General features: G+C 35.2%; 1 pseudogene; it reads left to right on the forward strand.

Moving 5' to 3' along the window:
• The first annotated feature begins 3,490 nt into the window (after positions 1-3,490).
• LOC128216204 (QRFP-like peptide receptor) lies at positions 3,491-33,632 on the forward strand (annotated as a pseudogene).
• The last annotated feature ends 38,457 nt before the right edge of the window (positions 33,633-72,089 follow it).

Genomic DNA, 72,089 nt, shown 5'->3' on the forward strand with positions numbered 1-72,089 from the left:
AATTTAAACGAGCATATTTGAAGATTTTATAAGTGCATTTGTAACATATTAAAATCTGCCTCGAAGTGTTTTCTAGAACATACCTTCTACAGGTAAAAAACCCTCATTAAAAGGTTCAAACATATTATATTTCTAGAATCATAATATAACAACACAATCAGATTGTTCACCTTTTGCACTGCAGTTATAATGTTCTTAAATGTACGATAATGCTGAGTTGTTTTCTCCAGGCCGGAAATCAGCCGACAACAGATAGATGTGTTTTAACTCTAGCAGTACAATTGTGCCGTGAAACTGAATTTAACAATGCAATGCTGTAGACCTAGTTGGCATGTAAAACGCATTAAAAATGCAAATGGATAAAAACATTCCATCAGAATAATAAAATTAGTTCCGAAATATTAAAAACTAACAAGTCTGAGTATTTCACAATAAACGATACAGAAGCACTTGAATAGGATCGCCAACATAGTTGAGCACTTGGTTGTTTAAGTCGATAGAAAGTCACTCTTTAACTTTATCCTTCCAGCGGAGCATCTTTCAGACAAAGTTGATATCTAAAAGACGTTCCCCGTTTATGTATTCGGATATGAGACGTTTCCGTGAAAGTCGATTGAGTTTGATGGCGAAGAGTTGTAGAAGTTACAATGAATGTAGATCGAGTGTATTGTCCAATTATTCAGCCGCTGGCTTGTCAAAAATAGTATGTTTGCTTTTCCCAGATGTCTTAGAAAGAAAAAAAACAACACAAAAACGTTAAATTTCCTGCTGAAAAGAATACGAAGATATATAATGGAAAGGAGCTATCATGAAATACTTTCAATTTTAGGTCTTAAGTTTTGTTAAAATTTTAACTGCAATGACAGTTATTGCAATTTTTGCACGGAATAACCTCCTCGTTTTTTTTACAAAATAAATGTGTTTGAAGAAAACAAATGTCATCAAATAATAGGAATGTGATGTTATAAATATAATCTTTTCAAAAACAGCACCTTGATACAGGTATGAACAGCATTCTGTTATGCATATCCTATCGCATTATGTTCTATCAAAATATGTTAAGAATAAAAAAATTACAGTACTTGCAAAACTTTTTTTTTGATGCACAAATTTCATAAGAACAACTGGCGCAATTAAATACGCGAGGGTTATAGAATACGGTGCTTTTAATTACAGGGTAGTTTGAAATGCAATTAAATCGATTAAACATCCTAGTCCACGCCTGTGTTCATGGTCACGTTGTCTGTGACGCTTTGTGTCTCTCTTTTAGTGTCTTTGATTTTCTTTTAAAACACGTCTTTAGCTAAATGTTTGATATTGGTGTATTTTTCTCATATTTTTATTAAGAGTTTTCTGTAATAAGGCCAATCGACTATATTGGTAGATATTTAATTGGTAATCTAAATGTGTGCGCCCTGTCTTAAAGGAGGGGCGGAAATCTATTATTGGTGCTTTTATTTAACTTCACAGATGCATTCCTAAACGTATTTACGAATAAATGCTTTATAATGTGTGTACCAACATACCTTTGAACAAGTGCTTGAGAGTTTAGTAGTAAAATTTTAGGAAGCACTAAATCAGCATTGTCTCATATCATCTCGGGAATGTTAAGCGTGTTGTAGTATTACACGATGCTAACTGTCTTGTAAGAGGGCTACTTCTTCGGCATTGTATTATGTTGTCTCGATAATTTCGAGACCTTAGTAGTTTTGCGCGCTGCCAGTTGTACTGGTTTACTGGTCCATTAAAAATGATACCGCTTCAAATGTTCCCCATATCGTTTATTTTCATTAAATGTTATAAACGTGTTCTTTTTTGTACTGTGATACAGGATGATGTCACACATGTTTTATGCTATGATAAATAAATCCGCCAATGATCAACGATTAAGCTTGATTGAATTGAGATAAGACGATGGTTCTAAATTGCTACTTTCCCTTTGTTTTTAAATTAGAGCACTCATACCTGTATATGTTATCTTTGACAAGACGATGCGAAATTAACACGAAATTGCTGTTTCCTGTCTGTTTCTCGTAAACGGTTCATTTGATCGTGTTGATAATATTCTTTATTTCATATTGTAAATTATTTCAACAGCTTCTTAATTCAACCAGATGTCAATGCTTTCCTCTCATGATAACTTGCTATAATGATGGAAACTCGCATTATAAAACGGCACCATTATTTGAAATATGAAAGTGTTCAGTTGCTAGTGAAATATTTCAAAGAAATATGCCCATCCTCGAACAGAAAGTCAATAAAGGTTAACGGATAGTTCCTGTTTTTTTAAGATTCTGTCATACTCAATGAAACTAATCTTATGCATGAATAAGAATTAAAAAAAAACTTAATATAAGGAAATGTGCCCTTAAACATGCATTGCTTGATTTAAGTGTTAGGAAATATATTCAAACTGCCTAATGGTTGTTTCACAGTGTATATTTTATAGACTTAATTCTGACATAGAAGAAATTGGAGCCAATCAGTTCAAACGAATTGAAACGCATGCTGTTTACGCAGAATAGTCTTAATCTAAACAAATACTGAAAAAATATTGCAGACAGTAATTTTTTTAGATAAAATAAATTGCTGCTGGTTATTCCACAAATGAACACGACAAATATCGTTATGGGTTTAAAAACGCATATTTCATTGACAATCCGAGCTTCAATCACAGCTGCATTATTCTAAACTCGTCAAATAGAAGACAGTTTATGTCTAATTTAAGTCCCATAGACAAACAAAACCAAATTAGTTATTGTCAAACTGTAGTTTTTATTAAATCGAACATAACTCCATGACGTTTTTGGCGTGCAGTTTTCATTTAAATACTAGTTATTGTCGGAATATTTGCATTGTCTTCAAATTTCCTTTGACGGCAGGGCCCAATTTCTGGAAACTTCTTTAGTCCTTAATAACAGGATTAAGCTAAGCTCACTATTTTTGTTTTTCAATAATTTGCGTAGCATTTACTTCTTTAAGAACTTTTATACTTTAGATAGGAATTATCTTTATGCTAATCACAATAAACTATTTTCCATAAAAAATCAATTTAAGCATTATTTTGGCTAATTAAAATAAGCTAATTAAGCCTGTTAAGCTTAATAAGGTTTGAGAAATTGGAGCCAGAAGACTTTTGAAAATACCCCTGGATTGTTTAAGATGTTTGCTACCATACGTCGTTTGATACACTGTTCCCTAATTCCTGCAATAATGAATTAAAAGATAATTGATGTTATAATTATTATATTCACTCTTTGTCGTGTTTTGTTTCTCTAGCGTCTTAAAATTGTATCTTGGAAGCTATTTTAGCCAGAATATAGGTGTTTAATTTACTTAAACAAAACAAAACTTTGTTTCACCTAATGTAAATGAGGTTTTTTTTCGTAACAATTCATGCCCGATATTGAATGTTTAGGTATCGTAGGTCATCGGTGAATAAAAAATGGTCCGTGCACGAATTCCGTTCTAAATGAAATTATACTTGACAATGTCTAACAGAAGTGATTATTCGAATATCAAATTTAAAGATGGTTTTGATCTTACATTCGAGTTTGCACATTTATAGATATTAGTGATTGCAAGGTTTTTGTTTCTAGACCCATTTGTAGTAAACAACTATATGTTAATTGGCAATTTACAGGGAAATCCCTCGACATAATAGTCAGTATTAGGACGACAGGAAAAAAGTCTATATAACATGTCTAATCTCTTGCATACCAGAGGTGTAAGTAAAAGCAATATATATTGATTACACACAGAGGTAACAAATGGCTCTTTTTTAAATTTGATATACCGTTATGGCATAATTATGGACGTCGATCACATACAAAGACAAGCCATTTCCGACGTTGAAATGTGTTCCTGCCTCCGTGAATTATGTTGCAAAAATTTGAGTTGATTATTACAGCAATACAAGCGGCCTGAGTTGTATCTATATCGGAAAGCGCCGGCGAGAACAAAGTTTTGGCATTTGTATCACATGAGTTTATGTTCAATATGTTTACCAGGAGGAAAGACGAGTATTTTTCTTGATAATGTTACTAGTATTTGTGTCAGCATTATAATTTGAAAATACCATAATGCGGAAAGCATTGCAGTGCAACAAAAATGATACTATGTATTGTTATTTTAAATAGTAAAATATATTTAAGTAAATTAATCTGTATAAATTAACGTTAAACTACACTTTCAAATATGGACATTTTAACGCAGCAAAATGAATCAACTGTATGTTATGACTACACTGTTCGAATAGGAACTGCAATAGGCATTTATTCCTCAAACGACTACTAGTCCATCTACGACAATCTAGAAAACGTGGAATATCATGTTGCTTTTAAAGAAATACCCCTTAAGGAATTGGTAGTAAAGGTCAAACTTTATTGCATAATAATTCTATTTGCTGTCGTCGGACATGTTTTGATAATAGTGGCCGTAGCCCACCGCAAGCGAATCTATTCGACTTCCAACTATTTCGTCGTGAACTTGGCAGTGTCCGATCTTCTTGCGACCGGTTGTTGCATGTGGGTGCGACTTGTGGACGACGCCACAGAAGGATAAGTGCTTTGAAACCTATTATGTTAATTAAACTCATTCGCTCAAGGTAGGACACATAAATTGGTGGGAGCGTAACATATAAGCTCATTTCTTCAATGCAGAAAAAATGGGTGTTTAGAAATCTTAACCTATATGATTACACCATCTGTTAAAGGAACGGATCGTGCATCTAGAAACCTTTTTTATACAGATTTGAAACTTATTTGCTCAATGAAATGTAAAATGGGTATGCATGCCCCAGTCGAGTGAGTGCGCAACTCCGTCTACAGAGGTCTCGAAAGGTCGACCGGTCCATAAAAATTGAACTTAAGTTTTTAAGCGCGACTGTGAATATTTCATATAAATTATAAATTATGTATTGATATTGTGTAGACTGATGTTCATGCTGTTTTTACAATTGAGTTAAATAAAAAAAAGTCAGCGACATACTTAGACAATGCAAATGTTATTGTTTTTTTCATAAAACACATATTGTGTTTTGTTTAGCAAGAACAGTTTGCATGCTGAAATTGACACAAATCTTGTGTAATAAACATGTCACATTTTAAGTAATTGGGGTTGAACAATTTTTGTCATGTTCTGAACAAATACGTAAATAAAAAAAAATACCTTTAAGTAGTAAAGGAAATAGTAGACCACAGTGTTTAAAATAGCGTTAAATCTAATATACAAACTACTTTTAATAGCTGTTTACGTGTACTAAACAATCGTTTACATTGAAATAAACACATTAGTTTACCATTCATGTTATAACACAAATTTACTAAGAAACGTATCGTATATTTTGAAACACTTTACTCAGAAATCATATTGCATTAGCCGTAGCCATGTAAGGGTTAAATGCCAAAACTGTCCATGTTAGAAAAGGACAGTCTTGGGCACGTAGTGCCGATACTGTTTATTTTTTAACATAATGAAGGTTTGAAGCGTTACCTTACTGAAAACAGAGGTTATTTTAAACCTTTCGTTGTCTATTAAAACTACAACTATAATTACACACAGCTTTGCGTAAATTAAAGTTTTAAGTTAACAAAAATTGGATCACACATTGTAGAATATTAGTACAACTTGTTATTGCAAAATAGAAAAATTGAATGTTGTTACTCAAGTGCAGACGAGTTATTTAGAACATATAAAACCCTACTTCTTCTTTAGCAATATTACGATACTCTCGAAATGTCATAATTCTAAATTATCGTTAAGTTATTTATTTCGTTTCACCTTAAGATTTCCAATTTCTTTTCAACAAGACATAATGGTCTTAAGTGATTTCCTAGCCATATACTCTTTAGAATAACTGTTTTTGAAATCCAGCGTCTAACTTGTACGAGCATTCATTTGTAAGAGGCTTATATATTTGTTTCAAAACAAGTACTGACAATAGCATTCGGCTTATTAATTAAAGTTTTTTGCAAATAAAATTCGCCGTATGCACGTTCAATTACCAATTGAAGTGAATAATGCAAGCATATTTTTAACTTATGAAGTAAGTGGAGCTTATTCAAGAAGTACATAGCTTTAAGTTTAGGTTCTGAATTGAAAAACTCTATTGGCAATTCAATCCCCATCTGCTTGAATCTTGAAATTTCCAAATCACGAATGATTATGTTACAGTTTCAAAGTCCAAATGCAATTCTAAACTGAATGCATCCTGTCAAAATGTAAGACATTCAACACCTTAAAAATATTTCCGGGACTCCCTCTAAAATTAAAAAAAAACATAACTTGGATATTGGCATGCGTACGTCATACAATTAGTTTATGTTAAAATACATAATAAAAACAATTTCATTTACAAGCAACTTCATCAAGGAAATAACAATATTGTTATCTCTCGTTTATAAAGTGTTATTGGCGAGTCGTCTATACCATCCTTCTTTTACAGGATCATGTCACAGACGTGTGTCTTGTCTGATAAAAATGAATGATGAATTTACAAAAAAAATGTCTTATTCGTTGATGACCAATGATAAAAATATATGCGTCCTTTATTTGAGATAAGACTATGTTTGTTATAAATAAATGTTTTTCTGTACGCTAAATTAAAGCACTTGTACTTGTCCATTTTATCTTTAAAAAGATGCGGCGATAAAATACGATATTGCTATTTCCTGTCTGTTTCGTTTAAAAAAATGTATCTGGATACGTTGATAATATTATGTAGTCAATATTTTTAATTATTTCAAGAGCTTGTACTCTACCTAGATATCTGTCATTTCTCATCTCACAACTATAGTGTACCACTTTATTGTATTGTTTGCTTAGCTTGCATGTTCAACATTGATTGTTTTACAAGTTATTCTTATGTTGTTATAAGAATTTTATTCATTCATTGCATATCTCTATTTTTCATATATTTCACTGTTTCCGCTTACCGATGCTATGCGGAGATCCAATCATTTACTTTTACAAATGCATTGATTTTAAAGCTGAAAGCCCCCGCAACAACTCCTTAGTAAGCGAGGTTCAATGGGTTGAATTTTGGATTCCTCGGGATTCATTGTGGTACGCATTACTAAGACAGTTAAAGCTTGCCATCAATCGGTGCGCAGACTCTTATGCTGCAATGTATATCTGTTTCCCAACATTATTCTCTTTGTCTTTTTTCTGTTCGTATTTGAACCAAATTCAATTATATTTAAACTGATATTTCGGGAAGCAAAATATAGATCAAACATATGTATTATAGTTCAACATTTATTCGTTACATGCTTTTTTCTCTTGAACACTATTTAAAAACATGGCTTTATTGATTCCACTCCCTATTAAACTAGATTCAGATACACCTGTGCTATATTATGGCAGGAAAGGGCGTTTTTAATATGAACAAAATAAATACAATTCTTTTTGGCAATGAATCTAAGTTATACAGATGAGGAAACAAGAAATTATTGTAAAGTTGGATGATGTTTACAGAAGTGATAACTTACTTTATTAGAACGGCGCCAAGATTTTAACTTTAAGAGTGTGTGTATAAAGCATTGCAACTCCTCGAAGAGAAAATCGTTATAATCTTCAAAAGAAACAATGCCAGTTAAAGAAGAAATGTGACAATGTACGTCAAACTGTTGATATTTTAAATGGAAATAAGAAATGTTTTTAATTGTGCCACATTAGCTTTGTGGCAGAAACCATATGGGGTTTTTTTCTGTGATACAAATACACTTGTCGCCTAAGACATTGATTCAACATTCAAATAAGAACCTTTTCGCTGCCAACTGTTGAGTCGTATAATACAGTTTTATTACTGTGATAAATTTGTAGCTTAAAGCGCGAATTCATAAAACGTAAAGTGACTACGTTACAAAGCGGAACTTGTCGCTTATGTCACTACTTGTGTCTTATATATAATACAGGTATAAAAGGTATAAATCTGACACTGCAAGATTCGTATTATCATATAGCTCTTTGACAACAATAAAACAAAGCAAGGCGTATTTTACGAATATCAGTCATACCATGGCTAAGAATAATGTTAATTCAAGAATAGGTCTAAATGAAACATTAGCATTTAAAATGCAATGGACTTTACATGTACAATCTGTAAAGCAACGCTGATATTAATAAATTGCTTAAAGAATAACGCGTACATCAAACAGAAAAACAAATAAAGAAGCACATATGACAATGAACACAGATGCTACTATTTGTCCATGAATCGCATATGCGAGCTTTACCTGCCATACTTACATTACAATACGTGTTTACTAATCAAAACAAACTGAGCTCTGATTCACTCTTATATGAATATATATTAACATTATTTACCAACAAATAGACGACCTTAATTTGAAGACTCACAAAGAACATCATTCCGATATCTTAACATAGTCGATACATTTTTGGATATTCGATGTTGGCCTTCCACCAACTGCTTTTGTCCCCATTGAGTTTTTCTTAGCTTTTCTTAGATTTTCTGACCGGTTCAAGACGGTTATCCAAATATTAATCATGACGATATTTTGATATTAGATTAATCTGTGGTGTCTTGAGGCGTTGAGTCTCTTGTTTTGTGTTTGTTAGAACAAGATCCTTGTGCATTTCAGCAGTATCTTTGTTAAAGTAAGTATACTTGGTTTGTCCTTTCAGTGTCTTTTGTGTTATAACACTATACACTTCTTATAATGGTCTCAATATTTGAGGATCGCATAGGCGCGGTCACTGGAAACAGGATTACAATTTATTGTTTAAAACTCGGCAAAACCGACAATAGCTTGCTTAAAACTCAGTTAAACAGGCAATAGGTTTTTTAAAAGTCTGTAAAACCGGCAATATCTTATTTTAAACCGACTAAAGCTTGTTTTAAACTGTGTTAAATTGAAAAAAGCTTGTTTGAAACTCGGTAAAACCGTCAATTGCTTGTTGAAAAACTATGTTTAATCGGCAATAGCTTGTTTATAACTCTGTAAAATCGGCAAAAGCTTGTTTAATACTCTGTTTGACCGGCAAAAACATGTTAAAAACTCTGTTAAACCGGTAAAAGCTTGTTTAAAACTCTGTTAAACCGGCAATAGCTCTTAAAACTTGGAAAATCCGCAAAAGCTTGTTTAAAACTCTGTTTAAACGGCAAAAACATGTTAAAAACTCTGTTAAACCGGTAAAAGCTTGTTTAAAACTCTGTTAAACCGGCAATAGCTCTTAAAAATCGGAAAATCCGCAAAAGCTTGTTTAAAACTCTGTTTAACCGGTATTCGAGCGCTTAACGTCATACATATCCCGCCATTCATTATGAAAGGACACTTAAACTTAAATATTAATTAGAGGCCAACATTAAAAGTCAATCAAGTATGAACAAAAAGTACCATATCAACTGATAAATCAAAACTCAAGTACTCCAATACCGGAAACAGACACCAGATGCAAAACCCATCAGCCGAAGCTATGTGTTGATTGATTCCAAAAGCCGATCTTGGTTGCAGATTATTTATTTTTTCGCGCCCTCATGAAGACAGCAAGTGTTCATCACCTCCAAGAAACGACAAAACTATTATTTTCCTATTAAATTACATGATTGAAATAATCATAGGTTTGTTTTACAGTGATGAATCTCAAAGTCATTATATTGACACAGTGTTTTCACAGGGTTATGATTATGGTGAGGAGTTTTGACTAACTGGAATAGATATATAAGCAATCATAAACCTCTAAATCTCTTATTAGTAATGGACGGTTTCATAAAGCAGCTATACCATTTAATCACAGCTAAAGTATTCAGGTTTCATCACTAGACTAACAGTTGTGTAAATGATAAAAGTGATAGTGTTCTCCGCATGTGGTTTTTATTTGTGGCATCTTCAACTTGTGGCAGTTTGTTTGATAATAATGTTAAACAAATTGTTAGAACAAGTATGCAGTTAACCGATAATAAGTGTCCAACCCAAAGTTATGCCTTAATGACTATGTACCTTGGGGGTATACGTCAAATAAAACTATGGTATGTTCTGTTCTTAATATATTAGGGTAGTGTGATTTAACTTACACGACTGACTTATGTATTTAAACATAGTTACATGGCTACATAATAGTAATTGAAACACAGTCGAACCCCGTTGGCTCGAATTTACTTGGCTCGAATTCCTCGTTGGTTTGAACTGGATGTAAAGGACTGAATACTTGATACTGAATGTATTCCCGCTTGGCTCGATTTTTCTATGACTCGATGTATGTTTGCTGGTCCCTAGGAGTGTGTCTGTATATCAGTTTTCCCTTCATTGTTGTTGTTGTAAAGAACTTGAACTTTCCGTCTTACCGTGGCCAAACTTTTGGTAATTGTTTAACGACTACTCTGTGACTCATTCGATTGTTCTTCTGCATTGTCTTCTAAAATTATCGAATGATTCAATTCACCATAGAGTTACTTTCTATTGTTTGTTTTGCTGTATATTTTTTGTCAATTAAAATGAATTGTAATTTTGACGATACTAATGCATCATCTACATATACATGTAAATTATATTTAATATTCTGACATTTGGCCATATTTTAATTTTTGAATTCCAAAAATTAAAATGTAATATATGGGTAAACGCATTGTTTGATCAAAACGAACAAACAAAATCATGATTACTTACCTAAATCAGTCGTTGTCTGCGTTTAATTAATGCAAAGTGTAAAATAAACGCTGATTGTGTTTGTATCAGTTCGAATAAATCTTCATACATCAATTTTCCGGTTATTATTACCATAATGTGTATGTTATATCGATAAAATTAAAACGAAACCAGAATTGTCCATACCATGAATACATATAATCTTATTTTAATTGCAATTTCTTTATAATCGCATTACACGAACATCCACTTAAAATGATCCCATATTTTAGAAAGCTTACAGGATTACAAGAAGTAAGCTTTGAAAGGATGGATTACAAGAAATATGCCTTGAAAGAAATATGAAGTTATAATACTGATCAATTATTTCTAAGACTTGTCTGAGAAAATGTCACATTTTAGTTGATATCAGGGCGACGATGTTCAATAGTTGTTCTAGGTTTTATAACATAATTGAAATATGTATTTGGAAATTAAAATTAACCAAAATGAAGTAGAAAGTCATAAATATAACATAAATATACTTTAAAATATTGATTTGAACACGTTCAAATGAAGTAGAAAGTCACAAATTATATCTTAAGGAAATGTCCAGGTTTTGAACCAAATTAACTTGCACTGAAAGCTATTTCGATACAGAACATGCATCATGTTATCTGGTCTGTTGTTCATATAAAATTATTGAGGTTTTGTCATAGGCTTCGTTAATGTCGCCGGCGTTGGTGGAGGTGGCGTCGATTTGTAAATCAATAACTAAGACCTTGGACATAACAAAAACACTTTTCAATACTTTGAAAGGAAAATTGGTACATATGTTGCCAGTGACAATACGCACATGTACGACAAGGCCCATATCTCTTGATAAAGTAGTGTTCAAGTCATGCCACCTGTTCTACAGTCGAAAGATGACGTTCAATTATCGGAGTTATTGGTTTTATAAAAAAAAAGTTGAATTTTTTGCTTGGTACGCGTTTGATTCAGTCAGTGAGCGAGAAAAAATGAAAGTGCTTCTTATTTAAATGTAACTCAGAACATTGTTTTACTCCTTATAATTTTGTATAAAACATTGCGTTCTTATAAATACCAGTTATACTTAGTATGCTCGTCATAAAACGCGATAATTGCCGTTTGCAATTGCACAAATAAATTGTTTTCATCAGGCGTAAAAAAATGACATGTTTGTTTCCGGTTTCATGCACAAAACAAATAGGGCAGGTAGGTCGGAAAGAGGCAAATTGTTTCCTTAGATATTTCTGTTACCAATAATATCAACTTTATGCTAATGTTTATCTATACAATCCGTATTAGCATCACGGGTCACGGGCCCTTGTGCTAGGCCTGCAACTGGACAATGTCCTTACCTTTGTGTTGTCGATGTTCCCAAACGTAATTATTGGTCATATCTTAAAAACCCATAACGAATATAAGACGACAAAACACACTCACATCATATCACAGAAAGTTACATCACTCTTGCTAAACTATATGTCGAGCAAATGTTGCCGCATTTTTATTTCGTCCCACTACTTAATATAATTTCACATTGTCACACTTCGAAGTTTTACCCTTTGGCCGCGATATGGCAGAAATCGCCAACCACAGTAAAGTCTTCAATTTATGTATGTTAGTCAGTGCAGAGTGAGACTTATGCCACAATCGCAAACATACCAAAAGGCACAAATCCCTGGTTCTGATTATAGAAACTACGAGAAAGGCTTCTGATAACCTTTAAATGCCAAGTTACTGGGATTGCAGTAATGAATTAGGATTTGTTTCTGTGGAATATTCAAAGAGTAATTAGATGCATCTTACAAAAATATTTTCCGACTATGATAACAAAGTAGTTTATAATTAAAAATTTATCTAATAAAGTTGTTGTTTGATCATTAAATGCAGTAGTCTGATTGAGATATGATCAAGATTTTGATAAAGACTATACTTTTATTCCTAAAGACTGTTGATTGTATAAAAAACTGCACCTATATCAAGCTCTTGAACATTTCCACTACACCGAATAGTATGTTAGTCTTCACAGATTGACTCAGGGGACTAATAGAAAGCAGGAAATATTTGCATATGCATTGGTATATCATAATTAAATCAAGTTCTGTTGCTGGTACGAGGTAACAGAAGGAAAAATATGATGTTTCAAAAACAAATTCATTATATATATATAACATGTTCACAATTCTTTTTTACAAGATAATGAATGTTTGAATCACAACCTTAAATAATGTAACATTAATAATAAACAATGATACATTATTAATAGTACATGGTACATTATTAATAGTGCATTTTGAGATAATCAGTTTTTATCGCCTTTTCTGGCGACTAGTAACACTTTAGAAGGTGCCTGACGAGACCCCGAGACATAATGCAGGTAATCACTAAATTCACAATTAAATAATAATTCTTCATTAGTTATGTACCATTTGTCTTTTATTTATCTGACCTTTTTCTGAAGTACAAATCGAAGATGCTATTTCTCTTTCCACTATCTCCAAATGCATGTCTAAATATTAAATTTAATCAGACGAAATGTTTGGAATGCGATCTTAAACATATTACTTTATATGATCAGCTTTAAATATTTGTCTGTGTTGACGATAAGCATGCTTATACAAACGTGCTCGAACAAACGTAAAAAAAATCAATATAAGGAATTAAAGGTCATTCAAGCCCAGACATTCGTTTAACACCAATTTCCTTTTACATATTCCTATTTACATATTATCATACAAATTGGAACGGTTATGAAAATACTAATAAAGTGTCATAAGGTCGAATGTTTAGAACATTGTTCAAATTAAGAAAGTTTTTTAACGTCATAGTTCTTAACTTTCAATTGTTTTCTACTCTGTAAGGTTACAACAATATAATATGCATGCAAGACTGACTGCTTGCATTTGTTTTTAGAGGCGATTAACACTGTCAGCTCTGGCTGCCCTGACATCGTTAATCAAAATGTACCAAGATGTAGCAACACTTTGAAGCTAAGAGCACGCGCGTTTAACTATTTCAAAACACGTTATTTCCAAAGGTGTTTGCCATTACATTGACAAAGGGCTTGCACACAATTATCCTTCTCGATGGCATAAATCTACCCTTTAAGAATGTCTGCCAATTTATTGAGAGTTCATAACTGAATTTTGACAGGTTCTGAGCGGAAAAAGGAAACGTGATTCTGCGATCTTCATTGTTATTTAAAGCGACGCAGTGTCATCATACCGAAGCGATGAAACGGACATTATGTCCAATATACTTGTCAATATTTGACGATGTACTTCATTTTTTTTTTCATGTTTATGCGAACTTTATTTGCGTTAATATTTTAAGTATAGTCATTAAGTTGGGAACAATGGGAATTGTCTTCGTTTTTCATATATTGTTTTGAAATTTAATATTCGTTCATTGCCAAAGCGCAATTTCCAAGGAATGTTTGGTAACAATGAAGATGTTCGCACTTATTGCCGAAGACATATTTGAAAAACCATTAAAAGTGAACGCAACATAAAATGGCTAAGCCCTTCAAGAAGCTTAAACTGCTAAACAAATTGCAAAAAACAACAGAAATTAGAAAACGTCATTCGTGGAAAAGTTATTATTTACGCAATACAAATCATCATCGCCACGCAATGACTGCAAATATATTCTAATGGACATAGCCAAAGGCGGTTAAAGGTTAAGAAAAAGTTCTCAAAAAGAGTCAGTACGCTTAAACCTGTCTTATATTAACGTTTTATATAAAAAACGAGTGTTTGCGGTAAATTATATATAAATGAGTGCTAACTGTGCACAGTGATTTTGTGGGAATGAGCTGAATTTTGACCTTTACAAAATTTAGTGACATTTAACCTAAAATAACCTAAAATATATATTTATTTCTTCAGATTCATCAAAGGGGTCACTCCTACTAACGATCTAGCATGAAATAACTATGAATTACTGCACTTTTACAAAGTCAGAAAATCTCGAATTGTCTAAATAGAGTAAAGTGAAACAACTCCAATTTCATCGAAAGGTGACAGCTAAGACAAGCATGCCTACAAAAGCACCCAAGCGAAAAGTTGAAACAAAAACATGCAGCCAACATGCAGATAGACCTTCAATCTTTCAATTGCAACCACTATTCTCATCTGAACATGCATCTTGTTGGAGAAATTTGATCAAGTTTCTGAAAAAATCCCCAAAAATCTCAACACAAACGTGCAGTACACTGCTGAAAATAAACCAGTCTATTTTTTATAATATTGTAGTTAATAATACAATCAACCTTACTCATATTTAGTCAATTACCTTGCATTAATAAACGAATAAAATAGCCTTTACTCCCGAGATAATGTGTAAATTAAAAAAAACAAAAAAAAAAACATGCAGGTTTGGTTACGTTACACTATTACTTCTTCATAGCCGAATTTTGGGAAGAAGTAATAGTGTAATGTAGTCACAACATGTATGCTATTAATTTTTAAATTTACACATTATTTCACAAGTAAAGGCTGTTTAGTTCGTTTATCAATGAAAGGTAATTGATGAAATATGAGTAATTAAGGCATCTTTAAGTATTCCCAACAATCTAACCTAATAAATTAATGAATTTATATAACACTTATTTGAACATAATGCAAAAATGGGCCTTTATTATTTGACTTAAGGTTAAGGTTTTACATGTTAGCACACACAGATTAATATCTCAGCAACTACTTGATGTTTTGCATTAAGACTTTATATAATGATACTCAACCATCCAACCTACTTGAATAACCAAGTTTGATAACTGTATTTTGCAAATAATGGCCCTTTATTATTCGACTTAGAAATTCTGGTTAAAATTTTGCATTTAACCACATTTATGTTAATATCTCAGCAAATACATCATGTATTGCATTGAACGCTAATTTTACAGTGAGTCATGCATGTTTCGCCAAAACATCTCAATCCTTACACTGATAAGCGGCGGAAAAGTCGAGCGGGCTGTCTCTGTTATAGCTTTAGTTTGTTGAAAACGTTATGTTCCAAATACTTGAGATCATCCATTCCATTTTAAAGATGTCTATTTCAAAGATTATTTATTGAAATCATGTCTAAATATGCCATGTAAAGCATATTAAATGTAATCAGACTAAATCTAAATTCAATATTAACAATCATTTTTTCTTCTATAACACATGTACAAGTAAAGCTAAGTGGAAATCGCTGTAAAAACTCAATTTATTATTTATGTTATCATTTCCCAAATTCTTGTTTGATTTTTTTATGCATTGGCTTGCACAATATTTATTCCACACAGTTTGCTTGGTGTGTTTTTAACCAATTAATCAATGATAATGTTACAATCATAGCATTTCGCTAAGATTTAAAAGTTTATCTAGACTAAGTAAAATATACAGGCATGTTTCAGAACGGTTATCTTTCCTTCTTTTATGCCTGAAGGACCACTTTCTGTGTGAAATAAAACAGTTACTAAATACTGAGTTCCGCAGTTAGCTTTTGAAAATTTCCACAACACCGAATAAATATTATAATCTGCACATTTCAATGACAATTAAAACGAGATATGGTATAAACATCTCTGATATGTATTATGTGAGTCTTTACAGATGGGCTCTGGGGACAAATAGAAACAATGAAATAGTTGCATATACGGTTTTATATCATAATTAAATCAAGCTCCGTTGTTTATTCCGCGTAACCGAAGAAGCATTATGATGTTTCATAAAATATTCATAATATACATAAAATATTCACTTGTCCTCTTTACAAGATAATAAATTTGTGTAACACAACCTTGAATAATGAAACATATATAACAAACAATTTGTTTCGTATATTATGATATAACGCTTTTCTGGTGACCGGTAACATGTCAGAACGTGCCTGACAAGATCTCGAGCCATTATGCACGTCATCGCAACATTTCCAATGAAATAAGTGTACTTCCTCAATTATATATCATTTGTCGTTTATTCCTCTGACCTACTTCTTAAGTTCAAATCGAAGATGTAGTGTCATTTTCCAGAATCCCTTAATTAATGACTATTATAAAATTTAATCAGTCGAATTATTCAGAATGCGATTTTTATCATATTACTCTATATAAAAGTTTAATTTTTTGTTATCTGTCTGTCATGTAGTGCAACGCTTTGTGTTTCTCGTTCATTAAGTGTCTACAAGGGATTGAACCTTGTCATTCTTAACAATAAAGATGTGGAATGTTTGGCTAGCTGGCTTGTCTCTGTAGTTTCCCGTATATAGTTTTTTGGCATAGAGATCTCACAGTGACCTCAGTAAAGCAGACTATCAGTGATCAATACATTGGAAAACACGATAATCATTGATATGCAAACATAATTTTATATACGTACACACCTAATCAATGTTTAGGTATATACACTTGAGTACCCGTTTAAATAACCTTTTTTAAATTTCTTTCTACTCTGTTAGTTAAATGGTTACAAATGTGATCTAGCTGTACTTATTTGAATTAAATACTTTGGCACATCTTCAAATATTTCACGTTCAACGAACTCGTTAATCATGTTATTTAACGAAGTAATGAACACTCATCCCAATAACACCCTTTCTTTAGATTGATGAGTCCTAAATTGATTTTTAGGTAATATGTTGAACTGTGAAAGTGTGTTTTTATTAGTGTTTAGAGGTGCTAAGTTCTTAAATGTAACATCAACTTTAGATGGTATTTCAAATATGCTTTCGGAAAGAAGTGCCAATATCTTGATCGTTCCGAAACAATCCGGGTTTAATGATCTTTGTAAACGATGCCTTCAGTATCGCTAAAAACCAAGAGATGAACGGCACATGCAAACGGGCTGTCGTTTAAATGAAATGTTTAGATTTATCTTTCTCAGACAAACTTATGATCTGTTAAATCATGTTACAACAACAATATAATATGCATACAAGTATGACTGCTTGCATCGTTTGATAGAGGTGATGCTGCTGCCCTGACATCGTTTATCAAAACACTAACTGAGATCTAGCAACATTTCACATAGGCATACGAGTTTTCTATTGGTATATGATCGAAATAATAACAGGTCTGTGTGGCAATGATTAATCGCAACGTCGTTCCATTGACAAAATGATTGCACACGATTATACTTGTAGGTGGCATTAATATATCCTTTAAAAATGTCTATGTTTATTGAATGTACATATTAACCCAAATTGAACAGTTTCTAAGGGGAAAAAAGAAATGTGATTATTCAACCTTCATTGTAATTTAAAACGTCACAGTGTCATCAACCCAAGCGATCAAACGGAAATAATGTCCAATAAACTTGTCAACAATTGACGATGCACTTCATAGTATCTTCATGTTTATGTGAACTTTATTTGTGTTGAATATTATAAGTATTCGAATAAAATTAGGAACAAGGGGATTGTCTTCGTTTTTAGATACAATGTTTTGAAATTTTATATTCGTTCATTGCCAAAGAGCAATTTCAAAGGAATGTTTGGGAACAATGAAAATGTTTGCACTTATTGCCGAAGGCATATTTGAAATACCATAAAAGTGAATGCAATATAAAATGGCTAAGCCCTTCAAGAAGCTTAAACTGTTAAACAAATTGCCAAAAAAAAAATACATAAATAAAAATACGTCGTTCGTTGTAAGGTTTGAAAAACTATAGTTTGTTTTTATTTTTTAATACGTTTCGTTAATTTTTAAAACGAAAATTGCTCTTATAATACTATCATCTACGCAATACAAATCATCATCGACACGCAATGACCGCAAACATATCCAAATGGGCATAGCCAGAGACGGTTTAAAGTTAAAGAATAGTTCTAAATTAACGCAAAAAATAATGTCAAATGTGCGAGTACGCTTAAACCTGTGTTGAATATATTTAATTTAGCTATTGGACAATAGTTTACTTACATTATGTATTAACCATGGAAGGAATGCACAAACATATTACAAAAACTTCATAGAATAGGTTTATGGTATTGACTGGAACATTTATAACGTCATGTTAATGTCAAATATGATAAAAAAAAACGTAAGTTTGCGGTATAAAAGCAAGAACTAAAAATATTCCGAAATAACATTTTTTGATGGCCTACTTAACGTTTTGATTTATATATAAATCTATATCCGCTACGCAATCTTGTCGAACAATGTTTAACTGACCCAGGTTGTCAAAAACAATTAATTCTGTCATAGAAATATATGTGTTTTATCATAAAATTGTGGCATTTAGTGTCTTTTAAGAGGTACAATGGATATTTAAGATGGAAAGTATATTGTTGCACATAGATCAGCAATTAGTCGTGATTTATGGCGTCAGTAACTCTAAAAAACTCTCATATAAAAGACAAGTCGATTTTCATAACTCGTATATCCCTTGTTTATCTTGTCTGCTGGACTGCTTCTAGTTAATTATATATAAGTTTGTGCTTATGTGTGTTGTTGAGTTTTACAACAACTGATATGATATGACCAAACGCTTGTTTATATATGGCAACTGCTTTAATAAAAGGCGTCATCCGAATAGTCAATTACTCAAATTAGGAACAACCTTCCAATTTCTCTTACTTTTTAATTAACATATTTAAGTTCAATGTATATTTTCAAAGCGTTTATAATCATATGTAAATGATGACTTAGTTTTCGTTTACTATTACCAGCCCTTTCATCTACTGTGATTGCGCCAGTATTTGCGTTTGAGTCTCAAAGCTCTAGATATGATTTCCGTAATATCATTTGGTTTTCATTAATGTCCATGCTGGATACCCGCGGGTATCGGATGATATATTTGTTTTATAAGCAGACTGAAGTTTGGCAGGACTTACCTGTAATGAAGAATTCAATATATTTGCAATGTTTAGACTTTCCGCTATGATATTTCCGTGTACATTAAAATGATAAACAAGTACACGAGTTGCTGGCCTTCTTTGAACAGAAAGTCGTAAACTAATGGGGTTTGTCTACTTTAAGCTCATGTAGTCTATACAATTTAAGCTTGAGAGCAGTCTAACAACATTATTTATATAGGTAACAAAACATTGGTTCGGGTTTCCCGAGCCACCCTTGATATTTCACCGGATCATGTCATATTTTTTCCGGTAGTTCTTTCTTTGTACCAAAAAGAAATAGTTGTTCGTTCAGCGCTGATGTTTTCTTTTTCGAATTTTGGAGTATTTGATTCCTGTGATATTAGACACATCCAAAAGCAACCAGCGAACTTTGAAAAAAACAAATGTTAGACCAAGCTCAAGATTAAATGTTACAACTTCATAGCTGAGACAGAGAATTGAGTCCATGTAGCGTGTGCCCTATGAAATGATTAAAGTGAACTTATCATGTCAATATGGAACACAATCTAAATAATTTACATAAGGATGCACAATATTTTACTAAAATAAGCTATAACGTATCTGTGGATGTCCTGCATACCTGATACTACGTTGGAGCGTGTTTTTAGTTCCTGGGGGAGGGGACGCATGACCTAAGTAGCCCCTAAGTGTGTCCCCATATAAATTAGCATCGTTCTGAATGTCTGTTGTCTTGGAAACTTTGTTCTTTAGCAGTAATAGCGAAAGGTAAAACGAGTATCCCTGAAAACCATTATTAACTAATGAATTGTGCAATAAACATAAGCGAAAAAATGAAATTAATCTCTAAGCTCGCTAAGAATCATTTTAACCATGATTGTATTTAGAATGCAATCTATTGCGCGAGGTGAAACGATCTTCTTTGAAACACATCATTAACTTATTGATTGTGAAATAAATAAAAGTGAAAAAAGAGAATAATCGCATAGTAAGCCTAGGATCATTGAAGGCATTGAGGACGTATCTATTCAAGAAATGTATTAGGTGTGCGGTATAGGAGATGCAAGAGGAAAGTAAATAACAACACTAAACCTTCGATTATAACTTTAGAATAGTACATTCTAGTGCGCGTTCTCATAAAAAGTATCATCGGCTTTATTTTTTATCTTTACAAACAACATTCTGTACAATTCAATTTTACCATTACTCTCTACTCTAAATTGATTGTTTTGTTGAAAACTTAATTTTCCAAATATTGAAGATCATCTTTCTAACTTAAAAGATGTCATATTGCCCGACAATCTATTGACATTATGTCTAAATATACTATTTGAAGCACATGTTATGTAATCATCCTAAAAGAGAAATACAAGTGAATTCAAGTGGTAATCGATGTAAATCAGATCACATCAAATCATTAATTATGTTAGCATTTCACATATTCCGGTAAATAGTGTGTTTTAATAAATTGACTTTTCAATTAACTTTGAAGTCTCACACAATATTTAGTTTACAAAGGAGACCTACTTCTAGGAGTCATCCACGTTTGGTGTGTTGTTTTCCATTAAATCAGTACCGTTATAGTCTTAGCATTGCATTTGGAAGTTTTCACCAGCTAAGATGTAAGGGCTTATCAAGATTAAGTTAAAAGTGCAGGCATGTTTCCCTCTCGGGTTTTTCGTTATTTTATGCATGTATGACCACTTTATTCTAAATCTAAGATTCAAAACGCATCTGGCTATCATTTGTCCGAAAAGAAATAAAACAGTTACTTAATGTTGAGAACCGCAGTTTGGAAATATTGTGCACCGCAGTTAGGAAATAATCAGCACCGCAATTAGGAAATATTGTGCGCCGAAGTTAGTTAAGATTGTCTTACACTATGTTAAAAAATCAAATAGGAATGAAGCTTCCAGATCTACAGCTTTAAATTTAGATGGTTTCAATGCATTTTTAACTCAAAAGCCGTGCTTTTCAGGAAATTCTATCAGATCAAATATCTCTTGTGGTATGTTCTGTATCACTTAATAATGGTTAAAAGGTAATAAACAAGTTCAGAAATACCTTTGGTAGCATTGAAATGTGCGATATAAATGCCAATCCGATTAATCAAACTGAGACCTTGTGTAGTGGTTTTTATTACCAACAAGGAGATTTACAAAGCATATCTTGTATTTTCGATACTTTTACATCTAAGATGACATCGTCTCATTTTTATTTCAGTGATTTCAATGGTAGCAGGCATCTTCTCCCTCATTCTGATAGCATGCGACCGCTTCTTTGGTATCGTTTTCGCCATGAAGGCTCACATCACGAACGAAAGGCTAGCTATTCCATCATCATTATCTGGGTCTGCGCAATCGCTGTCGCCACGCCCTTATTGGTTGTCAGAAAGGAAGAATCAGTCACATGGTCCAACCACGTGGAAACTGGTGTGATGATACATGGCCGATGTCTTTGACCAAAGACCCTGCCACTGGGCTGGATATTGTGTCATTCCCCGGAAGAAAGGCGTATTATACATTTCTGACAATAGCTCTGTATTTAATACCCATGGTGACAATGTCAGCTATATATAGTCTTATTATAATGACGGTTTGGTTTAAGCGAGATTCCGGTGAAAGAGTTTCTGCAAAAGAAATCAAAGTCCAAAAGAGGTTAAAAAGACAGGTATTGATACACGTTTTAGCTATGTTCACTTGCGTAATTCTTAATGTTTCAAAAGTGGTTAATAAGAACAGAATGCAAAGCCATACGTCTTTCAATGTATTCACTGCAAAATCACTTGCAATTGTAACACATATGTTTATTTCATGCTTGATTATTTTAAAAGTTATTGCGATAAGAAAAAAGTAGTTCTTATATTGTGCAGTCAACGTTGCAGTATATTTATGTTTATGGCGAGCCTAAGGTTTGGTTGCATTTGCTAGGAATTCGCCTTACAGGGATCGGAACGAGATAATCCATTTCCAGACCAAAACCTCAAGAGTGTAACAAAATTTAATGACTTTGATTATCTCTAAATTACCCAACGCGGCGATAATTGTCACGTGATACTTAAGCCCCTCAAATAAATTGATTGGCGCTAACGGTTCTCTAACGGCGGTATCGTATATAGAATGACAGGATATACCGCAATGAATAATGTGTCTAGTAAGATGAGATCGACATTATTAACGAGTTAGTGATACGATATCGTTGTAAGCGGAAACGGTGTGTTACTAACAAAAAGTTCGATGACAAATTTGCATCGTATATCTCTTGTGAATTCGCGAAAGTTAGCTTTAACCGCAAGGCTGCGTTTTTACGAAGGTGACTAGGCACGGATTTCAATTAAGTAGTTGCTAAAGCGTGTTAAATATTCAAGAATTAACGAATAATACACGTAAAACCGCCTTGTTTTAGAATTTAATTAGCTTTTCCGACTTAAAAAGATGTGCGTAATCATTTTTGAATATTACAAGTTATATTTCTTGTTCGATACAAGAATTGAAAACATTCAAATTTATGTTAATAAAAACCCAACCGCCTTTATCAGGGCGTTTAAGATAATTTCATCCTTGTCAAAAACTCGTATAGCATTACTCTTACTCGTTTCCAATTCATTTTCAAATTACTTCTGTAAGTACACGATACAATTTAAATCCGATTTTAGTCTTCAAGACAATCAAGTGATACAATCGTAAACTGGAATGTAATTTATTTGTTATGACTTGTTTTAAAATGATTGGTGTTTTTCAAAATAAGAATAAAGCCGTAGAATGTTTTTCCAATCAGACCATCCTTAGATAAATAACGTTTATTCGCAAATTGAAAGTAAAGTTTGGAATTTGTCAATGCCACCCAGAGAAAGATATATCACATCAAAATCATCTTAGGATCATGATTAAACTTAGGGTCGCTCTTATTGGCACTCGTATCATATGCTAAATTGTTTCGAATGGGTAATTGCAATCCCTCTTAAAAGCGATCGAAACGTAGGGTCGACTTTTGAAAATGGGTTATTCCAAGCAGTCATATAATTTATTTCCTAACAAATGGTTTGATTGGTCAAATGAGACCCAATGGTTTGATTGGTCAAATGAGACCAAAATAAATGGTTTGATTGGTCAAATAAGTCCCAATGGTTTGAGTGTTCAAATGAGCCCCAAATAATTGGTTTGATTGGTCAAATGAGACCCAATGGTTTGATTGTTCAAATGAGACCCAAACACATAGTTTGATTGTCAAACAGGTACCAAACAAAAGGTTAGATCGGTCAAATAAGACCCAATGGTTTGATTGGTCAAATAGGACTCAATGGTTTGATTGATCAAATTAGACCCAGAGCAACCGTGGTTTCTTATTAACAGTAGCATCGCAATTTACTAAGCATCAATATTTTATTTACGACTGTGCCAGAAGTTAATATCAAAGCCATTTCATGATAGAATCTTTACTGAGATAGTCAGTGTGTTTCTGATCGAATGTTATCAAAAGTGATTAGATCAAATTATGCAGATTCGAAAATTGTATTACTTAAAAGGAGTACATCATACATTTACAAGTGATCATAACAAAGAAAGCATATGTTTTGTGTACAGTCTAAATCTTACTTAAGAATTGATAGCTACGAGGCCACAACATCCAAAAAAGCCCTAAAATATTGCTATTTTTTCTATCTGTACACAAATCTCATGGTTATTTTGGTCATTTAAGCTGCACTCTCACAGATTGAAAGTTTTCACAACTTTTTTTTGTCTTGGAACGAGCCAATTTATGCGAAAATGCATGTAAACCAGTTATATAAGACTGCTGATAAAACATTAGATTGCAGATTTTTAAATTTAAGTTAAAAAATTGATATTGTATTCATTTTTCTTAAACCGTAAGGAACGGTCGAAGCCATAAAACATTATTTTCGGAACGGAAATATAAAAATCTGCGATCTGATCTTTTGTCAGCAGTCTTTTATCACTGGTTTGCAGATATTTACGCAAACATTTGCTCATTCCAAGACAAAAATATAAAGAAGTTGTAAAAACGGCAAGTCTGTGAGAGTGCAGCTTTAAATTCAAATAAGTTAAACTAATAATGCATTAAAAGTTCAGCCCCTTTGAAGGCATGACGGAATTTAGAAATAAGGCGTATTAATCATTAATATTTACACAATTTTATGAATCCCTTACCAAAACAAAAGGATTTAGAAAACATCAGCGAACTGTAGTGGTTCTGATAATTCACATTTGTAAAAGGCGATACTTCCGTCTAAACAATTACATATCATATACTTAAGACAATACATTAACATATAAACGAAGTGCAGTAACTGTAGCCATGGTAAAATAAATTTACTGTCATTAAACTCGAAGCATTTGCAATTATCACAATAAATATAATTAACATAATTTTTGGATTTCAAATCTTGAACACACGTATATTACAAAAAAAGTGCAATACTGAAATGCATTTATTAAATACATGTTTACATTCGACAAAGAACATAATAAGTAAATATCAAATGACAACAAAAGCTGGAAATACCATTTATAATTTGGAAGTACATAGGGGATATTATTATAGGACGCTTTTTTCTAGTGACCTGCATCACATCGTGTTGGGTGTGTTTATACGTATCCTTCGGGATAACAGGTCGAGACGGATACGTGTTTAGTCACCGAACGATCTTGTTCATTTTTCTATTATCTTTTGTGACATCCTCCAAATGAAGTCGCTCTACTTGAAGATTTGTATTTACTTTCATTGCACTTGAGGCAATAAAAGCTTTGTACGTGAGGCAATAAATGACTAGTTATAGATGCGATTTACGAGTTATTTTTAAACGAAATGTCTTGGGATTGGAAATGTCGCTTCTCTGTTAATTGGACCGAAGTTTTATTTTGAAACATGTAAGCTTTGTAAAGAGCATTTTTCTAGCACTGCTTAGATGATATAAAATGTAGACAATGCGAAATTGTACTAAATTATACTTTCAAGTAACCTTAGAGTTGCACTAATATTTTGTATCAACAATATAAAAACATGTATTCAAGTGATATAAGTAGTCTAGGTTACATTATATTACATACATCGGTTAAGTGTAAATATATTTGCATCAAAACGATTTGATGAGCAATTAAAAGATTCCAAACAACTTGCAACTCGTATTTAGATTCAATACTTTTATGTTCACTTTAAAATTTATCGCTATTTTCGAAACACATTGTACACATATCGCTCAATTTAGTTGTAAGAGTGGTTGCGAAACTCAACTTGTACATTGACTTGCACGTATACTGCCTTTAACGACATTTTTAAAAGCTTTTTTCCAGGTGTATTGGTAGGCTTGCCGATTAACTCGTTTAAAATATTTCGTCTATGATGTATTATTTTGTACGAGCCTTCCTTTCAACTGGGCGACTTAAGGCACACATTTTACATGTGCCCTTGCCATCGAATAAACGTTACTCTATTTTACAAAATGCCCATACCTTGATGAAGTAGTCTTAAAATAGTTCACACGTAAATTTTTAACCGCAAGCCGAGTTTCTCTGTATTTGTTTAAAAATGTCAGGCGGCTCACATACGCGTTCATTTCTTTTCTTTGTTACCGCTTAAACAATTTTGGGCTGACCTGTTCAGTTTTTTATCGCGCTTAAGCTATATTGGTAAATCGATATTGCGATATTAATTTAAAAAAATAAATTCTGTTAAATTTTGTTTGCAATCGAGTACTTTCAATTTAAAACGAGCTTTATACATCAGAGTACTACAACAGTTATCATTTCCACAGGTTGTAATGATGTTAGTGATGATTCTGGCCACGCTTTGTTTCTGTTGGTTGCCGTTGGAGGTCGTCATCCTGTACTCCGAGTACCGGACAAACCGACTGCAACCGGTGAGTATAGAGAACTGAATAGTTTTAGTAGATTGTAGTATCAAAATTAGTATTTTGACCTAGTTTCATGAATTGTTTTCATATAGATAGTAAACCACATATGTGGTCATTCAATACGAAAAGTATTTATTACGTCAATGATCGTATTAATAAAATAAAGAGATAGGAGACTTGTTTTAAAAAAAAATCCGTTTTGAATGACTAATCTTGTCAAATACCCTATGTTAGTATGTCAGTAGTAACGATAGATGTCGCAAAAGGAATTCACAACGTGTTGAAAGCCTTTTACGACTGGTAGATATAAATGTTTTTTCCAACACGTAGGTTATTCTAATCACGACAATAATCGGTCTCTAAAATGTCGAATGAACAAGCGGTCACTTATTTCGTCTTTATCAAAATTGCTAAAACTTCGTCATCTTATCAGAAGGCATAATTTATCAGATTTGATAAAAAGATGCGCCAATAATAACACATGGTTCAGAAATATTGGGTACTGAAGATCATTACACAGTTGAACCTATTTAAACATGCGCACTTAAACAATATGTGTGTGTCCTGCAGAAAATATCGCAATTTTTCGCAGGTCTTGCCCTTCCAGAAATTTGTTTCATTGCACGGGAGAATGGTTCAACACAACAATGTTTACACAGCATCCTCTAGCACGCATGGCCCGATAATCAAATGGTAAGTATGCGTCTCAACTAGCTAAATCCTAATTGAAACTATTAAGAAAGGCGTTCGGTCAGTGGTCCCTATGAACAAGCGTGAAACATCGCCAGTAATCACCGCTTGGTTTGAAGCCTAGTTCCTTTACAGTTCGGTGTGCAATCTTTGAAATCAAGGTAAGAATGGTCAGGCATTTTCTTTCTTCAGCAAAAATAATATTGTGTTAAAGTATAAAGGTATTCTTCAAAACTCTTCTTATATTGCATTTCTTAACAACCAAAACTTATCTCTTGCATATAAAGCCGACATAGAAATATGAGGTCGTTAATGAAACATTAAAGGGCCCTTCAAAGAAAATTACGGAAATTGTTAGTAATTGTAAAGTGAACTGTCTGATTCTTGTTATTTTCATACCTGTCCGTCTAAACCAAAATCTTGAATATTGCAAATTGTATAACTAAGTACGTTTGTGATGATACTAAGTTTTGAAATTAACTTAGCGCTTCAATACATTAAATTATTGAAATAATAGTGTATTTTTGTTTCGTGTGTGATATGTGTATGTGTGTGCGTGTGTGCGTGCGTGCGTGCGTGCGTGCCTGCGTGTGTGTGTGTGTGTTTCTTTCCTATATTTGCAAGGTGCTTTGTGCTACGAAACCAGGTCAGTTTCATTACTAATAATATCATTCCATATATAGCGATTTTGATAAATAAACATTTTAATAATACGGAAATGCGTTAAAATATATTTCGGTAGTATGATTAAACATACACAATTAAGTTCTGTTCTGTAACATTGGAACAATGGCCATTTTATTACCAAATGCTTTCAATTGAATTGAACGAAATTCTTCCAAAAGAACTTGGCCTTCCCGTTTTACAGTCGACCTTTTAGCAATGTTTTACGTTTTTGTTTAAGATTTATATATGGTTATTTATTCAAAACATTCCTGTTATTGGAAACTATACAATGATACAATCCACTGCGGAGTTGCATTTACATTTGATCATATGTTTCGCAAACGTCTTGCTGTTTCTTGTCAATGAATATTAACTTTTATTGTACGGATCATTTCAAATGTTAACTTTCAAATGTTACAATGCAATGTATGTGGATATTTGTTGGTTAATTGAAAAAAGGGCACACGAACGAAACAAACTCTGTTGAATTTAAGGAATCGTCTTCTGTTTCGAATGAAACAAGTCGTGCAATAAACGTTGACTTTGTTAGTGTCTGTATCATTTCATCAGCCGCCAGATGTGCTTGGCCATGAGCATATATAAAATATAATCTAATTTCATTTACACAACGTTCAATAGTAACTTAACACGTTTATCCACTTAAAATTTACTTATGTTTCAGGAAGATTACCGATTGCTGACCTTCAATGAAGGTGGATTACAAACAACAACATGCCACGTAGTGTCAAAACACATTCATATGTCCGCATCTTACATTTTACATGTTTTCAATCGTTTTTGCCCAAAATCTTGTCAGCACATTGCTGTATAATCAAATGGTCTTCTTTGCCAAAAATACTCCAATAAGTGACCGGGCAGAACGAGGCTCAAATGTTCATCAAATCAATATCACTTAAACGCCATTGCAGTCATTTCGCGAAACTAACATTTAGAACTTGCAAGATACTGCCCTGTGAAGTTTACTTTTCAAATGTTTCTATGTTGATAGAAAACATCGCATAAATTGGAAATGCGATAAAATGTTGAACTGTTTGTGCAACGTTTCCTAACACTTTTTATTTAAACCCATACAACAAATATATTTAAAAAAAATCGAGATGTAAACAGCTGATTTTTTTACGGTAAAGAACATTTATTAATTCCTAAAATGTTCTTTAATCGAGAAGTTTACTTTACGAAGACCCTTTATATTAGAAACAATTTTCGGAAGACGCATAAACTCATTTATCTTCTTCTAGAGCTGACATACGTTAATGTATAAAAATACTCATTTCTGCAATACAAATCTACCAAAGTTTTAAATATTTTTTAAAACACATATTTTGCGTTGGTAGTTAAATCTTAATTACTGTCTAATATGTGTCTGAACGTCACGACATTGAAGAAAATGGTATACGTGATAATTCAGTTCACGAGTGCTTGTTAAAATTATACTTTTATCATTATACTATGTTAGATGTTTGTATGTAGAAAATAGTTTGCAGTTGGTTGATCCTAACAGTCATTTGCAAAACATATCCGAGCGAGTTTTTAAGTCACTCGTGCAAAAACTGCTTTCTTTCATAACGAGGTGAATTAAATTTAAAAAATCAAAACAAAATTCATTTACATTTTAAATATGCAAGTTAACGGGAGATGGAATATTAGGACGAACACAATACTTAAACACAAACATATGTAATTTCTATAAAGAAGGTAAAACATGTTAGTCTTCAAAGACCCTAGGCTTGAAATTTGATGTGATTTAATTATGATATATCAGCGTTTATATATTTTTCATCTCTCTTTGAACCCTAGTGTCCATCCATCAAACAAATATTCTGACCGCACACATTCCGGCTAGTCCAATGGCTTTTTTGGTCCTGGTGAGCCCTGAAATAGAACATTGATATCAAAACTAACATCAATTAAATATCAAGGCATTTAACTTTCTACTTTTCTTTATAAACGATAAGCATAGTCAAATAAAATATGTTCCTCAAAGTATATCGAACGCGCATTTCCGAATTTACCAATAACACGTGGCACCACGCATGCATTGCGCTAGACAGAACTGCGGTATGTTTTTTTTACTTAGATATAATTATATATATATAGTAGATTTTCAAGTCTGCAACAAATAACTCTTTTCCTGTAACAGCTCTGTCATTAACAATCATTAAACACATTGTAACTAATGAAACCGTCTTACTCTGATCATACGTCGGGCTAAAAACTCGTGTTTGAAGTTGTACTTTAAAATAGTTCGATATAACCGATGCAACCAGTTGTAACAAATGATACTGCGTAACCCAATGTTTGAGATAGAAAAATCAACAAAATCCAAAATTGCCGTTGAAACACACTTTTCATACTATACACGCCTGACAATAAACCAGCGGAACCGTAAGGCGTTACAATATTCAGACTTTTCATTGTATGGGCTGATTTTGTGCTCTACCTCATGGATGAAATGCACATGTTGTTCAATTTATACCTACCTTGAAAAATACTTATCGAGTTAAACAATTACCGGATGGTTAATGTAAATTTTCATCCAGAGAATGCCAATTCATACCGGTCGAACCCAAATTCATCCTTCATGGTCGCTCTAGATAATGTCAGTTGTCTATCATGTTTATTGTTGGTATTATGTCCTGTGTTGATTATATGTTGGTATTCTGGTGTATGTCAAAACCAATAAGCTTAATCCTCCAGGATGTCAGACGTTCAGGGGCATCTAACGATAAATATTGGAGCCAGACTTATAAAATTTACAACGAGTGTGTTTTATATTTTTGGGTTTATGCTTACAGGATTCAAATTCACATTTTAAAAAGGTATTTTCTGGGTTTAACAAAGTTTAAGTGTTTCTACGACGAAATCGAAACTTAGACTATAACACTATCTCGACTTCTTTTAAAAGAATAGAGGTTTAACTAAAGTTAATGAACATTAAACTCGACTAGTTGCGATGGTATTTATACAGAAGTCAAAACTGTAATACACATATTGGTGATATATTTATTAAATAAGTAAAGCAAATCACTTTGTCTACTATTAGTCAGAGAGTTGACAGACAGACAAACAGTTTGTTTCTGTCTAGTACAGCAAGTCTTTAGAACAGTTCAACAACCTGTATTATATGGTTTTAAATACCTGTTGTCTGAAAAGTATATAACGAAAGCCATGATTAACAAATTAATTTGGCAATACACAAAGAAATATATATTTTGCACATGCTATCATTAAGTACGCTTTTTATATGCAAAATTATGTGATCTTCTTAACGATAGGTAAACAATCAAATGTTCTTAGTACATATGAAATAGAAGCGCTCAGAACATGTATCGGTTGCAATGCGTAGCAATAGAGTGTGCAAGTTCTAGTTTGTATTTTTACACTTCACATATTGTTTAAACAATCTAATTAAATTCTAAACTGAATAAGTATGGAACAATTTGTTGCTTGCAGGGCGTGTACCCATTCATAATTAGAAACGACACACATCGAAACATAATTCACAGTGTTAATTTATCTCGAAGAACAATTAATCAATCATCGAAGTTTCTTAACAATAGTATAAATGTGTACGCCTCTCTTGGACGAAAAGGTCTTATTATGATTCTGCTCTGTGTTTTATACTCGTTCTATACAACCATTTGGTTATACAGAATATTTCGTCTATAACTATAAGTTGCTATATACGTATTGTTTCGTCTATATTTTCACTGTTGGTTCTTATTCATGGTCTTGGTGAAATTGGCACAGCTCCGAGAATAACCGTTTCATTTTAAAGTCATTTATTATATTTATTTCGTCGAGTGAGATAAAACTGATAACGTGTTTAAAAAGGGAAATCAAACTTTAGTACCAATCGATGTTAATTTTCTGTGAAAATTTGTAACATGGCATTAACAAAATTTGAATCGTGTTTCAATTTCCATACTGATTGATGCTATAGTTATAGCATGAGCATGTTACATAGAGACCCTGAACGCTTGAGAACACTTAAAATGCTATGTCTCGTGTGGCTGGGTAAACCTTTTTCATTTTACAAAGTCGTATTTCTTTCTGGAAGTGCCTTGTACCGACAAAATGGATAAATGTACTGTTAAGTGTTAACTATTTTCATATACTGAACATAAACATCCCTACAGGTAGACGATTTCTCTGACATCAAACACATGTTACGTATTTTAAGAGAAATAGATGTTTCATGCTTTACAACGACTTTGGGGGAAATCATTAGGCCAAGCTCAATATTAAAAGCTACATTGCCAATTGGTGTATTGGCAGAGTACCACATAGGCTCGCATACTGCTATGTTAAAGCCCTTCTTATTATCTAAGCAACGACATTAATCAAAGCGATTAAATAAACCTAGGAGATGCTCTCTGCTAATGTACCATAGCAAATGACTTGGTTGATAGCTAAAAGCTTTAGGCAACTCATCCCTATTCAATGGATTACCTTCACATTTGTCAGATATAGTTTTCACTAGCATATCCAGGGATGGTACGCCCCCTCAAATTATCGAACTGAACTTTTCATGTCAATATTGAAGACTCTAACAGAATAATCAACATCAGAATGAAACCTTTTACGATAAAATAGCCAAAAGGTCATTGAGGGGGTCTCGCACACCGGATGGCATGCTTAGAGCCTATTTTACATTGTCTAGGTTGCCCCCAAAAGTATCCGCCACTAACGTTAACTCCTTGATCCACTCCTGGGTGTTACAAACTCGATATCATCAAGTGTCTATTGTCTGGGTAGCAAGTGCATTTAGTCAGGTATTTCGCAAGGTGAAATAATGATCCATAATGAAAACCATGTGATAACGTATTAGATGTTCATTTAACCGAGGGAAATACTCGCATATATCTCTTACCATCATTATTCATCATTGATGAAAGAAGACGATCAAATGTACACGGTGAAACGATAATCCATGAAAACCATCATTAATTTAATTAAGTTTGCAATAAACAACAGAAAAATGGGAAACTAATCGTTTAGGACGCCTAGTATCACTGGGGTTAGAATGTTTTCAAAAGCGAAAGGCAAAAGGATCATCCCTACAAAGCATTATAACAAATAAATTATGCAATGAACAGGATTAAAACAAAAGGAAATGAGTTACCCTAGCATCAGCATTCACCATTGTAGCTTTTGGATCAAAACAAAGGCCATCATTGTAGGAATTGAGAACCCAACTATTAAATAAACATATTTGGCGATGCAAGTGGAAATAAGACTATAAATAATTTACTAAATTTTATTATTGAACGTGTGCTAGCCTTTAATTGCTTCATTCTTTACAAACAACTCTTTGTTAATTCAACTGTTTTTGATGATGCAACATTTTCCATACTTTCTACTTTAATTCAAAACTTCAGTTTCCAAAAACCTTTTAAATTAGATCATCATACTGATAAAACCGAAGTGTCATCTACGGAGACAGTTTATTGTTGTTTATTATTTTTGCCCGGCATTTCATTATTTCAAAAGGCGGTGGGGTTCTTGAAGATCTACGAGGAATATTGCCTGCGATCAGAAATATAATAATAAAATAAAAAATACAGGAACATTTTAGGACATGGAACAGGGAACCGCATTTACGAAAGTATGTTCTTACAAATCAAATAAATAAAACTTCTAGACTTACATGTCTAAGTTTAGAACGCTCCCATGAAGAGTTCATGCAGTAGGCATGATATAAGGAACATTCTGACAGATTAAATGTATCTTGTGTTTGTTTTATTTCGTTTAACGACGGCTAAATGATGGATATAACCGTCCTCAAATCCCGTTGTCCCTATGTTGATAGAGTGTGAACCCTTCCTTAGGCAACTTATTATGTCACCATTATCTGGGTCAACGACATTGCTGTCGCCACGTCCCTGCTGGTTGTCAGAAAAGAGAAATCAGTCACATTGTCCAAACAGGTTGGGAACTTGTGCGACGATCCATGGCCGATGTCATAGGGCCTTGCCACTGGGTTGGATACTGCGTCGTTATCCGGCAGAAAGACGTATAACACATTTCTGGCAATAGGTATGTGTTTCATAGCCATGGTGACAAAGTCAATTATATATAGTCTTATATTACTGCCGGTGTGATTTAGAAAAATACCCGGTGAAAGAGCCTTTTGAAAAGCAATGTAAGATTAAAAGACGGCAAACAAAGAGTGGATCGACAAACTATTTTCCTACTTTCCCTTTATTCATTCAAAATGTTTCAATATTTTCTTGAAATAACACAATGTATTACGTCTTTAATATAAAAAAATATTGGTGGCATTATCATTCTTAAAGGTAACATAAATTTATTTAACCTTTCATTTAAAAGTTATTTTATTCAGGACCAGCTTATGTATTTCTGGTCCGATTTAAGGCAATACTTAAGTGCTATTGATTTAAAGAACTAATATTAAACGGTTGGCTGGTCTCATCTGTTCTTGAACCGCCGTGCAAGAATCGTTCCCATACATTATCAAGCTCTTAAGGACCGAAAAGACAAGAACATAACGAGATTTAATGACACTGAATATCTCTACATTACCCGACACGGCTATAATTGTCACGTGATACCTAAGTCAGTCAAATGAATTGATTGGCAGTGCTCACTATTCCCTAATGGCGGTATTGTATATCAATATTGTATATATGAAGAGGATAAACCAGAGTGAATAATGTGTCTAGTTAGACATGATCGACGGTTGTTTTATTTCCGAATGAATAATACAAGTTCAGTGTACGTAGAATCGATGAATTACAAACTAACACCTCGATGGCAATAACGTAGATCTGTGGAATGGCGGGTGACGTTTTTTGCCTTAAGTAAGCTATAAACGCCAGTCTGCGTTTCGTTTTCTTAATTGAAACAGGGTTCAAACATCTATATCAAGTGTATAAAGAACATTAAACAGCCAGATTCTTAAATTTAATTTGGTAATCCGTGCCTTCTAAGAATATTAAATCCTGTTTATAAAATTTAACAACAAATTATCTTAAGATAGGTACGTTGAAGATAAAGTCCGTATTTGTCAGTCACTAAATCTGGGTTCCAATTTAATTACTAATTAAAATTGTTGAAGTTAAAGAAGTTAAAGTTAAATCCAGTTATAGTTTTATTTTCTCTTCAAAACATATAGTAATAATAATGCCTCGCTGGAAGATGTCTATAATTTCTTACGATTTGTGTTAAAATCAATGTAGTTTCGAAACCCACATATAGTTATTCCAGCCTATTAAGATATAGTGTTAACATCCCATTTAATACCTGAAACTACTGCATTTTGATATGACAGTTGAGGCGGGAGGGTTATTATCATTATCGTTTACACAATAATATTCTTTGCAAGTTAACACATCATTTTTAAAAGTTATCAGAGTTTTACATCCAAGCTGTCAAAATAATCAACTAAGCCATTTAGAGTATTTCAATCACGTATGTACATGATGGAATATTGAAATATGTACAGAAGAAACAGTGTGCGTGTGCGTGTGCGTGTGTGTGTGTGTGTGTGTGTGTGTGTGTGCGTGTTCGTTTTCTGAAATTAGAACGGTAGAAGCAATTGTACTTGATGAGTTATGCATAAATTTGCGTGTAAACATGCAATATGAACACGTTTTCCGAACAGATAATTCGAATTTGTCCCAAATTATATTTAAAAAAAATCTATGCAAGTCAAAACAGAGTTTTTCATACGCTGATTTTGGTTATTCATACAATGGTTGTATCAAAGTCTGATTTTTAACTATTCTTTTATTGATTTTACCAAATGATTCTATTACCATACCTGGAAAGCTGTGTACTCAAAGACGTCGTGACGTCGTACTAAATATTTAAAACGTTTCAGCTTAACGTCGAATTCATTTGTGGCTTCCTTCGAAACGGTGTTCAATGTTGACAAGTCGTATCAAATTTACTCTTTTTGCCTTTTTCTGAAAAAAAATACACAATTATGAATTCAAATATTAGACAATGCAGGATAAACGACGGCAATTCTAAGCGACAGGAAATTATACAAATATTTACCAAACAATCAAATTCAGTTCATAACCCCGATATCTGAACCAAAAGCTACTTCCAACTTTCTTGCATTCAAACATCTCACCAAAATATACCAATAATTGTGGATATTAAGACACAATGTTCCATTATAAAGATTCAGTTTAAATATATGTCTTTTGAATGAGGTCTCTTTACTCGAAGATTTACTTTCATTGCACTTGAGGTCATGGAAGCTCTCGACTTGAGGCAATAAATGACTAGTGATAGATGCAATTTACAAGGAATTAAAACGAAATCTCTCATTATTTGGAAATGTTACCTTTGTGAAATACTGCTCTTCTAATTTAAATTAAGGTTAGTTTTATATCATCAAGGAAAACATTGTAGAACTATATAGATGATATAAAATTTAAACAAAGTTTGTTTCTAAAATATGGTATATGCTGCTTGCAAGTGACCTTAAAGACTTATTTTTGTATGAAAATAATCTCTTCTTATAGTCAAATACACGTAAATTATATAAGAATTCAAGATATTCCAAAACAGATATGGCCTGATTGTAACCATACTCGCATCACATCGATATCGATGAACAATAAAAATGCAACGTTTATGTATTAAATTCACATACTTTCATTTTCACTCGTGTTTTTTCTCTCTCTGCTTTCTCTCCCTTTGTAAACGCTTAAGCACAATAATGAATACGCACAAGCCACACCAAATGACCGAAGTCACATAAAACTTGAAGTGTTTATTTTGGTCAAGTAATGGCATTAATTATGTCAGGTAATTATAGTTTTGTACAAAGACACAAGGTCAAAAACGTACAAAAATGCTCCATAGTTGTATGTTAGATGTAAAATAAATTTCCAATGCAAATGTCAAATGTTAAAAAAGGAGTGTATTTGTAACAAAATGCATAGAAGTCTTCTGGAATCGTTTCGCTGATCTTGTGTAAACCTGGTTTAAAAGAGCATGTACAACTAACGGTGAACGAGTATTTCCAAATAAGCCAATGATTTTCGTACATTCTTATATAAATATCAAATCTCATGGAAGGCGATAGCATACACTTCACTCGAGGGTAGTATTAGTAACTATCACATGAAATATTACGGAATAACTGATGATGCCTATAAGTAATTTCATAACGGCAAAGACACATGGGGTATATTTTTTTATTATTGACGTCTCAGTCAGGGCCTTTAATTATGTTCAATAAACTAACAATATGAACGCATGCTAAAAAATACGTTTAGAATTATAGGTTCCCCTTATATCCTCAAATAAATTCTCGAGATTTTGTTCACGTACATTCGACTGCATTGTCACTTAGACTGCATTACCGTACAGGGCTTCAAGCAACAAAAATAATCTGCACATTATCTTTCTCAGGATTTTACTTGTGGTCAGCTATTTTTGAGAGACGTCGCAATTCGTCAACTAGTTTTAAGGTTGGTGTATGATTTACTCTTATAAAATGAGAATGGTTTGTTTTTAAAATGTCATTCTTGTTTATACAGAATATGTTTATTTTTCACTTTGTTTGAGCATAAGGCGCGTGATAAGAAGTAAACATGCTTTAGACGGTTGGTATATTAATGTAGTTTATGTGAAATAAAAAGCGGATACGAGCGCTTGATGGCAGTTAAGAGATTTACATGCTCAATTTTTTTAACTTTATGCATCTCTGTAAACTGGTAGAAAAAGAAAAGAATGTTCATAGTCAGGTTAAAGCCCGATGAGAAACGGCCATTTTTGCCCAATAGAGTGTAACGTGATTTACATATCAAAGTCAGCTTGCGTCTGTGCCAGCTCTGTGAGAAGGCGTCGAGTCGGTCACTCAGACCAACTCTGTGAGAAGACGTCGTGTCGGTCACTCAGGCCAATCCTGCGTGAAGACGTCGTGTCGGTAACTCAGACCAACTCTGTGAGAAGAGGACAAGTCGGTCACTCAGACCACTTCTGTGTGTAGACGACAAATCGTTCACTCAGACCAACTCTGTGAAAAGGCGTCAAGTCGGTCACTCAGACCAACTCTGTGATAAGACGTCGTGTCTGTCACAACAGGTTTTACTTCAACGTTTTGACAAAAATCGCAACCATATTTTCATTGCATACTTTTACAAACATTCTAACCAACGTTGGTGTGGCCATTCTTCCTAAATATTAAGATATTTAAATTCATACAAAAAAGAATGATAATTATTAAGTAAAAAACAAACCTTTTTAAGTGCAACATGATAGGTCATTTTTGTTTTTAACCTGCTCCGTGACATTAAGCAAATTTGTCTAATTTTATAATGTTATATCGGTTTTCCATTTCCGCAGACAGCATACCCGTGTAAGCATCGCTGCTCATTCAGGGCAAATTGCAACAAATCGGATGCGACAACTGAAGGATAAAGGATTCGCTTGTAATAAAAAAATGTGATTTTACAGAATGGTTAGAAACAGTACAAACATTAATTTTGTTATCTACACATCGTATGGCCATTAGTGAATGCAATGAAAATGCAATAAACACGATGTTTTACTCTGAAACCTCGCGTATATTTGTAACATTCGTTAATTTACCGGAGAGCTCTGGGGAATATTACAAGGCATGAAACATTGGCATAATCGGTGCTATATTATAATCAATCACGATAAACTTATGTTTCATTTCAAACTAATCATATTTCCGCTTTACAATGCAATATTTTTTCCGCCACAGACTTGAATCATTCCCATACCAAAACCCTTTACAATTAATAAACAAACGCTACATTATCATATTATTATATGACTCTTTTTGCGACTTGTTTCACGTAAACATGCATTTTTCACACGGGTCCGCGGACATTGTACCTTTCATCACAACATTCTCTTTTCCAAAAATATCTACTCTTATATATATAGTTTTTCAGAAATTGCCCTGCGACTTCAGTATATGTTTACTTCGCTTTCGATATTCCCAACATAAATAGTTTTATATCTTATTATCACATTAAGGCAATCAGACGATATGTTTTGAATACGATATTTATGTTGTCGTTTACAAGATCATCAAATAAATTAAACCTTTGATTTAAGTGTTGGATCTAAACGTTTGAAATACGAATGAATGGTGTTGAAAAACAACAACATTTAACCGAAGTTATAGTGATCATGCCTAATGAACATGTCTTGATACAACAATTATTTATGTGTGTACTCTTTACGGCCAATACACGATGCTGGTTTTACTTTTTAACTGATAAATAATGGGAAACATAATGAATTTGCAAGCCAATGGATTATTCTAACCTCTGACACACAACCTCCGGCGTGCAACGAAGCGGATCGGGGCCCAATGTATGTCTTGAGTAATATTGAAGTACATTCGCGTACTGAACATTCACAGCTGGCAAAGAGCTACTCTGTGAAGCGATTATTTATATATTTAACTATAAACTTGTTAAAATGCGACAGGATCTTAGTATAACGGACAATCGGCGGGAGATACATGATGATCCATTGATTTCAGATACTCTTTAAGCTTCTACCAGGAAAATGATATAATACGATCATGATAATCTGAGTGCCCATTTATACCAAGTTTTGAGTGTCTGCGTACTCCGTATCACCATCCTGAGACCAGAGTACTCCTTAAAATGCCAAGCCCTGTAATATCGCGTACCAGTCGCTTACATAGAGCTAAACATCAAAAACAGATGATAGAAGATCACTTTTGATTAATACATAGTGGTTCTTCTGCCTTATAGCGATCATAGTAAACCGAAATTCACCCAAAAATATACAACACAAAGTCACTCATAGTCTTCCGGATTCAATTGCTATTTGGTTAAAACTGGCTGATTGTTTTGCAAGGCATTATGTTATCAAAATTGTTTGTCGATGGGTCAATGTTTATTGGTTACTATTAACCAATCAATTTGCATTGGTAAACTTTTCCTGCATTACACAAATGGACCAGCAGTTTGCCTCTCTATTACATTCTATTCATTTTCACGCTTATTGTAACGGATATGAAACTAATATAAAATTGCCACTAACACACGTTCTTATGATGGAATAATTCTTAATTGATATTTCTGATAACATTATGTTAAACATTTCAAGTATTTGTAATGAGTGTCATGAAGTGCTAAGTAATTATATGCAACATAAACTTTCAATTTTGTGTAAAATAGACTTTCGTAAATAAGTGCAAATATCTTTATTGTTCCGAAACAAGCGTGGGATAATGCTCTTTGGAATCATATTTTATTATCATTCATGCATTAACCACACATACGAACTTGTTTTCGTGTTTTGAGACATAAGTCCATAGCTTGTTCTTGAAAATATTATTTGCAAATTCCTGACGCTGATACTTTTATCTACAAATAACTTACATGTATATCCTCGAATATGCCATACAGTTTTTTGAAAAGAGGATCCTTATGCAGCTATTGCACGAAAAAGGCTGCCTAAGTATATCTCCTTTAGATTGCCTTGATTTAAAATGCTTCCTTTAACCATCACAGCAAGCAATCAAAGTTGTTTTACAATGTTTGCATTCGTTTTATTGGCGATTATTAAAGGATTGATGCAGCTCCGACATATGCAATGCTCTTAAACTGAAAACAGCAAACAGTTTTTGTATGGAATTAAAGTCTTCGATCATATTCTTTTTGTCGGTAAACCGTTGATAAAAACAAAGTTCTTTTTAATACTTCTGAGGCTCAGGCTCTGTATTTTAAAAAGGGAAAATATCTATATCTATATATCAGTCGAGGTTCTGTCAAAATTCATGACCTCGCATTAACAAGAGTTGAATATTTTTTCAGTTAAAATACTAGTTTGCGTCATATTTTAACAAAACAATATCAAGAAACTTCCAATAACCCACTGTACACTCATGAACCATAAAAATGATGGTTTTACACATGCTAGGCAAATCGTTGAAATATGACTTTCGATGTTCACTCGAGTGATATAGTTGCCTAACTTTTCTTAAAATTAATGTTCTCTATCAACACAGCGAAGCAACGTTTAACAGTTTTTATAAAGTTATAAATTGCAATGGAAACTAGGATTTTCCATCATAGAAAACACGAGATATTTCGAGCATAATTTGTTATCGGTCTGTTTATTGTTTAATTGAATAATATATTTTCCAATGAGAAATTACCACGATCGTTGTGGAACAAGGGATTTTTTGCATAAAATTTCGAAAATCCACTTAAAAACCAATTTTACAGAAACTGGATATTCGTACAACCACGGTAGGTTATCTATATTTCTTCGGAACGTCTGTACTACATGTTCATATTTCTTTCTTACTGTTCCTTGTACCGAAAAGACGATATAATGAACAGTTTGTTTACAGAGTATTTTTTATTGAAAATGAACAACAAAACAAGTCATTCATTTCTCTGACATTAAACACATTTTAAGAATTTGAAGATGAATCGAAGAAAATCATGTGTTAACAAATGAACTAAACAACAAATATTAGCCCAAGCCCCCTTTTTTATAGGAAATGGGCGATTTGCGTTTGGGCAGAGTATCTGTAGAACTCGCCTTATATTACCTAAGCAACGACATGAATATTTCTAGGAGGCTCTCTTTGCTAAGCTCAATGTGAACCGATCATCCCTAGACAACAATATAAACAAATTAATTGTGCAATAAACATGAACAAGGAAAACTAATTGCATAGTAAGCCTGGCATTATCATTCACCATTGGAGTTATGTGATCAAAACAAATGCAATCATTGTAGGCGTTGGGAACGACTAAAGAAATATATTGGATGAGCGGTTCACGAGATGCAAGAGGAATCTTTCTAACTTGAACAAGAGAGAATTTAAATAAAAACACTGATTCCTCGATAATTTATTTAAAGACATTGTGCATCTGAAAGTATTAAATGTCTTCATTAAAATTGTTCTAGCCTTTAATTGTTTAATTCTTTACAAGCAACTCCCTGTGAAATTCGATTGTTTTGATAATACAACATTATACCCTTACTTTTTTTTCAATTCATTTGTTTGCAACTTTAAGTTCTAAATATAAAATACAACCCTGTCATTCTTCGTAGACAATTTACTGTTTATTTTAACAATTTGCCTTGCCAATTCTGGTTTAAATTATTTGGAATCGATTCACATTCAAGTCTTACACGCCCTCTGTTATGTACTTATTATCTGGGTGTGCAAAATAATTGTCGCCAAGCCCCTATTTGTTGTTTAAAACGAGGAATCAGTCAAATCTGGCACGATGATACGTTGGCCGATATATTTATCCTAGAACCCTGTCCATGGGCGGGATACTGTGCCATTCCCCAGCAGAAAGGCGTTTTACACATTTCTGACAATAGCTCTGTGTTTTATTCCCATGGTGATATGTCAGCTATATATTGTCTTATAATTATGGCTGTGCGATTTAAACAAACGCCCGGTAAAAGGGCCTTGCAAAACAATTCAATGTCCAAAAGACAGTCAAAAGAAAGGTATCGAAAAACTATTTAGCTTTATTTTTTCATTCCCAATGTTTCGAATGTATAACGTCTTTGATATAAACGTACTGGCTGCATCATCACTCTGAATGGAAACACAGATTTATTTAACATGATTGTAATTAAAAACAGCTTATTTTTCTGGTCCGATTTCAGAAGATTTATTAACGCGTTTGACTAATATACTTAAACTGAACGGTTGATTAGTCTCATCTGTTCGTTAACCACCGGTCTTCCACTTAATCGACCTTTTAAGGACGAACCAGACAAGAACGTAACGAGATTTAATGGCACTGAATGCCTCTACATTACCCGATGCGGCTATAATTGCCACGTGATACCTAAGCCAGTTTAAATGAATTGATTGACCGTGCCCGCTATTCCCTAACGGAGGTAATGTGTATTGGAAGACAGGATACACCGGAGCTAATCATGTGTCAAGTTAGACAAGATCGACGCTTGTTATTAACAAGTAAATAATACGATTTCAGCGTTCGTGGAATCGCTGCGTGACAAACAACAGCTCAATGATGAGAACAGTTGTGACGTAGAATTGCAAATGGCGTTTCTTAAGTTTGTTATACACGCTCGCCGGCATAAGCCATGTAATCATGCATTGTATTTTGCATAGTAGTTATTTGTATGCATTGTATTGCGCATATCATTTGTAATTATTTCTTTAGTGTAGTAACAAACTAAGTATAAACAGCCATTCAAGTCAAGTCAAAGTCAAACACCGTTTATTCGCTCATACCATACACATGGCAAATGAGGTCATATACAAAACATATATACATACATGGCGGCAGATACATTGTACATTTTTAACTACAATTTATATGATACCCAATACGAGTATCGGAGAGACATTCACATTAGGTCAGAAAACATTTTAGACAATTCTCAATGAATAAGGTTGTATCAATAGTAGAATTATTACCTTTGAATCACTAATAAATAAGAAAAGGATTATCTTACAAGTGTGTGCCTAATTGAAAATTGATATATTTAATCGAATTTGGCGAACGAAATACTGTAAAAGAAGAGAGAGTCATACAAAAAACCCTTAATATATGAGAAAACCTATCCGAAACAAAATGATAGGAAGTCAAAGGGTTTTTTAATTCAATATTTTGTTTTTCTGACATGAGACATGTTAATAATACATCACAGCTTGTTTCTAACTAACATCGTATTACGCCAATATGAGAATTTTAATGTTTTACATAATTATAATAATTTAAACTACAGCACATGTCATACATATATGTTTGTGAAAAATCTGCAAATCGACAATGATTAACATATAACTACAGTACATATATTTACATATGTAATACATACATTCAAAAACTCAAAATAATGAATGGAAATTTTCAAGCAAATCACTATATATAACTATCAATTCACTATATTGTCTATAGTTACTTAATTTTTGAAATAATAATATTAACAAATCTATATAGATTTATCTGTGTTTGTTTACTGCCTGTATTCATTAGTTTTTCTAATTTAAATGTATTGGGATGTCTATAAAAGTAAGGTTTTAGAAACTGTTTTCTTTCTTCGTTTAAGAATTGACATTCAAACAAATAATGAAATTCGTCTCCTAGTTTGTTATTGCAGTGAGTACATAATCGTTCGTTGAGTGGTATTCTACGCCAATTGCCTATTTCAATAGGCATTCTATGATTTCTTGTTCTAAATTTGATGAATGAAAATAACTGTCTATTTGAAAATTTGGCGAGATACTTTTCAAGTCCTTTTTAACAATTCTATAAAATATACTGTTGCTTGCATTTTCCATATTCGACAACCAATCATTTAAAAATAAATCGGTTAGCTTTTGCTTTACATTGTTTTTTAACCACTTGTGATTTATTACTTCTTGATTAAGCCATAGGTTATTCAGGCCACATTTGATGAAAATCGTTTTAATGAAATATATCCAGGGATATTTTTTCTTTGTTACTCTGTCATCTAATGAAAGTGCTAAGTTGTATATAACTTTATATATCATTGATGAGAATTTTTCTTGTGTATTGTTGAATGGTGTTTGTAATCTTCCCCAAAAAACTATATTTCTTTCTTCTATATCGATTGATAAAGATTTCATGCCTGTTTCGCCATAGACCTTGTAGTTTGGTGTTGATCGTTTTAATTTGAGAACATATTTCAAGTATTTAAGTTGGACCCTTTCCAGTATACTATTGTTACCAAATCCCCAAATTTCTGCACCATATAACAAAATAGGTTTAATTGTTTTATCAAAGAGTTCTATACGTAGGTCAACAGGTAATGATAGGCGATTTGAGTTTCTTATTAGACTATACATTGCACGTGTTGCCTGAGAAGCTATATGTTTTTTGCAGCTAGCAAATGAACCGGTTCTACTAAAATAAATCCCGAGATACTTGTATTCGTTTACTACTTCAAAGTTGTTATTTTTGAATTTAAAATCATAGGGCCGTTGTCGACCTTTACCAAAAACAACTATATTTGATTTTGTGGTGTTGACTGTTAGTTTCCATAGATCACAGTAATTGGAATATGTATTAATAGCATTTTGTAGTCCTAATTCTGTCTCTGACATGATTATTGTGTCATCAGCGTATAATAAAATAAATAGTTTAAGGAACATATGCATATTGTCATTATGAGCAGGATCTTGAATATTAACACCGTCATTTATTATGTTTTGGGTAAAATAGGAGTGCAAATCATTTAAAAACAGCGAAAAAAGGAGCGGGGATAGATTTTCGCCTTGGCGGACGCCAATATTACTTGGAAAGAAGTTTGAATACTCTGAATCTTTCGTAACACACGATTTTATGTTGTTTTATATGTTCTGTATAAGTTGCAGACATTTTCCATTAATATTTGTCTTAATTAGTTTTTGCCATAAGCCTGATCGCCATACCGTGTCAAATGCTTGCTTTAAGTCTATAAATGCACAAAATAGTTTCTTTTTTCGGTTATTCAAATACTGTATTAAATGGTTAAGTATAAACATGTTGTCCGTTGTTGAATATCCTTTTCTGAAACCAGCTTGACTGCCATCAATAAGGTTATTGGATTCAACGTATTTATCGAGGCGATTATTTATCATACAAGTAAACAATTTACCAAGGCAACTTAATAATGTAATTGGTCTATAATTTTCCGGACGGCTAGGATCACCTTTATTTTTATAGATAGGGTTAATAACACCGGTTGTCCAACACTGTGGGACAACTCCTTTGTCTAAGATTAAATTGAATAAAATTACATATATATCTTTGAATATATTAAACGTACTTTTTATATGCTCATTTTTAACATGATCGATGCCACACGCCTTATTGTTTTTGAGTGTTTTTACTGCTTTTTCAATCTCTTCGACGGTTATTCTTGCATTAATTTCTTCGTTAATGTCATTATTGTGTTCGTTTTCTATATCAGCTATTTCTACATCTGGAGAAAAATTAACTTCTTTAAAGAAATTGTGCAAATCGTCTAAGCTAGCTTCATTTTTACTTATTTTTTTATTACTTAAGCACTTCCAGTATTTACGCGGGTCTTTGATTTTTAAGTTTCGTAAGTTATTAATATTTTTGTTTTTATCTTTATTTTTGAATGTATTCATCGTTGATTTATATAATTTGCTTTTACATTTTAGATTTTCCTTATTCTGTATATTTTTACGAAGTTTGTACATATTTTTAGCCCGGTGAAAGTCTCTGCGTGCTTGCTTACATTTTGTTCCGAACCATTTTGGCAAGATATTGTGTTCATGATCTTTCAATTTATTACATTTACTGGAATTTGTAAGACCAAATGCACTTTCGCACGAATTTTTGAATACATTATTTAATGAGTCGACAATGTTATCTGCGATTTCTTGAGTAAAAATATTTGATTCGGAGCATGTTTTGAGACGTTCGTGGATAGACGATACTTTTTGTTGATCAATACTTTCAATGAATCTATTACTTTTTGCATTATTCCATAAGATCAGTTTATCTCCCTTGTTGAAAATGTTTTGCATGTTATCCTGCATTTCGAAGTTGTATGTCAAACTGACAGAGTTGTGTGCATCGGATAAAATTGGGCAAAAAGCATTTACTTTAAGACAGTTTATATACTTAAATAAGCTTGATGTACATATAAAATAATCAACTGTACTAACGCCTTTACAGGTGAGGTTTCCTGTCATATCACCATGTGTTCGTCCATTCAAAATATAAAGATTATTTAGCTGAAGGAATTCGATAAGCCTACTTCCATAATTATTACTGGATTTGTCACTATTATTGCGTTTAATAAATACATTTTTCGAGTTTTCAAACTTACTAAGTTCACATAGAAACTCATCGTAAACTGCTTCAAAGTGTTGCCTTTCAGCAAATTCTTTATCTACAAAAGTTAAATCATCAAAACACTTAGTTCTGGCATTAAAATCTCCGAACAAGCAAGTATACTTGTATTGGTGAGAAAGCGTCTCAAGATCGCTCTGTAAATTTGAAAAAGGGTCCTCTATTGAATATAACGAATTTTCAGGTGCTAAATATACTACACCGCATAAAATATCTGTATCTGTCTTTACTAGTTCTTTACTTATGGAAAACCATATTACTAACTTACTATCAGTGTTTATAATCGTTATATATTTAGATATATTACTTTTAACTAAAACCGCAATACGGTAACCTATTTGTTGAAAGATTTTCAGTTGCATGCAACGTACGGTTTTTATACATGTTTTAATCGACTAGAAAATTCGTATTATATTGATATCGATTAACACTCAGATCGCTACTTAAACAACTAGTCTTTTCATTTTCATAATACAAACAATCATTATTCATGTAAGCATCAACTAGAAAATTCAAATTGTAGCGATTAACATATACATCGCTAAGCAGGTTATCCACCATTATATAAGATAAATAATTATTACGCAAGTACCAATCAACTAAAAAATTCATGTTATATGGATTAACATACAATTCGTCAGCATTAGCACAATAACTTACACGATCAAAAGTCTCATATTCATAGCAATATTCATTTTCAACAACATCTGATTTTGATTGATACAATTTTGAATCAACCTGATTTTGTTCGTAATAATCGGATGCAATTTCAAAACTATTTTGATTTTTGGTATCGCTAGTAAGTGGAATACATTCAGAATTGTTAGGGTATGAATTGCGTGCAGGAAAATAATCCCCTACAGCTATATAGGCTTTACAATGGTTATATAAATCATCAGTGTTTGGATAAGGCAAATTATACACAAGATCGCTGTTGCTACTTAAGGAGTTATAGATCAACAATGACTCTCCTTGCCTGTCCTAGTTTCGGAGTCCGTCTACAGCGGGTTGAGGTTCGGCGGGGGGGTCGACAACCAGTTCGATGGCGGCACTGTGGTCCACGTCGGTGATCTCTTCGGTCACTGTCGGGAGTGTAGGAGAGCCAGCGTCATCGATGCGTTTTGGGGCGGTTTCAAGCTCGAGGGGTGACACAGCCTTTCGTTTACTGTCAGTCAGTATGGTTCGGTTAGGGTTATCAGCGACAAGCCCTGCAAAGCGATTCGGAGTTTCAAACCCTGCTCGGTTGGCACATGGATGGTGGGTTTGGGATTGTGTTTGTTCCGAGAAGTAGTTCGGTGGGGTTGGCGGCCTTGGTCTTACGTCCGGTCGTCGGGGCACCGTGTTGCTGGAACGGAACGTCGGTGGGGGGCCTCCCATCGGTATATGGCTAGAGTGCTGCCTGTGTGGTTTTCTAGGGGGAGGAGCCATTGACGGATGGGGTGCAGGGGGGCGATGCTGGCTGTGGTGATATCCGCCTTGATTCCACTCCGTGAACAGTTGCCGGGACGTTCCGTTGTGATGAGCCTCAGACGTGGGTGGTCTGGTACCATCAAATTGGTTCCCAGGGCGGCTGAATGATTTCGTAGTAGGGTCATATAGAGAACCATTCACATAAAGCTTATCGCGCACTAATGACACCTTGTTCCCAGAATCGAGATACTCCCTTACAATCGGGTACAGTGTTTTCCTGATTTCTTCCACTTCACGTGGGAAATGCTCATATATTTTGTAACGTCTTTGGGTCTTATTTAGTATTAGCCCGGCTCGTCGTACTACCTCGCGCTGTGGAAATGATTCGAATGAGGCAATGATGGGTCTGGGACGTCCATTTGAAGAGGGTTGATTTGGTCTTCCAATGCGGTGCACTTTAGTGAATTTAATATTCGTAACGTCGACGCTACATTGGCTAGAAACTTCGTGACGTTCAGCTAGTTCTTGATGAAGCACTACCCGAAGGACTTCTTCCGTATTTTCTCTAGGAAAATTTGGTCCATTAGAACCTTGCAGGGCCTCATCTACACCAAAAACAATCAGGTCGTTCTCCATGAATCTACATTGTAAATGAAGACACCGTGATTTTAAGTCTGCGTTTTGTTGGAAATAAGTGTTTAGTTTTGAATCCATTTCTTTGTTATATGTGTTAAGTTCCGATATTTGTTCTTGGATATTCCTTTTATTGGATAAATAGTCATCAGCAATGTCACTAAATGTTTGGCAGAATTGTTCTACTTCTGATATTCTTGATGAGAGTGATTTGTTCACATCCAGGACGACTTCAAATTTGGATTTCAGGTTAGTGATATCATTCTCTAATGGCATAAGTCGAGTCATACTGTTTTCCATTGTAATTAGACGAGAGTTTACCTCTTTCAAAAGTTCGTGTACACTCGTGTCTTGGCTTTGTTGCATGTACCCTCCAAAACCGGGTGGCTGGGGGTAGTATGAGGGATGCGGTCCGGGGTAGGGTGGTATGAACACGCTAGGATACTGTGAGTGCTCGTGTGTTGTCCTATGTCCTGGTTGAGTTTTCGGGGTTCCATTTCCGGTAGCGATGTTTCCCTTTGAAGATTTTTTGGATTCTTTTTCAGACATTTTGCTAGACATATAGTTCAAATTATTAAAAATACTACACGTTTCCAGTATATTCCAGTGTATATGTGTATATATTGATTTCTTAAATATAGGCTGAAAATATTCTGGGAAACGCAGCCTAAAGTTTAGGCGGTATCACACTGGTACGCCATAATCCAAATCCTTTGTTTGTGCGCTTTTAGAGAAAAAAGGCTCAGAGTCACAAAAAACACTTTATCTTTAGATATTTTTTTCACTGTTCACTAGATCAATAGTTCCTATCTCTTTTTACAATAAATGTATCGAGAAAATCCACTTTTAACACTATTTTTTGACAATTTTAGAGAGCGTATTTAAATTGCGTTCTGCCGCCATTTATCACGTGACTGCACGTCCTCGTATCTTTAAAATTATTGTAGTTGCTCAAACTTCAGATATAAGTAATGCACATGTAGTTACCCCAAATGCATATTCAAGATAGAGGTTAAATATCGCATTTGAAATTTAAAAAGTTACTCTTTTAATGAAATGTCAGTTGAGGTGGGAGGGTTATTATAAATATTATTATTATTGTTATTATTATTATTATTATTATTATTATTATTATTATTATTATTATTATTATTCTAATGAGATGACCTTGGAATTTTGATATATCATTATTAACAGCTATCAAGTTTTTTCATTCGGGATGCCAAATAAATATACTAAGTCATTAAGAGAAGTGTTATTATGTTCGTACGAACATGAATCTTGAAGGAAAATAATGATAAAAAAGAACAAATACCCTTGCCGTATATTTTATTGGTATCTATTCAGAAATAGTAAAGAATAATTATACATAATAACATAAACTGTGTGTGTGTGTGTGTGTGTGTGTGTGTGTGTGTTGTGTGTGCGTGCGTGCGTGCGTGCGTGCGTGTGTGTGTGCGTTTGTGTATGCGTGTGTGAGTGCGTGCGTGCGTGCGCGCGCGCACGTGCATGGGTGCGTGTGTGTTTGTGTATGTGTTTGTTTGTGGGTGTGGGGAGGGGGGTGTGGGTGTCCTTGTGCATTATATGTTTCTTTTGCCTGAAAAAATGCCGTATCTGGACGGAATGATTGCAATTTAACAAACGTGTCACCCGTTCGGGTGTGCTTGAGAAACTATGTTAACAGGCGCAAGTGCTAAAAAGCGGGGAGGATGGGCGAGTGCCATACGGGTTATAACATAGACATGAATGCGTGTGTTGATTTCATTAATTATTAAAAAAACATTGTTGCGAACAGGGTGTGGAAACTTCGGGCCAATGAAGGCATATGTCCTGCCCGTGTAAACACGGCACAGAAATAATTCCAACTTGGTCCCCGGGTGTGCTGGGGATCGTCGGGCGATACACGATGGTGATTGTCAACAGGAGCAATTTGCTGGGAAAAAGACGTATTTAGACATAATGATTGAGCACTAAACTGTTATTATTCAGAATACAGTTACGAAACCTTGCACACAGCTGGGTAAACGTGTCCCCCGTTAGGATGTGCTCGTGAAACTTCATCTCTAAAACCCAAGTACCCGGAGGGGAGGTGGGGCCGACGGCGGGATAGCGGCCGTGTGTCATACGGGTTATAACATAGAATGCGCGTGTTAATTTCACTAATTCATTTAAAATTCATTATTGCGAACAGGGTGTGGAAACCTCGAGACAATGAAGGCAGATGTACTGCCCGTGTAACCATAGCACAGAAATTTTAACTTGGTCCCCGGGTGTGCTGGGTATCCTCTGTCCATGCATGCTGGTGAATGTCAACATAAGCAATTTGCTGAAAGAAAGCCGTATTAAGACATAATGTTTGAGCACTAAAACGTTATTATTCCGTGTACACCTACAATACCTTGCACACAGCTAGGTAGACGTGTCCCCCGTTAGGATGTTCTCCAAAAACCGTATTTCTAAAGTGTAAGTACCCGAGAGGGGAGGTGGGGGCGGCCGTGTGTGAGACCGTTTATAACATTCAAAATGAATGCGCATGCTACTACCCGTATACAGGAATGCGTCCTGTAAACGCCATTAATATGCCCCTCACATAAGAGTGCTTGGGCAAGCGTGTTCTAAGCGTTTCTGTGTCCGTGGCGCTCCAGTCGGGCGCTGAAACACAATGACCACCGTCGTAACTTTATGTTTCGTAACACTGTAGAATGCACGCGTGTGTCAATGAAGAGTGGTCAATGATAATGTCCAGGGCGTCCATATGTGAGCTGCCGGTCGTTGGCGAACACTCGCAGTTGCATTACCCCTATATGCAATACAAAGAATTTGAACCTCAGTACGTAAATAGCTAACCGTCTAAACGGAATGTATATCTGGTCGCATTATATACACTTCGACCCCTACATGGCGCAGGCAAACATTTGTTTTGAAATACATAGATAGACACAGATCTCGTAGCGTTTTGACAACGTACTGGAAAATAAGATGAGGCCTGACCCAAAAATCTAAGGGAGGTAATAAGTCGCCAAGACAGAGGCGGTCGGGGAGGGGGGGAGGCGGCTTTGAGAGGGGGCTGGATTGGCCGATCCGGGGGATTGAAGTACTGTTGGATAGGGCTCGACGATACCTTAACGAACCGACCGCGCTAGCCCCGTAGCTTGGACTGTCTCGGGTCTGGGCTCGAAATGGAGTTTGCTGTCCGGGCACTTCGGGATGGAAGGTGCCCGGCGCGCTCGCGCTGATGATCGCAGCGCGCACACACGGGTCGGTTTGGCCGCCGCACGGAGCTCCCTGCACAGTACATGGTATTTCACCCGTTCAATCATCCATAAAAATCTGCATCCGTCGCGCCAAAGTGGCGGGCCATCGTACCGGAAGTAGTGTTATCTCGAGAACAAAAAGAGATATTTCAATTATGTTTTCAGATTCGTTTTCAGAGTACTCGAGAACCTGGCAAGTAACTTTTTTCTAAAGCAAATCTCACAGAATGAACAAATGGGTTAATATGTTGTTGTTTTGAGCCACCCAAAAATGGCCATTCGCGCACATGCGGACGAACGCACTTGGATACACCATAGTGCCGTAAACCGTTCGACGCGGGTTTTTTTTCAGAGGCGCCTGACCAAGTTTCCATAAAATATCTCTTAAGACAAAAAAGTAATTACAAGAAAACCAATTCCCAAAAGCCTTGCAAAAATGGCCATTCTCGCAAGTAAGGACGAACCCACGTGGCTACCCCGAGATCTCGTACACCGCTCGACGCGGATTATTTTTTCAAAGGCGCCTGTCCAAGTTTTTATATGATACCTCTTAAGAAAAAAAATATATTGCCAAAAACAGATCGAGGCACGTGATAGACAGCACATATTTCTCGCTGGTATCGCCCCACGACCTCGTACGGGCGAACGAACAAATATACGTCCATAATTCCTTTTGCGTTAAAACAGGTATAGAATATACCAGATATTGACGAAAATTCAAAATTCAAATTTCAAACCAGGACGCTTCTATAATACATGTGAAACTCGGCCCGCTTGGCACTTTTGGTCCCAGACAGGCGGACACACGTCGTTTATTGCATTAATTTTCACATGTCCGTCTAGGACATGGTTATAACTCAAACAAATGGGTGTTTCCTCGGCTATATTTCGGGTAATTTGGTCATTAAATCACCACAGGTAAAACGGCCCGTAAATTGACCCGTGGTGTATAGAGAGCTTTGCGTGCTCATATATTCACTAGGAGATGCGGTTATTTTTAACGAGTGATTTTGATAATAAATGTATGGCCAAACGCGCACGTTCGGACAAACGTCCCTTGTGATCCATATGTCTCCTTTACCGTGCGGCGCCCTGACCTTTCTGCACTGAGCCTGTCCACATGTTAATGGTACATCAATGACCAAACAAAAGCCATGAGGCGAGATTAAAATCGCAAAGTAGTGATTTCAGAAAATGAACGCCCAAAATGAGTGGTTAAATTGCCGCGCGATCCAGCACGGATGCACGGACTTACATACGTCCATAGATTGTTTTGCGTTAAAAGCAGTATGGTTAATACTACCAGCTGACACACTAGAGTATAGAGATATACGTAATATTTCAAATCAGGACGCTTCTTTAATTCAACGAAAATCTCGGCTCAAATGGCACTGCTAACACTCTGGCTCTAAGACACACGGACGAACGTTATTTTGTTGCTTGTCTGTGTATGTGACCGTCTAGGGCACATATATACCTAACAGATTAAGTGATTTTCGTTGATATATGATAGATAGTTTCGCCACAATACATAATCGCTACAGGTTAAGCGTTCTGAAGTTAAGCGTGTTATGTTTACAATGCACGACAAAATCATGTTATTTCTCGGTGTTGTACCAACCATTCACCATGTACAATTTTACTGAGAAAAAATAACAACATGTAATTATTGAGCACCAGGATGTCAGTAGATTTTCACTCCTCTGAGGCGGACACGCGAGGTGCGAACGACCCTTCCACACACAGGCCACTGCCTGCCAATAAGGTGTCATTTAGCACCTCGCTCGGTGTGGGTACAATGGGCCCCTACTGGCAGTTTTATATCTTTATTTGAGTCTCGTCCATATACATACTAAAAGTTACTTGCAACACACAAAACAAATAATTATATGGCCATTCTTTACAGAATTACAGGAGACTATTTGACAAATACACAGAACATATTAATACAAAATAAAATAAAATAAAAAATAAAATAAAATACAAACTTGTTATAAAATATGTGACTGATACTGACTGGCAAAAAACAACAACAAAACAACAACTGCACTTACAAATTAAACACTAATATGCCACACAAACAATTTTCTTCCATCAATGAGCATAAGATTTGCTTTAAGAGCCCATAGAAAAAAGTGAAACAACCGACTTAATACTGACAGAAGCTCCCAGAAACACTAAAACAAGCAGGTGAAATTGGATTTACCGACCATTATATAGGAGGTTCATTTAATAACAAGGAACCAGTATCATTTGTGTGACCTATTAGAATATCACAAAGTACAATAAGTAAACATCTACATTCTTAAAAGTATATACATGAACGCAATGACTATTTACACAGATAAAACTGTCTTCTCTTTAAAATCAAATTACAGGTTTTAGCAACAAGTCGTAGCTATGCAGAATTACAGAGTATAAAATTCAACTTTTCAGTATTACTCATAGGTAGAAATAAGTTATCAGTTTCAACGGCCTTAGCAAACAATGTAACACGGTAATCATCATATGCTCTACACTCAAGGATAACATGAGACTCGTTTTCTACAGTATCACAAAAAGGGCATTTTCTAGCTTCAACCGGTAAGTTTTCATATCTGCCAGTTTCAATTCGTAGAGGAGCTACACCACATCTAAATTTATTCAGTGCCGACCTATGCTGCAGCGGCATGATTATTTTACAGTACTTTTCTGTACCAAATTCAGTTTTCAACAAACAGTATGTACGCAATTTGTTGCGCCCTCTACCTGATGTACCAACTGTACTATTAATCTGAGCCAACCAGCCCTGCGTAAACTGATGCAGCAACAACTCCTCTACTTTACTTAAAATAGCATCTTTAGGTATAACGATTTCAATACTGCAATAAATATCCAGGTTCAGAGAACACAGTTTCTGCTTAACCAAATAAAACCAGTTACGACATGAGTTACTCCCCTTTGCATCAGCCCAGAGTGCAATACGTTTATTGAGCCGTGACAAACCAAGGTTGGAAAGGCGAGACCAGTAGGTACATATAGATATCCACTGTCGGACTTCTAATGGCAACCACCCCATTTCCCCTATAACTGCAGCATTGGTAGTATATTTACCCACACCAAGGAAAAACCGCATGGCTCTGTTAAAAACAGCATTTATACAGGAAAAGGACTTATTACCATATATAGCTATCCCATAATTAATAACAGGCCACACAACAGAATCAAAAAGCTTAGTGTAGACATCAAAGGGACCCCCCCCCCCCCCAATTAACTTGCACTTGGCAATAACCAGGCCCAATGCCCGGCTTGCACTCTGAGCTACTGCCTTGGCGGTAATATTCCAGTCTTAGAACTCATGCAGAACTAAACCAAGATATGTGTATCTCTCAACAACACCAATAGTATTTTGACCACATTTGAAAATTGTACTTGTTCTTTCATGAGCCTTTGGTCTAAAATGAACAACACTGCTTTTACTACAGTTAATCTCCATGTCATTCATACAACACCAGTCATATAAGGCACTTAATAAAAACTGCATATCAGCTGAATTTTCAGTTAACAAAACAATATCATCTGCGTATAACATAATACATATACATTCGTTGTCGATTGTTACACCTTTACCAAATGAATTCAAATATACAGCAAGATCATTGATGTACATGTGAAACAACAGTGGAGACAAAATACAACCTTGACGGAGACCGCAGTGTGTCTCAAACCAATCAGTTTTGTAACCGTTAATTCTTACACAAGATAAAACAGATGAATAAATTGACTTAATAGCTATCAACATTTTACCTGACACGCCACAGTCGCTAAGCCGAGCCCAAAGTTTATCTCTGTTAATAAAATCGTACGCTTTACGAAAGTCAATAAAGGAGCAGAATGTACTTAATTTCTTTTTTCTCCCAGTATCAATGAGAGAGGTTAAAGATAAAATATGGTCAGTGGTGCTCCTATGTTTCCGAAAGCCGTTTTGTTCATCAACAAGCAGATTATTCGACTCCACCCAACCACTGAGGCGTGCATTTAAAATATTACAATACAGCTTGTATATGACGGAAGCAAGTGCAATGCCTCTGTAAGACATAGGATCTCTTGGATCAGTGGCTGAAGACTTTGGGATTGGGTTTATAATCGATTTACTCCAAATAGACGGAACAATGCCCTTATTATAACAGATATTAAATAAAACATGTAAAAACATAACCGAAGTGTCATTTTTTAATAATTTCTGCGGGAAGATGATCTATACCACAAGATTTACCGGATTTCGCATTATCAACTGCTTTCATAACCTCCATTACACTTATACGATTGTTGAAAAAAGGATATATGTTCATTGTTATTAATGTAATCGTTAACTACCGTTGGGGTATCAGTAAACCTCTAGTTATTAAACAAAGAGCTATAATCTGACTTCCATTTATCTAATACATCTGTCAAATGATTGGAAATGTTGCCATTATCCAACACCACTTCCATTGGAATCTGCTTATGCTTCGAGTGGCCGACACCCACTTTACCAATAGATTTCCAGAAACGACTTTGGTCTACATTGCAGTCATTTAAAAGTTCTTGTTGCATTGAAAACCACTACATACGTTTCGACCGCTGAACTTCTCTATCAAATATGTTACGGCTCTGAACATAAACAGATTTCAATCGAAGTTTACCGTTTCTGTCTGAACAGGCTAACCAACACTTCTCATTATCACACACATTGTACCATAACTCAGATAGCCGCTCATTACACCACGGTTTACCATTACGGAACCTCTTCATGTTCCTGCGTGAACTAAACTGTACAGATCTATATGGAACGTGACTATACATATTCTGTTTAACTAACATACACCAATCTTGGTACACAATGTCAATATCATTCTGGGTTTGCAAACCCTGTTCTAATTTATCGATAGCATAATTTATATTTGACAAAGTATTGGTATCAGACATAAAAGAACTATCAATGTTACCAAGATCAAATTTATCAAAAGAAAAGGTACCATCATTTCCATGTGTTTTATGTATAATAATATTATGTTCAACGTCAATGTTCCAAGACATAACAGAATGATCCGGCACCGAAGTAGGCACAAAAATATGTGAAAGTACAGCTGTATTAATAACATCACACGTTCTATAGACATTAAACTTTGTAAATCTGTGTAAACTTTCATTACTAACATTAATCTACTACAGCAGATCCTTTCATAGAGACAGAGGTAAAATCATTACTTTCGAAATTTCTACCATTTAACATGCACATATTTGTGTTTATTAGAAATTCAATTAAAAGTTCGCCATAAAAATTTGTCTTAAAATCAACAACGTCCCTTTCCTGGACTTGATCAACTCCAGAAATGTAATCGTCCAAATTTCCACATCTACTATTAAAGTCTCCACACACAAAAAGGAGTCCATCATTTTGATATGAATAAATATCTGTTAACAAATTATCAAAGAAACTGTTAACATCAAAATATCTTGATGAATTTTCAGGAGGTAAATAGCACACACAGGGTAAAATGACATAGTTATTATCTAATTTATCAACCAATTTAAGCCAGAGTATGCCTTCAATGTTATTATTTAAAACATTTATATGAAAGCTATTACATAAATCATTTTTAACAAAAAAGCCAACTCCTCCGGAACCCGTCCTAGCATTGCGTGGCCAAACCACTGGTAACCATCAAGGTGAATTGTGTCGTCTTCTAAAAGATGAGTCTCAGCAGTGGCTAGAATGTCAAAGTCAGGTATTGAGCACATGATGATCTTAAAATAGAGTTATCAGTATTACTTTTTACACTCCACCCCCTAATGTTCCAAAACCCCACTGATAACTAACGCCTGTTAAAAGATCTACCCCCCCCCCTGTAATTATCTCCACGACCACGCCCCCAAAAACGACTGCCACTTCCTCTGGAACGATCACCGGAACCACTATGCCCAGAATCCTGCGAACGCTCTCTTCCATTGTGGCTCACACCAGAACTCCCATCCCCGCTGCCGTAGGAACCACCAGCGCTACGCCCACCTCTGTCCTGTGAGGAACTCTGCCGTGTACTGCCTGATTGACTGAATGGACGGTTACTCTCACAAACAACTCGTGACCCTTTGATGCACAGATTATTGTCTTTCATAGCATTTATCACTGTTCGAAAGTTGCTCATCATTTTCCTTTCTGCTAGCGGTTGATCATTAGCCAGCTAGACATCCCGAAACATAACACTGTCTTTCAGGATTTTCTTGTCATTCATAACCCGACTTTTCTCCTCCGTATTCTTGAAAGATGCTATAACCACTCCTGGTTTAGTAACATGTGGGGATTTCTTACGTTCTGCCTTAGCCACTGTTACACCCCGAATTTTTAGACCATCACGAATTAAATTGTTGACTTTTGTAACTGTGCTTTCACTGCCATTTTCAGAAAGGTTTCTAATCACCACATTCAATGCCACATCGGACTGGCTATTCCCACTCACACCCACTTCAGACAGAGATTCTACCTTGGCATCCAGTTCATTCATATCTGCATCAATATCTGCTCTTAAAGTTTCTCTGAAATCAACCAGCTGTTCATCAACTGAATTTCTTATACGGTTTAACTCGACACTGACACGTTTGTCTAGCAGCTGGGCTACTTTATTAGCTACACGTTGCTCAAGGGAGGCTTCGAACTTGTCCATTCGGTCAGAGAATGCTTTAAACATAAACTGAAGGTCCCCAGATAGTTTTGATATTTGTTCAGTTACACTGGAATTAAAGTCTGCATGAACTTCGGCCTCAATAACAATATGATCAGTACCATTCCCCTTGTTCAGACTGTACATCTTGCGCCGATCATTTACAACTTTCGGCTTTTTCTTAGACTCGCTTTCGAATGCAGTAGGATCAGACAGATGACGTTTACGATTAGAAGCTTCCAAAACTGGGGCTGCAACTTGTGGTTCAACTCTCTGCGCTAGCTGGGAGGACATTATCGAAGCTACATATTCTTCTGCCTCATACTGACTATTTATATGACAAATATCAATTCCGGACGCCATATCCAAATAGTGACAGCCAGGTTAAATTACAGACCGGCCCAGACAGAATAAAACCACAACAGTTGATCAAAAACATGAACTGGCAAGTATTACACTGAATTTCACATGGAACACTGGACAAACGCTGGACAAACGTTTGTTATATAATAAAATACTGCACTTATACTCTCTCATAGCACTCCGTTGCAATTTTACGACTTAATTTCGGTGAAACCAAGCTTTATCCTACCCACGGAAAGAGGTGACTTTGTAAATTTAACCGGTGCGAGGGCAGGTTTCTACTCGCGCTGAACTACACGAACCACAAAATCACTTCTATGTCACTTTTATACACTCATGTAGCGAATACACACTTTCTTGACAATATTTTCCCTGTAATTTATCACTCTGCTTGTTTGCATCAAATTCTGCAAGGTAGGAATGCCAAATTTAATAAATTTTCTCTTGAACTTTTCAAAAACGAAACGTGCTTCAGGTTACACACCACTAGTACTGGTCATGAGCAATGCCAATCAATTAAGGGCGTTCGTATATAATTGGACACTGCCGCTGAGACAGACTGTGCTCGCCGAAAGAGTATAACCCGATGGCGAGGGTAAATAAGCTCCCCAACCCCCGAGACAGCCACAGTTTACCTTGACTATTCACTCACTGAACTTGTTCATATCACAAACAATGTCAGGACTTAGGAACATGAAGAGATGCCCGCTCTGCACGAGCATCGTGCAGCGTCTAAGGCCACATGTAAGAAGGCAACACGGTTACAGGCTAACCGAGCTGCAGGTGAAGATCGTCGCCAATATCGGCAACATCTAAGGGCGCAAGGCGCACCGGGGCCGCCTGTACAAGATATGCCCGGTGGACGGATGCGGAGCCGTGACACGGTTCATTAGCACTCACCTTTGGAGGCAGCACGCGCTCGACACTGATGATATACGCCGGCTCCATGTGCAGCCGGTCGGCAGGTACGAGATGCCAGACATATGGAGATGGTCCAGGACGGGCGACCAATGCCCGCAGAGGTGGGCGACCGATCCGAGGACCAGCACGATGAGCTGGCCGTTGCGACTACAGACGGCCGTCCTAGAGACAGTACTGAGCTCGAGGAGGGTGCATTGGACGCAGGTCCCGACAAGCCAGTCATTGGAGCGGAAGGGGACGCCGCAACTTCAGGATCCAGCCCGGATCGCGATGGCATTCGCGATGAGCAAGGCGCGACACCCGGCCGTCCTCGTGTGCAGCTGGGCGCGGACGCACTTGAGTTCCGCCGGCACCTCCAGCGTCGCGTCGGGGGCAGAGGACAGCCGATAAAGCCGAACAGTACGCAGGAACTACGCAGAAGTTCCTTGACTACTGTGGGGAGTGCATCCCCGGGGAGGTCGCGCTGAGCCTGCCCAACGTTGAAGACTATCTTGATCACTGCGAAAGTGAGGGGCTAGCGCCAGGAACGCTCATGAGCCGGCTGACCATACTACTATTGTTCGCCAGCTGTCTCCACTACCTGGGTCGCCTGACCGCCGAACGCCTCGCCGGGATCAAGAACTCGCTCGAGGGTACCAAGCGATCGCTCAACAAGCAGAAGATCAGACGTAGGCTTACACTAGCCGCAAAGGACAGAGAACAAGCCGTGGCTCCCGGAAACATCCGTGCAGGAACACGGCGGCAATGGACCGCGCGGTGCTTGACGGCGTCGGACCGGCCAATGTACACCGCGCACGCAGATATATAATATAAAACTTACTACTCGCCTCTGGGGCGCGAAGCGGCGTCTTCGAGGGTATGACGATCGAGGAGATAGAGGCGGCCAGACGGGAGGTGGCCGCGGACAGCACCGTCTATTACGTGATCGCCGTCGCTAACCACATGACGGCCAATCTGGGGAATTATCTGATACCGGCACTTGAGCGATGGCACCTGGCAGCACTGGCACTGTGTCGTTACGTCCATGAGAGTACACCCACGGCCACACATCCCTTCGTCTCGAGCACCGGACGGCCATTTCCTAGCAGTAGGGTGGGCTACGAGTTACGAGAAGCATGGCGCGAGACTGGCTGCCAGGCTGCGTACGGGGATTTCAGCAGTACGAAAAATAGGAAACGCTTCACCACCATAATGGCTGACTTCCGGCCGGACATGCGAGAGGCGGTCGCGCGCCAGCTCAGGCATTCCATCGAAACGGAGAGCCGTTATTACAACCTCGGTTCCGGGCCCTCACAGGCAGTGTACACAGTGAACGTTGCGAGGAACGTGGAGCGGGCGTGTAAGCTCCAGCAGCTTCACTAGGTTGCCCCTTAGTTCAATTTGATGGTATGTGATTTGTTTCTATGTAATCCGTACAGTATCTGTTAAATGGTTCACTTTCTGGAACACGCACACTTTAAAATAAACCTAGTTTCCTAGTTGTATACATTGTGTTGTTTTATTTTATGAAACAGCTGGACTGTCATAACATAATATCACCACTGGTAAAACGACCCGTAAATTGACCCGAGGGCTTTGCGTGTTCATATCTTCACTAGCAGATGCACCTGGCACTCCGCTGTTAATGGTCTTTGGTCAAAATCTACCAAAAAAAATCAATTTCCGGCGCTTCAAGCTGGTGGCCGGCAAACCGGATGTGGATCCATCTTGAGAACGGAATCTGATATCACAATTCTGATTTCAGATTTGTGTTCTGCGTACCCTAAAACTTATACAATATCAACTCTGTAAGCAGCCAGAGTGTTAATAAAAAAATCAAAATGTTTACAGCCAAAGTTTCGCCCGGGTTGAGCGGCGGTTGATAGTACGGGTAAAAGACCGCATTTTCAAGATCGCCTCGTCGAGGCCAGCTGCCCGGCACGGCCCAGTGTGAACATTGGGCGGAAGCCATTCGTGGGCCCGCAGTGCGATTGAGACGATCCGGGTACCGTTGAAAAGTTATCGCGTTTGAGCCGGTACCCGTCCGTCCGCGGGTACCGTGCTTGAGCCCGGCTGCGAACTTGACGGCTATGGACGCAGCTCGCCGAGACCTTACAACGGTACCTCGTTCGCCCCGATCCTAAATCATATTCGCAAAGACATGATTTTAGCAAAGAATACGACTACGTTCAAAATGCTCACAATCAATGACGATACTGATGATTTTGACTGCAGTATTGTCTGGTCTTAAGTGATAAAGATGTGCGTGGGTGCGTGCGTGCCTTCGTGTGCGTATGTACGTGTATGCGTGCATGCGTATGTGTGTGTGTGCGTGCATGCGTGTGTGCGTGCGTGCGTGCGTGTGTGCGTGCATGCGTGTGCGTATGTACGTGTGTGCGTGCATGCGGTGTGTGTGCGTGCGTGCGTGCGTGCGTGCTTGTTTGTGTGTGTGTGTGATTTCTGAAATTAAAAAGGCAAAAGTTGTTTTTACTTCTTGAATAAAAAAAGTATGAACATGCAATGAATCCAGGAAGTACGTCTTAATTTTAAAGAAAACCGAATCCTGTTAAGTATATGTTTGACATTGTCAACTCGTGAAAATATCCATACAAAAATATCTAGTCGTTGGGTGAATACAAACAAATTAATGATTCCACACAATTGTATTTATTTGTTTTAATTGACTTATACATAATCCTTTATATCTTGAGTATTAACTAGTTTCGCATTAACTATCTTGAGTTACTCCATAACTTCCAAACAACATAGGATATGTTGTACTTTGGGGGGTCTAGATACCCTTTAAATGCTGCTTAAATTCTAGGTAAATTCTGTCGAAAACATCAAAATAATGATACAATGCAAAGTGAGCTTTTCTGGGGTCAATGCAAGAATACCCGAGACCACTTTTATGAAACTTGATATCCAATCAAACAGTTATAATATTAATATTCGAACAAGAGAGCCGAACAACTAATTCGATTTTAATCCAACTTTTTGTTTAAACTTTCAAGGCAAGTCAAAGCACAGAGTCACCATTACCTATCACATATTGTTACGGCATACAATGGTTGTAATAAGGTCTGATTTTCAATTCCTTTCTTATTGTTTTATAGAATGATTCTGTTACCATACCTTGAAAGTAGTGTACCCACTGACGTCGTGACGTTGTACATTTTATTTAGACTTGTCAACTTAGCGTCGAACCAAGTTTTGGTCTCGATCGATATTGTGTTAATTGCTTGCAATGTTGAATCAAATTTACTGTATAAGTTGTAATGATTTATATTTACTCTATTTGCCATTCATTTCTTGAAAACGTGTCAAATAACGCAATTTTGAATTTAGAAAGGAAACATTTCAGGATAAACATTAGCAAATCTATCAGAGATTAAAATTAGACAAATATTTCCCAATCATCCATTACCAGTACACTTCCAATATTATCACCAAAATAAAATTCCAGCTTTTTGGCAAACAACAAACTTGTTTATGGTAAGGTTAATAGGATTGCAAATAACAAGCAGAAAAAGCGGTAAGTTCAATCATCTCTTCGAAAGCTACCAGCAAATGTGAATATTAAGATGGAACAAAATGACACAAGGTGCCGCTATTAAGATGTGGTCTTAAGATATTTCGTATTATCTTTTAAGTCATCTTCCAAATGAAGTCGCCGTACTCGGAGAGTTGTATTTACTTCAATTTCACTTGAAGCCATAAAAGCTCTCAACGTAAGGCAATAAATGACTAGTGATAGAAAAGTCTTTGGATTTGAAATGCCACGTTTCTGATGTACTGCTCTGCTTATTGGACCGAATGTTAGTTTTATATCCTCGGAAAACAAAACTGTAGCAGTAAACAGATGATATGAAAAATGAAACAAAGTTTACGAATGACCTAAAAGTGGCACTTTTATTTTGAATCGACAGTATCTACACTTCTATCGAGAATCCGTACTTTAATTTTCAACTTCTTTTCGAAAACCATTTTTAAATTACACATATCGCTTATATTTAGCTATTAGCAAGGTTGCGCAACATTACCTGTACTTTTTTGTACGTGAAGAAACCAGTGATGTGTGGCCTTGAACGTCGTTTTCGAAAGATTTCTATTTCCAAATTAACCGAAAGGCTAAAATACTCGCGCATACACAATTTCCTTGATCTTAGATGGCATTGAACGAGCTTAACTATGAATACATGTGTCAAGGAATTCGAAAACACGATTTAATTGTGTACAAAGTATACATACCAGGATACCTTGCAATTCGTTAACGTCCTGACAGGTTGAAATAGTTTTATTCCATTTACAATATATCATGTCTAGTATGATGTTAAGACCAGATCATGTTGACACTCATAGCCTATTAACAGTTAGGAAACCATTAAAACACATTTTGTGGTGATAAATGTGTGTTCATACTGACAAATCTTTATGGGATCGAATGGGACATTTTGTACATCATGTCAAAATAACTTTGGATTATAAGTCAGCCTTGTCTTAATCGTTTTGGGGGGTTTTGTCCAGTTAGTCATATTTGGAGGTTTTCTCCATGGAATGTTATATCCGGATCCCACTAGAAACAAGTATAAAAAGGAAATGTCTACTGTTTTCTCAATATTCCAGCTTTTTGTATCCAAATAGACATAACATTGGAATTATTTCTGTTGAAACCGTTTTTCGACATTTTGCAACAATAAATCTTCTGCTTGTTTTATTTTGTTACTCGAAAAAGAGCCTGTTACCCTGAGTTGTAGTATCCGATTTTGAATTATTAGCCTTTGATGAGTAGCGATGCCTAGCAGCAATATTTTGTCTTCGGAAAAGGATAACCAATATCGGTACAAAATTCCTCCATGTCACGGGACGGGTTTAAAACAATAATGGTCCAAACCTTAACATTGAGGAAGAAAATTGCAATCTCTTTAATTATGGGGGAATCAAAATTATCTATCATAGGGCCACCTAAATAGTTACAATACGTAATGTGTAAAATGTTTTCTTCAAGATTAACGGACACTCTGAGTGCCGAAGACGTGACAGTATGTTGAGGAAATACAATAAGTCATTAGTTCTTTTTTTTTGGAAAACTGTAAAGAAGGCCATATCATAATAATATGTATATTGACAGTCCTATTGTCCTATTAAAGAAATACTCGCAACAATGACATTTCCTACTGATGTTAATTGATGCCCAAAACATTTTTATGATCGTCTGCTCCACGCTTAAGCAAGCAATTTGTCTACAAATAGGCGAAACGTATGTTTTGTTGTCAAGTTTATAACCCCCTTTTTCGGCTAGACGATACGTTTAGTTAAATTATGATCTATATTTCAGCTAATAATACACCATATTTGCAATTACATTCAGAATTTAGCTTCAATGTTAACAATATATATTACGATGTTTGAGTAGTAAATTGACAGTAAAGCCTTTGTATTTCGTTGTATTATCTCGTTGCAATTTTTCAATATAAAGTAGTTTTTCTATCTGGGGTTTAGATTCAAACATTTATTGTTCTTTTTTGAATATGAGAACGAAAATGCCATACTTAATTAATTTCTAAAGAACACTTAGGTCCAGGGATCAAATGCTCTGTAGGCAGGTTGGTCATGGCCAGATGATAAAGCCTTTTGATATTGAGATCATTGGTCAAAGGTCAATGTCATGGTGACCTTTAGAATACCTTTAGCTGAAAATCTGTTTCCGATCAATATATGAAGAACACTATGGCCCAAGGACCTCAATTTTTGTAGGCAGGTTGGTCTTAATCAGCAGATGAAACATATTGTATAAGAGGTCAGTGGGTCAAGAGCAGGGCCGTTGTGACCGTAAGCTTAAAATACGCAGTTTCCCAAAAGTAAATGTAAACGCTTAGGCAAAGAGACCTCGCACTTGTAGAGGTCCCTTAAACATGACCAGCACCCTAACTATTTTTTACGTCAGTTGGTCAAGAGTCAAGGTCGTGGTGACCTTGAGCTGAAAGTCTAGATTCGTTAAATAACTAAAAAATGGTTGTATCCAGGTACCTCGAACTTGGTATGCTGCTTCCTTTTAGTCATGTTTCAAAAACATTCACGGCGTCTTTGATGTTTTGCATCAAAATTAGTCCTGTATTTCTTCTGTAATACTTATTTGCATGCACTAAATTAATCGTCTTGAAACCAAACACAGCAATAGCTCGAATTAATGTGATTTTGGAACTGACGGACAATTTCCTATGGATTGGTGTTTAATCCTGGAACACTCAAAACTGACCAATTAAGGAAGCGCCAGGCAAAATAATTGCATTGTAGCATGTCATACTACAGTCGTATTCAACAGATTAAGATTAATGTTTTACGTGCTATATTAGTTTTGCTATTTTTTAGAATAATAAATCTGTCCTATTTTAAAAGTAAATTCACTGATTCATAGGAAGTAAGTTAGTTATTAAGGATGTTTTTTTTATTAAAGCAATTAAAACAAAACGTCAGTACAAAATGCTTACACAAGGTAAACTTCGTTTAAATACTATTATTATCTAGACGTCCGTGCAAACATGCCACCGAATTATGTAATGCAATAATACCAAAGAAAGTCCAATTTAACCGACGCGGGTCTGTCCTTGAGAATAATAGTCATGTACAATACAAATTTACAAAAGTTTGGTTTTAGCTTAAAATAATTATGTTGATATTTGATAATATCATTCCTCACGCGATTATGACAATGTAAACTGTGCAATAAAGCCGTTGAGAACCATTTTGCCCGATGTTATATGAAATGTGATAATATTTATATCACAATCACATGCGATTCCACAATTCCACTATTGCAACGATCGATATACGTTTGGAGGAGCAGTCGAGGGGAAATGTTTTTTTATGATTACACTTTGATGGTGCTTAATGTGATTTTTGTTTAAACAAAACGTTCGGAAAGAAACATTATACTAAACCCCAAGTTCATGTTTAGATGTTCCAAAATGTATCAGGCTAATTCATCCAAGGGATCTGATCTTAAAGAGATATATATGTTAAAAACTGATTTATGTCCCTTAAGAAGGGCATGTAAAATCGCACCGTCCGTCCGTCTGGTTTATCTTGTCCGAGCTGTTCCTTTGATATGCACGGCGGGATTTCCAAATTATTTGACGCATGTGCTCAGAACATTCAAACAAAGTGTCACACTTACAGGTTTATCATTAGGGAATGCTGCTTATACGCATATGCCAAATTGTTGGCTGGGAGCGTGCTATTACTTTGCCATGCAATTGTAAATGGCACATGTGTTCGGTACATACACAAGACGTGTCCAGTGCAAGACCCATACTCCTACCTCTTACTGCATAACTTCCAAACACTTGCTGTCAGGCATCATAGGGTCGGGCATATGCTTTAAGGTTATGATAGCTGTTTCTGAATGTAGGCATATAAGTAATTGCATAATCCATTAAACTGGATGGATCTTTTACTTTGTAGGAAAGTCTCAAAATCTGTCATAAGAGTTGGTGAGAGTTTGGTTGTGCATGATGTTTTGATAATATTGCTGAAATTTCAATGATGTAGCTCAAAAAAAATTGTTTGCAATACTATAACCTTAGTCGAATTTTCCAATGCTGTAGATTTAAAATTTGAAAAAGGTCAATTTGTCATGATCAAGGTCTAAATTGTGATTTGTTTGCAAAACTGTTGACATTTTCTGGTTTTCTTAAATATTTCTTAGGAGAAGATTCAAGTTTAATTGTGTGGGCAAATACCTATTAGCATTGAAACAATTCATTTGAGGGACACCCAATGTACATTTCGTTTTTTTAATTGTGCAAGTGGATTCTGATAAGTATTTTGAAATCTGACCAGTTGGCGATTTCTTTAGGATGCTAAATAAGGTCGGTTGGGGAACCAGAAAAAAATCGTATATACTCCTTCAAGGAGACAACTTCATTTCGTATCACAAATAAGTTTCAAAACAGTTACATTTCGTAACACTGAAACAGAAAGTTGTGCAAATTGTTCTCGGTAAGGAATCTTATCGACAAAAGGTAATTTTCTCATCGGACCTTTTGCTTAAGGCCATGCAAACTCGTTTCTATATTTAACGTCTTCGGACGGATAGGTTTTTGAGCTATTGAAAGAAAAACACACATTTCATATGGCCCTAGGTTAAATTTGCATGTGTATTTATTGCAGATTTATTAGTTGTTGTTTCTCGATTGACTTGGTTTTGGAATTGAGTTGACAAACGTTTTTTTATTTCACAATGAATGTTCATAAAACACATATGAGTGCTGCCAATATATTTTTAGAAAAAAATGTTAATATGTACTTTTATACACGCTGCGCTGAAAACAAATACACCTAGGACACCATAGAAATGCATGCATTGCCAAGAAGTTGCACCTGTCAACAATTCCCTAGATATTCATCCCAGTGCCAAAACCATAATCGTGTTATAATTGCTTTTATTATCGTCTGCTTCAAGCTTTGTCTACAAAAGATGGAAAAATAGTCCAAATTGCCAGATTTTCTCTGCAATATGTTTAGTTTATGGTAATATCATTTTACAATTTACTGTTCAAACATCGTTAGGCACCTCAAAAACCAGTTACGATCTTTTCTCTGAAAGCCCAAGGGCAAGAGCATAGCTTTCAAAAGCCATGTAGGCCGCGGTGTACACTGTATTCCTAAAATCTTTAAAATACATTTTTAGGTTCAAAGGAAAAAGTTAGGGAACCTTTACATGTACTTGTAAATATATTTTAAAGTTGGATATATACGCCAACACTGAGCTCCAGCAATGTAGCTAAAACGAAAGTGTCTAATGCATTCTGGCGGTGTTTTTGTGGTGTTTACATGTGCCAACATATAACGAGTGAAATATATGATGGTTTGATTTCTTATTTTAACCATTAAATGTGATAATAATTTTAAACCAAGTAGCAGTATTTAGACTCACACCAACTTTGAACAGCTCTCGACACGCAGAAATGGATCTAATATTAATGTTCGGTTTATAAGATTTTTGGCATTTTATGTATTTTCAAACATATTAATTATAGAAAAGCAGCGTAAATCAACGTACCATGAGCCTTTTAAACAAGTCACACCTTGTGCTTCGCCATTTAGTCATTTTATGACGTCATACAATAGGCGATCAAAACAACACCAATGATACAATTCACCGTTCAGTAAGACTGCACTTCTCGTGGTTTAATGTTTTGAAGGCAAAAACAAAAACTTCACTTTGATGATGACAGCTCAGTGGCAAAGGTTAAGCACTTTTCTGACAGTTGGAACATGGAACTCGTTTTGCTTAAATTGCTTTCAGCTTAATATGTCAGACTTGTCGTCTGCAATAGGAGCCATTAATTGTCTATGTTTACACTTTTCCTGCAAATCGACTTCCTGTAAAATACAGGCATCAATAAACTTTGATCAGTCTTAAAGTACAAAGTTTTCTTTCCTATACTACTATCCAATACTTTTTAATTAAATTTATAACTGGCTTAAATGTGTCGACCATTTCAATATATGAATAAATAAAAGTTTTATGTGAACTGCAAAAGCTTAAAAAAGACCAAAGGCTATTTTGATGAGGGAATCTCTTATTGTTCCATGAATCAACCATGCATCTGGAAAATAAATACATTTAAACTTAACAAATATTTTTAAACAGATGAAAAAATGTCTCAAAACTGTATAAATATTACAATGAAAACTACAGGGGCAAGTCCAGTAGTCAAAAAACTAAAATAAACCATGTTTAGGTGCAAAAGGCAAGGGCCCAAGCGACATTGAACTATAAACACAAACAAATAAAAATCACAAATACACCAAAACCAAACTGGTACTACATACACAAATACAAACACTACAAATAAACCATACTCTCATCAAAATTGCTTTACCGTTAAATGGTTGAATATCCGCATTGGAACGGTAAATGAAACTCTAAGTAAGAAAGATTTACAAAACCTTATTGAATGTCTATGAAAATACATCACCCATAGCTAACGCTTCCGACATTGTATCTTTACAATGAACTATAATTATCTGACACAAACAGTTGTCCTGTAGACAGCTGTAATTTCCTGTGTGGACCTGAAAAACTCCCAAAACGTTCATGAAAACCTGAAGACACATGGAAATGGAAATGTTAATCTGTTTGTCAAATGTTCACCAAATTGCTCACGCGTGTATGACAAATTCGTACGTATATTTACGTGTTGTGATTTATTTTCAAAACCTCTTAGTACTACCCGTCGTATGTCAAGAAGTGCAGTTCTAGATACAGAGTTACACCTTTACCGCACAATTTTAGAGGTGCATTAACTTTTACTTGATCACTGTACTTGTTTTTGATGACCTAAAATAAAGAGATGCATCCCAATATCAGGACCAGCACCTCTAGTTATAAAGGTGAACCTCTCCTTTGGGACATAGAGGTACACTTCTCTATATAAATGCTTTCTTACAACACTATATATTAGATGGCATGCATCTGTTTTGTAAATTGGCTGACACCACTAATTAAAAGGTACAATTTTATGGCTTCATTTAAAAAAATACGCAGCTGTCTGTGTTTTAACACAATATAATATATAGATACTTAAATCTAACTAGGTCATCTTATTTATATGGCTTTAAACAAAGATCAATTCAAATGTATTCAAATTCATTTTTCGCTAATGTTATGGCTATGAACGCAATTAACATTTACGATTTCAACTTCACGAATGAACTTTATGCAAATCGTGAAATTATGAAAGTGAAATCGTGAACTCACGGTGAAATCGAAATACTGAAAAGAAAAGATCATGACTTTGTAAAATTTGAAGACACTCGAGCCGCAAATATTGGCTAAACGATTATCGACGTTGGCTTATAGTTCAATTTGATAGTGTGTTCGACGTCATATTGCGACGTCGGGAAACGACTATAATCAAATTTAGAATAGCTTTTTTATCAAATGCGAGTCTAATACAATCCAAACCAAAATGTCATGTATGTACAAAGCGGTTCGAAAATACGGCGATAAATTTAAAAGTAAAATATTGAAGTTTTGGACCTCAATACAATTTGCAGGTTGCGTAGGAACTGTTTAACACAATCAATTTTTGAATGGGAGTATCTCAATATAATTATATTCTTTGACTATAACTCATATGTAAATACTTTCGAGTCAAAATAATAATGCCACTTTAAGGTTACTCGCAAGTGACCTTTTCTTTTTTAGCAATCATTGCTTATATTTTATATCAAATATACAGTGCTAGACAAATGCTCCTTGAGGATATATAATTAAACATCCAACCAATTAGCAGAGCATTACCACACGGACGTAACATTTTCAATCTCGATACAATTTGGAACCCGTAAGTTGCATATATCACTAGTAATCCATTGCCTTACATCGAGAGTTTGTATGGTCTTAAAAACAATGAAAGTAAATACAAACCTAAGCGAAGGGCGATTTCATTCGGAAAATGTCACGAAAAATAATGCGAAAGATTGTAATGCAATCTCTTAGTAGCAAATTGAGGTTGTATTGACAAAGTTACAGGAATCTTTCAGTGGGATTACTTAAATAAGCCGTGAATGTGTTTGTACGAGCTTATAAACCAGTTCGATGACTGCAAGAACGCTGGAATAAGCTTTTGATGAAGATATTGGTGATGAACTGAAAATGAGATATATACTTTTAATTGTCCTGTTCTGAAGACAAAAAGTTTACAAAAGTGGTAAATCAAATGTCAAAGTTAATAATTTGAAACACCATTCCGTCTCTTAGTCTTGCTAACGTTTACAACGGGTTGTCTCTTTTATTAAATGAACAACTGCATTATATGACGCGTTTTATGTCTCGGTGATGAATATTGAAAATAGATCATTAGAATTTATACAGTCGAATTGGTTCACAAAGAAATGTACTAGGGATACAACGGCTGGACCCGAAGCTACATAAAACTGGTTTAAACAATAAGCACGACGCATTTACGTCATAGAGAATGCATTTTGAATTTTGAAGCAAATCATTCCGTGAAGCGATAGCCGAATAATTGAGAAACAGTTCTTGGTACAGCCATTTAAATGTTATACAGATAGTTGACAATTAGTGGAATAACTGAAGTTTCTGATAGTAAAGTATAAGAAAGACCGGCTGGACACTAGACTAAAGTTGTTAACTGCGTAGGTCACGGAATATTGATACCTATAATGTTTAATTGGGTTACAGGCAGGAAAATAAATTTCTCGTCGTTTTTCGTAGACTCTGGTGTTCCGTATTAAAAATCGGAAAATTCACCTGGTATAATAGCACCGTTAAATTGTATTGCGATTGCAGTAGCCAAGGATTATAACAT

This window comes from Mya arenaria, chromosome 14, assembly GCF_026914265.1.
Source record: "Mya arenaria isolate MELC-2E11 chromosome 14, ASM2691426v1".
In the NCBI taxonomy this organism is placed as follows: Eukaryota; Metazoa; Mollusca; class Bivalvia; order Myida; family Myidae; genus Mya; species Mya arenaria.